At 44.4% G+C, this 72,089-nt stretch overlaps 1 protein-coding gene across 2 annotated transcripts; it reads right to left on the reverse strand.

Moving 5' to 3' along the window:
- Positions 1-17,617: 17,617 nt before the first annotated feature.
- On the reverse strand, positions 17,618-55,555 carry LOC126184517 (uncharacterized). Of its 2 annotated transcripts, none has more exons than XM_049926913.1 (3): positions 55,514-55,555; positions 51,389-51,540; positions 17,618-19,014 (listed from the first exon to the last, which is right to left on the reverse strand). In XM_049926913.1, the coding sequence occupies exons 1-3, from the start codon at positions 55,517-55,519 to the stop codon at positions 18,354-18,356; spliced, it is 819 nt and encodes a 272-aa protein (XP_049782870.1). In that variant the 5' UTR covers positions 55,520-55,555; the 3' UTR covers positions 17,618-18,353. The 2 variants fall into 2 exon arrangements, with proteins under 2 accessions (XP_049782870.1, XP_049782869.1); XM_049926912.1 differs by lacking the exon at positions 55,514-55,555 and adding an exon at positions 55,418-55,482.
- Between the last annotated feature and the right edge of the window lie 16,534 nt (positions 55,556-72,089).

The following is a 72,089-nucleotide window of genomic DNA, read 5'->3' on the forward strand; positions in this document are numbered from 1 at the left end:
AGTAGTCTTCACTTGGCACAAGTGCCTCATGAAATAAGCACAAGAGACCCAACACTTCATTATAACGTACAGACCTCGACTGAGGAGCAGGTGGATCTTTTTAATAGATATAACGGAGCGAAGCTTCATGTTCGAGAGCATCCCAACGCAACTGGCTGACCTACCCTCCTTTGGATTGACCTCGCAAATGAGACGCACAGTTGAGTCAGCTGTAATGTGACACCGGAGGTCATTTCAAGGTTGTCCTTTATGTCCATTGATACCCTGCTATTCAACTGCTGGTGAATGGTGTCGCATTGTGTTCAGAGATGGATCGGATTTCTGCACTACCCCGGGTGACTGAATAAGCCAACTCCATTGGGAGAGGTCTCACTCTTCCAGTGCTCTACAGAGGCACAGTTTTGGCAGCATTATATAGGTAGCAACTGGGTATGACTTCAAGTTCAAATGGCTCTGAGCACTATGGGACTCAACTGCTGTGGTCATAAGTCCCCTAGAACTTAGAACTACTTAAACCTAACTAACCTAAGGACAGCACACAACACCCAGCCATCACGAGGCAGAGAAAATCCCTGACCCCGCCGGGAATCGAACCCGGGAACCCGGGCGTGGGAAGCGAGAACGCTACCGCACGACCACGAGATGCGGGCATATGACTTCAAGTCATGGCTGATATTGACTGAAGGAATTCTGAGAGAAGACTGGCACGTCCAGACATTCTGCGTCCTGAAGTGTCACCTCTCATTCTACAGTGTAATGCTCTTTTTCAACAGCAGAACGCTCGTCCATACATGGCTCGTGTCCCTGTTAACTGTCTGCATGATGAAGTACTCTTGTGTTCCAGGAAGATCCGTCAGAACTGTCCCTAACAGAACATGTGGGACTAACTCGGTCGTCTATTCCATTCCATTCCATTCCATTCAAGCATCCAGAACATGCAGGACCAGTTACAGTTACGTGCCAGCTTGCATCAGGAAAGAATTCAATGCTTTCACGACACCCTTCCCAACCGAATCAGTGCATGCATCCGGGCCAGAGAGAATCCAGTGTCAATCCTAAATGGGCTCATACCAACTGCTTTGTAAATTTGAGTCAGTTTTGTAACCACTGCAATAATAATATCAAGTTCCTTCTCAGCTCAGAGACTCATTTTATTTTCTCCTCCTCTTCTGCATCCCTCACTTTTTTTTTCTTCAGTCAGTGTTACTTACAAGCAACCCAGCTATAAAAGTGGAAAAATATGAGGGAATTAGAGGGATTCATACAGACACCATTTGAGGTGCTGACATAAATCACCTTAGGAAGGAGACAAAATTGCAGTGGTAACTGATCCACAATTCGAATGATCCTGAGGATGAGTTCCTGAGTTTTATTGCAAACTTGGACGTGGCTGTGTTTTACAGACCAAAGTTGACAGATCACTCGAAACACAGAAATACGAGTCTCCCTTTTTAAAAATCTGTCAGTAAAAAAATCTCCACCTGGATCAGTCTTCATCAAAATTCACCACCCAAAGCCTTCACCGTCAGATTTCTCCTCCGATCGTCTTCGTTGTCACCAGGGTCAACCTCCAGACAGATGAACTTGGGTAAACATTTGACTGACGTGAGCTTAGCTACAGGCGTGGATCGTTGGGGCGCCACCAGTTACATTCTGCAGCCACTTCAGACTCCACCTACATATTGACATAGCGAAATCGAGCCGTAACGGCAAGGTGATCTGTAGTGCTGTAAAGTCATTTTCATAATTTCAGTAAGTTTAGGCTTCACTCTAAAGACTTGCTTTTAGTTTTCTATGACAAATATGCTTTCAACTCTGGCCCCAGATGCAACACAATCTCTTCTTTAGAGCTATCTATATAAATATCACAACAACCATGGAACAACTTTGTGAATGTAATTGTTTCATTTTTAAACACGATAATTGGAATATTCGCACCAGACCCTTTAGGCAGATGTGCCAAGAATCTGCTTCAAAACTGCTGTTGCTTTTAAAAGGATATATGAGTAGCTAATGTAATAAACCGAATGAATTCTGATTCTTGTTTAATTTAGTAGTCATCTAATTCCTAATTCATTATTTTGGTGGGCATCTAATTTGTCAGATAAAAGGGCCAATTAGCATATATCTGGACTACCCCACGTAGACATAAATTTTGGCAGCCTTGCCAGGATTCATTGACTTTCAATCTGCTAGTACCATAGATTCACAAAATTTAAATTTGGTAGGGCTGGCATTGATACCTAAAAATAATTGAATTCACTAAGTCTAAATAATTTTTATGTTGCTGTGCCACGTAAATTTTTTTGTTGCTGTGTATTTTTTTTCAGGTTTGTGTGTGTGTTTTTTGGGTTGACGTACTTTATTATAGGCTGATCAGTTTTTCTTGAACGTTGTGTGTTTAAATTTTAGCAACTGTATTAGGGAGCGCCAAAGTTTACCGGAGTGACAACTAGGGACTTAGCACGGGTGAGCGAGGTAGAGAGTGAAGTTTCAGAAAACTTTAGACAATGCTTTAGACATGGAGGAGCCGCAAAATATTCAAGCATTATACCCTGCAGAGCAGAGTGAAGTAGCATCTCAGAACAGAAGTAATATGAGTAACTCTCAAGGCCAGGATCAAATTAATGACGAGGTAACTGAAATAGTGCTCAGGAGAGCAGATGAGAGTGAAATCTTGTGTACAGCGGAAAATTCTGAAATTACAGGCCACTGAAGTCCAGCATGGTGTGATGCCAATCTTGATCCCATGCCGCTGCCACCTGCTGTATTCTATTACCGCAGATTTCTAATCGAACAGTTTAAGAAAAGCGACGGAAAAGGTGATGAATTCAAGAAAATTAGCAAACTACTTGCAAAAGTGAAGATTTATTTAAACATAGCGACGAAAAAATGGTGCACTATTCAAGAAGGGCAAAGAAAAACGGGCCGCCCAATTTGAAGAAAATAAGCAGCAATTCAAAAAGTTAAACGAAACGCTAGATTAGCAACTAGGATCCATGATGCAGTAGCTTGCAGGGCAAAGAAAGAAATGCTAGGAGCAGGGACGGTTTTGTACAACAAGGTAGACGATAAGATGCAAAAATTGTGGTTGGTTGGTTGGTTGGTTTGTGGGATTAAAGGGACCAGACTGCAACGGTCATCGGTCCCCAAGAATTGTGTGTGAGAACAGGTACTACAGCAGGACAATTATGAGGTTGCAGACGAACTGATGAGAGATTTCAGTACTAATACAAAGAGCACAAAAAACCACGAGAAGAATAGTGACGCCAATACTAGAGATACTGAAACAGTCAAGTCATGGAGGGAGGAGTATGTAAGCTCACAGAGGCATGTAATAGGGAAAGAAGTAGACCAGGGCTTAACAACTGGCCGGTTTTGACCGCGAGTACTCGCGTCTGCTCAGGCACGTGCTCGCGAGCAGGTGCAAGGGGGAGGGGGTTGGGCGGGAGGGGAGGGAGGGGAAATGCGTGCGCACGTTTGAATAGGGCCGCAGCGTGCCTATTGAATTCGCGCCGACTGTGTAACGTTTGAAGTACTATGATCAGCTCTAACACTCGCTTCGCTGGTTAAGAATCATGTCAAGTCGCCGTTGTGTAACCCCAACCATGCTTTCGAAGTTCAACCGCCATTGGGAGGAATTGTATCTGTTTACAGAAAAAGTTGTGTTGTTGTTGTTGTGGTCTTCAGTCCTGAGACTGGTTTGATGCAGCTCTCCATGCTACTCTATCCTGTGCAAGCTTCATCTCCCAGTACCTACTGCAACCTACATCCTTCTGAATCTGAATTCATCTCTTGGTCTCCCTCTACGATTTTTACCCTCCACGCTGCCCTCCAATGCTAAATTTGTGATCCCTTGATGCCTCAAAACATGTCCTACCAACCGATCCCTTCTTATAGTCAAGTTGTGCCACAACCTTCTCTTCTCCCCAATCCTATTCAATACCTCCTCATTAGTTACGTGATCTACCCACCTTATCTTCAGCATTCTTCTGTAGCACCACATTTCGAAAGCTTCTATTCTCTTCTTGTCCATACTAGTTATCGTCCATGTTTCACTTCCATACATGGCTACACTCCATACAAATACTTTCAGAAACGACTTCCTGACACTTAAATCTATACTCTATGTTAACAAATTTCTCTTCTTCAGAAACGATTTCCTTGCCATTGCCAGTCTACATTTTGTATCCTCTCTACTTCGACCATCATCAGTTATTTTACTCCCCAAATAGCAAAACTCCTTTACTACTTTAAGTGTCTCATTTCCTAATCTAATTCCCTCAGCATCACCCGACTTCATTCGACTACATTCCATTATCCTTGTTTTGCTTTTGTTGATGTTCATCTTATATCCTCCTTTCAAGACACTGTCCATTCCATTCAACTGTTCTTCCAAGTCTTTTGCTGTCTCTGACAGAATTACAATGTCATCGGCGAACCTCAAAGTTTTTATTTCTTCTCCATGAATTTTAATACCTACTCCGAATTTTTCTTTTGTTTCCTTTACTGCTTGCTCAATATACAGATTGAATAACATCGGGGATAGGCTACAACCCTGTCTTACTCCCTTCCCAACCACTGCTTCCCTTTCATGCCCCTCGACTCTTATAACTGCCATCGGGTTTCTGTACAAATTGTAAATAGCCTTTCGCTCCCTGTATTTTACCCTTGCCACCTTTAGAATGTGGAAGAGAGTATTCCAGTCAACATTGTCAAAAGCTTTCTCTAAGTCTACAAATGCTAGAAACGTAGGTTTGCCTTTTCTTAATCTTTCTTCTAAGATAAGTCGTAAGGTTAGTATTGCCTCACGTGTTCCAACATTTCTACGGAATCCAAACTGATCTTCCGCGAGGTCCGCTTCTACCAGTTTTTCCATTAGTCTGTAAAGAATTCGCGTTAGTATTTTGCAGCTGTGACTTATTAAACTGATAGTTCGGTAATTTTCACATCTGTCAACACCTGCTTTCTTTGGGATTGGAATTATTATATTCTTCTTGAAGTCTGAGGGTATTTCGCCTGTTTCATACATCTTGCTCACAAGATGGTAGAGTTTTGTCAGGACTGGCTCTCCCAAGGCCGTCAGTAGTTCCAATGGAATGTTGTCTACTCCGGGGGCCTTGTTTCGACTCAGGTCTTTCAGTGCTCTGTCAAACTCTTCACGCAGTATCGTATCTCCCATTTCATCTTCATCCTCTTCCATTTCTATAATATTGTCCTCAAGTACATCGCCCTTGTATAAACCCTCTATATACTCCTTCCACCTTTCTGCCTTCCCTTCTTTGCTTAGAACTGGGTTTCCATCTGAGCTCTTGATACTCCTACAAGTGGTTCTCTTCTCTCCAAAGGACTCTTTAATTTTCCTGTAGGCAGTATCTATCTTACCCCTAGTGAGACAAGCCTCTACATCCTTACATTTGTCCTCTAGCCATCCCTGCTTAGCCATTTTGCGCTTCCTGTCGATCTCATTTTTGAGACGTTTGTATTCCTTTTTGCCTGCTTCATTTACTGCATTTTTATATTTTCTCCTTTCATCAATTAAATTCAATATTTCTTCTGTTACCCAAGGATTTCTACTAGCCCTCGTGTTTTTACCTACTTGATCGTCTGCTGCTTTCACTACTTCATCCCTCAGAGCTACCCATTCTTCTTCTACTGTATTTCTTTCCCCCATTCCTGTCAATTGTTCCCTTATGCTCTCCCTGAAACTCTGTACAACCTCTCGTTCTTTCAGTTCATCCAGGTCCCATCTCCTTAAATTCCCACCTTTTTGCAGTTTCTTCAGTTTCAATCTGCAGTTCATAACCAAGAGATTGTGGTCAGAGTCCACATCTGCCCCTGGAAATGTCTTACAATTTAAAACCTGGTTCCTAAATCTCTGTCTTACCATTATATAATCTATCTGATACCTTTTAGTACCTCCAGGGTTCTTCCATGTATACAACCTTCTATCATGATTCTTAAACCAAGTGTTAGCTATGATTAAGTTGTGCTCTGTGCAAAATTCTACCAGGCGGCTTCCTCTTTCATTTCTTAGCCCCAATCCATATTCACCTACTACGTTTCCTTCTCTCCCTTTTCCTACACTCTAATTCCAGTCACCCATGACTATTAAATTTTCGTCTCCCTTCACTATCTGAATAATTTCTTTTATTTCATCATACATTTCTTCAATCTCTTCGTCATCTGCAGAGCTAGTTGGCATATAAACTTGTACTACTGTAGTAGGCATGGGCTTTGTGTCTATCTTGGCCACAATAATGCGTTCACTATGCTGTTTGTAGTAGCTAACCCGCACTCCTATTTTTTTATTCATTATTAAACCTACTCCTGCATTACCCCTATCTGATTTTGTATTTATAACCCTGTAATCACCTGACCAAAAGTCTTGTTCCTCCTGCCACCGAACTTCACTAATTCCCACTATATCTAACTTTAACCTATCCATTTCCCTTTTTAAATTTTTCTAACCTACCTGCCCGAATAAGGGATCTGACATTCCACGCTCCGATCCGTAGAACGCCAGTTTTCTTTCTCCTGATAACGACGTCCTCTTGAGTAGTCCCCGCCCGGAGATCCGAATGGGGGACTATTTTACCTCCGGAATATTTTACCCAAGAGGAGGCCATCATCATTTAATCATACAGTAGAGCTGCATGTCCTCGGGAAAAATTACGGCTGTAGTTTCCCCTTGCTTTCAGCCGTTCGCAGTACCAGCACAGCACAGCAAGGCCGTTTTGGTTAATGTTACAAGGCCAGATCAATCAATCATCCAGACTGTTGCCCCTGCAACTACTGAAAAGGCTGCTGCCCCTCTTCAGGAACCACATGTTTGTCTGGCCTCTCAACAGATACCCCTCCGTTGTGGTTGCACCTATGGTACGGCCATCTCTATCGCTGAGGCACGCAAGAATCCCCACCAACGGCAAGGTCCATGGTTCATGGGGGGACAGAAAAAGAGGGTGTTGCAAAATGTTTAGTATGTCACAAAACGCTGAATTCTTTTAGGAAATTTAAATTGCAGCGACATTATATGTCGTACCACGCGAAAGACTACGGAAGTGGATAATGTGATGGACCAGATCGTGCACAGGAAGTTATTAAACTTAAAAGGAAGCTATCCGAAGAAGATTTGGACGACGAAGAAAAATCAACTGAGGCAGCTCTCAGAGTGAGTTACAAAATTGCTTTGCTTTTAGAAAAATCCCTGCGCCCCTTCACTGATAGCGATTTAATAAAAGAATGAATGGTAGTTAAAGCGGAACATTTGTGTCCATCTCAAGTTGAACAGTTTCGGATTGTGCCATTATCTAACATGACCATTATGCGTCGCATACAGGACATGGCAGACGACGTCCAGAGCCAGCTTGCAAATATCTGTAAAGATTTTATGGCGTATTCTCTAGCTCTGGACGAAAGTGTTGATATCACTGGAACAGCACAGCTTGGCATATTTATTAGAGGTATTAATAGAGATCTTCAGGTGAGGGAGGAGCTCCTCGATGTAGTAGCCATGAAGCACACTACAACCGGAGGTGATATTTTAAGTAGTGTTGAAGAAAGTGTTGAAAATATAAGATTGTCGTGGAATTCTTTAGTTTCAGTGTCTACAGACGGTGCACCAGCGAAGACAGGGAAAAAATTAGGTTTCGTTGCGCTGTTGAAGGAGAAAATGCAAAAACTGACCGTGCCGAATGAAATAAGGGGCGTTCACTGTGTCATCCACCAGGAAAAATTATGTGCAAAGAGTATCGCTCTAAAAAATGTGATGAGTTGTTGTTCGTACAACCAATTATATAAGGAAGCATGGGCTACAACACAGGCAATTTAAATGCTTTCTTGAGGATGTAGAAAGCCTGCCTTATTACAGCGAGGTCCGCTGGCTTAGTCGTGGCGAATTATTAAATCGATTTTTTTGCCTATTAGATGAGATAAATATGTTAATGGAAATAAATAACGTGTGTTCCTGAATTGAAAGAGCCTTCCTTCATGGAAATGTGATCTCGCGTTCTTAGCAGATTTAACTAGCCATCTGAATGCTTTAAACATTTCCCTAAAGGTAAGGATCTGCCAATTACTCATTTCATAGATCGAATACGAGCTTTTAAAATTAAATTGACACTTTGGGTGAGTCAGCTGGAAACAGGAAATCTAGCTCATTTTCCTAAATTATCATCCATGCAAGATGTTTACAAAGACTGAACGTTATTCACATAGTTTAGTTGCCCTTAAGGAAGAATTTGATCAACGCTTTCAAGATCTGACAGCACTAGACAGTGATTTTGATCTGTGCTCCCCATATTCAGCGAATATTGAAGAGATTCGTCCTGAGCTGCAACTAGAAATTATTGACCTGCAGTGTGAGAGAATACAGAAAACTTTCAGAACAAGAAAAACATTTTGGAACTCTACAGACACTTCCCTCAGGATAGATTTCCTCGTTTGCACAAACTGGCGGCTACAATAATATCAATGTGGGGTTCCACGTATGTTTGTGAACAACTGTTCTCTGCAAATTAAATGTAACAAGACGCGCCTGAGAAACGCATTGTCTGATCGAAATTTAAATTGCACGCTGCGCCTACAGTGCACAAGAATAATTACTCCGAACATAGACAATTGTAAAGGGCAAAAGTACAAGATAACCGAGAATACCACACTTCAGTGACACCTTTTATTGTGTAACAGTTAACACAATGCGAATGTAGAGGCATACACTAAGCTAATAAAATTATGTGGCACGTGTACATTCTCCTTTATTTGTTTCATTTGTCGCAGTAATAATTCGTGAGTGATATCCCTGCAGGTGGCCGCGGATTTACATTGACTGGCGGCAGCTGTGTGCCTCACGTGACTCCCCACTCTCCGCTCTGGTCCGGTAGTGGGGGTAGCGTGCTCGCGCTGCTCCGTGCTCGCGCCTTGCGGCTCACAGCTTGCTCCGCGAGCACGTAATGTTGTGAAGCCCTGAAGTAGACCAAGTCGAGGTGTTAACCACCGCCGTTAAGCAGCTATTGAATCTTGAGAAATCAAAACTGTACCAACGCACGTAAGAGAACATTCCAAGATAAGTGCAGCTTAAAGAAACAAAGGGCACCATTGACCACAATGATTCTAATCATACATAGTTTAAGCTGTTTGTGCAGGAGCAGGTTGTTGGATAGCTTTTCGTACAATGCCGTCGTTGATGCCAACTCACATGGCACCTGTGTAAATATGGCAACGCATTACTGCACTGACGCAGTTTGCGTGGGATGATTTTTTTCACTGACACGTAGCACTGTAGCTTCCGGGAAAGAATGTTGCTGAATGTAGTCTTTGCAAGTTGGATATCACCGTCGCATGTACGCTCTTAGCCGAAGACGTAGCAGCTGTGGGGATCAGATACGGGGTTTGTGTCTTAGGCAGAACAGCAGGCAATGTGTTCACAGCGCGCAGCTTCCGCGTGCCGTTGCGACGAAGTTGCACTGACGTCACTGAAGGTTAAATTGTAGTTATGAGTATCACAGAGAAAATGTGTAGAGCTAGATCAACGGCAGCTACCGTCACAACTCTCATGCATCGCCGCCAAAGGAAAATTGCTTGTGAGGAGTTTTGTGACTAGTACGCAATGAACATTTAATTCTGAAAGAGAAACTTGTCGATCTGAATTCCTTGAAATCAATAGCTGCACCGTCAAGAGCTAAGTAAGTTGCGTAAATTTCTTATATTTGAAATACATAAAATGATGCTTTGAACTGGGAATGCATACAAAACTGGAGTTGTCATGTAGTGTGTTCTAACTGAAGTCGGTGTGCTTACTCTGTGTTATTGTTAGCATAGCTTCATACAAACTGATTGGGCAATTAAACTCCCAATACCAATAGAGAAATATAGTCACTGAAAAAACACATTCAGCCCATTACGTTCCTCTGGCCCTGTTCAAAACTGATAATTTTGGTCCCTATGCACATAAAATTTTCTTGCCTCTAAAGCAGTAACGATGGTTCGCGTTATGTTCTGCTCTCGCGGAGGAGAATAAGATATACTAGCTACAGGCTTAGCGGTGTACAATGCTGACCATAATACTTTGAAATAGACATGAAATTCTTTTGGCTGATAAATGGAAATTTATGAAACATTCAGTGTCTTTTAGCAACATATGACCTGGACAGGGAGGCGGTAGTGATTTGGGAGACTTCTCCCAATAGTGAAGTTTTATTCGAAATTATGTCTGGCTTCTCAAAAACATGACTTTAAATTACAGTAATCAAAAAATTACGTACTTTTTACCAAATGAGAACATTTCCTTGCTGACGCAATCACAATGAGATTAGTGCATCAAGTATTATAGAACATCACCAAAAACCATAGAGACAGATTACGTATACCTGTATTAAATCTTAGAAACATTAGAAAAGGGAAATATCTAAATAGCCTATAATCAAATCTGTTTACGTACATTCTGGGGCTACTCAAAGAACTCACCAATTATCATCCAAACTATTAACACTAAAGTGCTAGCAAAAGTAGTAACAAAAAATTAAATTCTTTACCTCAAGTCCGAGAAGACTTCTGCTTCCACATTTACATTTTCAACAACGTGTACTCGTAAAGCTTCTTTGTGATGTCCAGTAATCCTTTCACTTTACATTTCATTATGAAATCATTTGCAACTATATTGTATGTGTCATAACGCTTGGTGTCTTTATAGAGCACACTACGAAAGCTCGCTACTGCATCCTGTTCCATTCACAGACTGCTACACACAAACTGCTTTGGGCCAAGTGCTCTCACTCCAACACTACAATCTCAAACCAGAATCAGTATCTTTGGCTCTGTAGTCGTGCAGTCAGCGATCCGCTTTATGAAGCCCAGCAGAGACATACATCGTTTACAATGTAATAGTTTCATTTTAGTTTACATTAGTATCATTTCAATATTCGGGTGCCACATACAAGTTTACCCCAGTAGACTCCTTTCCCAACCGTATGTCTTTTGTATCTGAGGACTCTCCACTATGTAGAGCCGACGTTACTGATATAATCGCGAATTATGGTTGTTAGTAATTTGTTGCCGAGTGCCTCAGTCAAAAAAATTTGTGAGTATTTCAAAGTATTACGCTCAGCACTGCACACCGCTAAGCTTGTGTATTTTTTTCTTCATGAGAGCAGAATATAACGCGATCCACCGTTGCTGCTTTAGAAGTAAGAATTTTATTTGGAATATGCGCAGGGACCAAGAGAGCAGAGAATTCAGTACTTAGGGGGCTGAATGTATTTTTCAGTGACTATATTGGTATTGGGAGATGCATTGCCCAACCAGTTCGTATAAAGTTTTGCTAACAGAGTAAACACCACTCTCAGCTACATAACTACAGTTTTGTATACATTCCCAGTTCAGGCATTCATTTAATGGTGTAAATTAAATTTTTAAAGAAAGTTACAGTTGCAAAAAAGTTTGGTGGAGCAGATACTCGCAAATGCTTTTAATGCCACTGCAGACTGGGAGATCGCCGAGAAACGAAGTACAGTATTTGCTGGTAACTTATTCCCTCTTCCTTTTCAAACCTCTGGGTTTGAATACTCCACCCGCTGCTGCGTACCGATCGTGATTCTCAATCTGGTGTGGCGGGTAAAGGGTAGCCAGTTGAAACGGTTTATCCATGATTAGCATTATGTACCATTTTACCATGCAAGTATGCAGTATTTTTACACTAAATGACAAGCCATGATTGGGTCTAAAAGTGGTTACTCTGATGGAATGCAGTGGACCTTGACGTACACATCGTGAGTACAGAAATTTTTTAAATGTTTTTGAAAGGTACAGACTAGACGCGCCGTATGGCACTCGCGTACCATAACACGTGTTACCTGAGCACCGTAGCAGCTGCACATGGCTGCAGAGATGTCCACAAACTGGTCTATGCACTTTCGGTCGACTTCACAACGCAGTATTACTTGAGCTGCGCGGCGAGAGGTCATTAACGCCGTCGCCGACTGATGTATTTGACACTACTTTAGTCCCCAGTAGGGTCGATGTGACGACCAGGTGGTTTAGAATATTGACTGCGTGTGTAATACGGTTCAAAATGTACGCAGGAGATTAAAAGCAGAACAACTAATAAGTTTACAATTATTTTGTGCAGTGCAATTAGCAGTTCATGTGACTCAAATATCCAATGTGTATGTAAACGGACCTATGCACTGTAAGTAGAAGTATGTAAATATGGCTGTAATAATGTAAACTAGGTACCAATTTAGTTACATTGTTTTTCAGATAATTTCTAAACAACCACTTTACTGCACGTAGTGGCATGATACTTCTCTGATGTAGTGACAAACACTGAATCCTTTTCAGCAAACTCTCTGGCAGTCTAAATGGCAGAGTAACCTAAAGTTCATGCATAGCCCTACCTGCTTCATATAGCTGCATTTCTTAGAACTACAGCTTACCCATTGTTTTTCTTACATAATTAAGACGTTGAATACAGCAATGAAAATACTGGACCAACTGCTTCGCTAATACACAGGTTTTGTGCATACTTATTTTTTATGACATTTTAGAGATACAGTCGTGCACTCGGTCAGGTCATGATAGAACATTTACAGATTATGTGCTGTGCATTCACCTGTTTATAAATATGAAATAAGTGATGTGCTAAGGCAGTTCACGCAGCATTTAACATTTATGTTACTTCATTTAGTATTTTTGCTTCGCTAGTGTAATAGGTATTTCTTCTACACGTTACAGCTTTAAGCCAGTGATTAATGCTTCTACAGGATATTTTTCTGCAATTACTATACGGACTGAGTCACAGGGAAAGGTGCATGCTCTGAGGAGTGATAGTGATTGAACAAAAACATGGTTCTAATGGCTGTAAGCACTATGGGACTTAACATCTGAGGTCATCAGTCCCCTAGACTTAGAACTACTTAAACCTAACTAACCTAAGGACATCACACACATCCATGCCCGTAGCAGCAGCGCGGTTCCGGGCTTAAGCGCCTAGAACCGCTCGGCTACAGCAGCCAGCAAACAAAAGCATGAACGTATGTCCTGTTCTTCCTAATTTCAGAGTAACTAATGCCAACATTGAGAACAGGGGCAGCGCAGGTGATAGTAAATGAAACCTTGTGATATATTTTCTTTCATTCTGTAAATATCCTCACCGAAGTTGTTCAAGAAGTCCAGCTGTAATATATCTTGCAGCTCCGACAGATGTGTTTCTGATAGAGATCAATCATACAGTCCGTTACTTGAGCATATGCCTGTAAAATATGAGCGAGAAGCTCCTCTTATGTGTCCACTGGGCTGTGGACTTCGCTCTTAAGCCGATCTCACAAACAGTAACCTAATCGATGCATGTTAAGTGCTAGAGGAAGACTTGCGACTGGCGCCCACGACTTGCAAAGAAAGTTACCATCTAGCTTCTGTAAACCAGGGGTGCGGGCACGGAAATAGATGTTTCCGTTTGATTTAGTGGTTCACGATTTTAACAATAAATGTTGCCTCTGATATGTATACCATTTGAATTAGCTAGTGTTTAAATTTGAGTTCTGTAGTTTAGTAGTTAACAATAGCCATAAATATACGGCGTGGTGGTAGTAAATCTATGTTTAGTGAACAACTGATCTCACCAAGCAAAAGGAAGACTATTCACTACGATCAAGGCAGAAATTCTTTACAGAATTTGATATGGAAAGTATCAATCGGGTTCCCATTTAAATGAGCTCAAATTTCGACTATCATATTTTACACGTTGACTGCCACACGCACAGTGCTCACTTTTTCACCGCCAGGCCATGAACATAGCGTCAGGCGAGAGGCGTTGTCGCTGCTGGTGGCCTCGTGGCAGTCAACGTGTTGATAAATTTTAAGTTTCGGGTTTAGTCCAACGTTCTAGGCAACCCCAAGTAAGCACCGACTCTTCTACTTTACTATAGTTGAACCCACGAGCTATGACGGACTCTCAGTTTAGAGGTAGAGACGGGGAATGCAGCGTTGCCGGTTGCATAGAAATGTAGACGCCAGATAGTTCGTAACCTTGTGTTTAAGGGCTAGCAGAGAAAGTTATTCGGTGAACTTTTCAGTTTGTTGCGATTTTTTAGAGCTTTAAGATACCACCACCACATGATTACCACTGAAATGGACTGATCGAAAGGAAGACATGCAATGTCGTTTGACACATGAAGTTGCGAAGCTTCGTCCCGAGCATTTATGTACAGGGAAGTACGAATGCTTGTGTTCAATGACAAAATTAAAATTCATAGGTAACTATTTTCGTAAAATACCAAAAAACTGTCATGTGCAGTGGTAACTACTTCCAACAGACAGTCACCCACAAATTACGTGTTATATTCTGAATGAAGTAATTGATACTACAAAAATATTGTAGGTATTACCAGAAAATTTTTCGTCTTTTGCGACTGTGACAAACGCTTTCTTTATACCAGACATTTCGCTTTCTTTTAAATCACCGATTAAAACAAAGTATACGAAGTCAGTAGTGGACTCAGACTAAAACTTATTGAGTGTTATATAGTGAAATGCAATTTGCCAGGAAACTGACTTATTTTAGTGTGTCTTACATAAACAATTATTTGCTAAAATATATGTATCAGTTGAGACAAACGTTTAATATGATGTTACAACTGCAGCGATGCACGAAACGACAGGTAATCAAGTGAGTGTAGAAGCCGAAATATTGTCCACGGAAGACTCTTCCAAATACTACAAAAAGTGTCTGCTATGAACAAAACTTCTTACAGTCACAAAACCGGTGAAACGGTAGCTGTGGAACAGAAGCTATAGAAATAGAAAAGAAAACAAGAATAGTATGTGTGGCTCACCTATGGTTGTTTTCAATCACTGCGACCATCATCTACATCGCTGTAGTCTGTGTCAATGTGACATCTGGTCTTCCCAGTGATGACGGGATCGAGCATATTTTTCAATTAAGAGTTCCCTCTATGTTGTCCTCCTGTAGCCGTTCTACGTATCTAATACGTTCGGCCCATGCTGAAGGTGTTATGCTGTTAAGTGCTTCAGGCAGATGTATCAAATTTTAAATGTCGTGTTTCGTTCTGCGACATCTCCTTTCACTTGTGCCCATATGAGCTCTGATATTACTGGCAATGGTATGGTGGAAAACGCAAAACTATGTCCATATTCCTGTGCAATACAATCGATTTCGGACACTTTCACACAATACTTATGAAGCCCAACAACATTTAACAATTCAGCCTGAGTTTGACCGGCAGTACGAGTAATAATCTTACTTGCAAGCCACAGCATGGTGTGCTTGTTTGTACTTGTGGGAGCCTTAACAACTGAGTGATAACTCTTATTGTCCATAATCGCCGGGTTTGTAGGCAAGTAAGGGAGAAACTTTTTCCTAAACCATAATGCAAACGTCTCCGTTTCAGAATGATAATGTCTAATTGCTCTTTTTTGTCCCGAACACTAATTTGCTTTCTGGAGTGAATCTGGTAGCAGAAACAGTGAGAAGCACCTTTATTCGTCTCCCTTTACCAACTGGTACTTTAAAGCCACGCAAAACATCACTGTTTCCAACAAGCTTTCCTTGTATGATTCTAGTTTTCCCATGTTTCGTCCAAGTTGATGTTTTTATTACTGGATTTTCTGCTTTCAAGAATACTTAACAAGTATCCTCTTTAAGTAGCGGGATCACAATGCTCCAATAAAAATTGGTCCATTTTTATTTACATATTTGAACCTGATGTCTCCGTGTTCTTCACATTGAGGTAACACTGCCTTTAAAATGTATAATTTCACGTATTTTCAGTGCAATTTTTTAACTGTAGGAAATTCGCCTGTCTTACATATTTAACACATCTCGCCTAAGAGACTGTCAAAATCGGCTAAAATCGTGACGTGCTTCTCACGACTGATTTATCCCTGGTCTTGTCTTGACAGATGAATTACCTTCACTGGCAATCCGCTCAACAGTTCAAGCTGACACCACTCGCTTCTGCTGTGTATTCCTGAGACCTGGCAACATCGGTAATGGGTGTACTGTTTTCTGCTTCGCGCTTGAATAAAGAATGTTTCCTGTAAATTACGTATCTCTTTTGCTTATGGAGAATGTCACCACCACCATCAGCCATGACAAATCACAGCAAACAAAAATTCACCGAATAACTGCCCCAAACACGTAACACTCGCACTGTCAAAGACGTTCACAGCAGACCGCTGAGGGAAGTAGTGAACATTTGAATTATTCTCGGGTTATCAGCCGAGTGGTGGCGTCGTCTTGTCGCAACGTTTCAATGACTTTCGTACCCATCATCTGGCCAGAAGATGACGGGTACGAAACTCACAGAAACGTTGCGACAAGACAACACCACCACTCGGGCGATAACCCAAAAAGAATTCGTCAGTGGAATACGCCGAGAAAGACTGCAATCACATATACTGAACATTTATTAGCTGTCAGAGGATGACGCCACATCAGATGCGTAGGACGAGCCTAACTACCGCCGTCGTTCAAATGGTTCAAATGGCTCTGAGCACTATGGGACTCAACTTCTGAGGTCATTAGTCCCCTAGAACTTAGAACTAGTTAAACCTAACTAACCTAAGGACATCACAAACATCCATGCCCGAGGCAGGATTCGAACCTGCGACCGTAGCGGTCTTGCGGTTCCAGACTGCAGCGCCTTTAACCGCACGGCCACTTCGTCCGGCGCCGTCGTTCATGGCTCCGACTATAGCGGCCTGCACCAGCTTCGTACAGATAGCTGAAATATCTACAGAAGTATGACTTACTTGACGCACTGATGATAAACTTTATACACAAGCCTTTCTCCTGACTCAGCATTAGCAAAAATCTGGTACTGTGTGTGTAAATGATTGGAATTACTGTACATTTTTGGTCTGCAGTTATGTAGCTGTGTAAAAATTTTGAAAATCAACCCAGTATATGAGATTTTTTCCATTAACAGCTGAATCAACTTATTTGGTATTACTAACCTCACTACAAAGATGAAGCACTTGTGATTTAGAGTATTATGTTCATTTTGAAAAATCATGGAAGAGCAAATACAATCCACTTAGCACTTTATTTAGACTGCCACGAGGCGGCCGGCTGCCACAGCAGAGACTCACTTATGATGCCGCGGCCTAGCCTGACAAACACTTATCGTAAACTCAGATCATACCAATAAATGGCCATTTGATACCACGTAACCAAGCCCAACCGCCTTATGTGACAGTTTTGTGCACCTAACAGCTACGTTTGAGATAGCGACAGCCGCGGATAGTAAATACGAGGTATAACCTTCCAGTCGCTCTTCTAGATTCGCACAGTGACAGTATGCCTGACCAAGATAGCACCAGCAGCTTAAACCTGAGATGTCTACGATATTTTGTATAATTTGGGCATTTTTATGTACATTCCAACTACCAATTGTGTGTGAATTCACAGTAAGATATTGGTAGTAACTAAGAGTGAAGACTTCACTACAGTTAATTTTTTTTAATACTAAATGTATGCAGCATTCTGTTTCAGGAAGGATTTTATTTCAAAGGCAACCATTTCAGTAACCAAAACGAATTTACAAAAACAGAAAATTTCAAAATTCCTCATTTAAATACAGATACTTCCATTTCTGCGTATTTCAGAGTCATTAACACTTTAGGACACCATTAATATGGCTTAACAGTTAGCAAGGTTGGTACTTCCACATGTTCGCCATACCAATGCAGAACATTTATGTCAGACATTCAAAATTAGAAATCTATTCCAATATGCAATGTAGGGTGCTTAAAAATTTTACATTTCGATCAGTCATTCTAAAATTATTTTCTTAAACTTTCCAGTCATTCGAGTGTCAATTGATCACCTGTCACAAAATATTGCACTTCAACAACTGTTTTTTATTTCACTTTAGTTCTTATCGAAAGTGATTGTAGGAAAATACATCAAGTCTAAAGAATAGGTTCGCACAAAAACTTTCGAGCTACTTTAACGCCATTCAAATTACCTGTCACCAGATAATTTGTAATCCATCATGTAATTACCTCAGTTACTATTAATTTCGAGTTTTATGAAGTGCAAAGTTTTTTCAGTAGTTCAAATATGGAACAGTTCGAAGGGTAAAAAATTCAATTGTTTCGATGTTTGCTACCATCTAGTCAGAGCTGAAACGGCTACGAACGATTAAAATTCAAAAATCCACCTCCCATCAGGACCATTTCGATGCACTCCTCATCCTTTGAGTCTTTCCCATGCCATAAAAGCACGTCAGTACAGACAAGAACCTCTAAACACACTTTAACAGTTCCATCGCAGAAAGTCTACATAGTAACATCATGCAGTATATTACCTTGGCACCAACTAGCCGTCCGAGCATTCAGTTCGTATGTCTTGGTGCCATTTGTGTTTGAGAACACTGAATATTTGATGTATCTTGCCCGGAAGCAGGCCAGAAAAGCCACGCCACATGGTGAAACATGTAGGTAGACGACGAACCTGGTAAACTTTGCAGTAGCAGATGTGGCATTATTGGAAGGTGGAGGACATCTTGTCTGCCGTTAACATTCGTAAATTTGATTGGTACAGTTCCAAGAGGTTTGTTTTCAGTGGGTGCAAATGCCATGTATTGGCTGTGCTCTGAGGACTGGTGGTGTGCAGCCGATGTGGTGACGGTGTCAGGGCCCTTCGGAAGGTGCCTGTTAGTTATCCACACTGCCTGAGCCGTTGGTACTAAGTATGGTGCTCTGATTCCATTTTCTTCGTGGTGTTCCATGGGACCAACTCCCGTGGTGTGAGTCTGATGCCCCCATACAGCGCCGTGCAAACGAGGAACCTCTACAGCAGTATCTGCTACCTGGAGACCCACGAACTGCAGTTGCCGATTGTAGTCCTCAGGTGGGCTGCCAGTGTGGCTACCCTGTACTTGCTGCAGCGTTGCATGACTGATTTGCGGAGCTGATGTGGGCCTCCAACCATCTTTGTCGCTGCATCTGGTCATCCACCTCTTACCGTTGTTTCCAGTTTGGCTGCTGTAGTACCTGTAGAAAACAATTATTCAGTAGTTAGTAGAAACTTCATCCGTTTCACTGAAAAAATTATGAATGTCGATTGAAGTAAAATAAAATATGAAACGTTCTACGTGTTCTGTTCAGGAAACACGAACCTGAAAGACTGTAACGAGTGTGTTGACAAAATTATCAGTAGCTGCGCAAGCATCGTTACAAGCACGCCCCCAAATTGGAATCATTTTAATGGTATTGCTGCTTTCCTATTAGTTCTGAACATTACAACCACCGATTCTTCCACAGAGTGAACTACACTTTCACAAATTTAGTACAGCGGTTCTATTTTCGCCCTACGGGAGAAACTGCCACACTGAAAATATGAATGGCTCGGAATGCGCTCAAATAGTCTATCAGAACAAAGGTTCCATTCATAACCTCGCACAAAACCTTTTTACTGCATTTAAACCTGCGTGCTATCAAACATTTGACAGGTTTTTGTCAGTGACAAGTGTTTCAATAAAATAACGCAGTATTGTATTAAGTTTTCATGTAACCATGTAATTTTGCAAGGTGAAATGCAAGAAGAAAATCAGCGTTGATGTAACTCAAAATGGCACTTTTTAATTGGCGCTTACCCAGCTATTAAATACCCAATGATCACTCCAGAAGCAATGGATTTATATTTTATGATTAATTAATGTTACTCCAGCTGCGGACAACACGTGGCACAGCCTCTGTCGGCAACATTGCCATTTTATTCAGGACTTTGCACCAATTCTGAGTTTCAGCAAGGATACATTTATTTGTTGAAGGATCCTATCACGAGTGAATTGCTCTTCCAACCTGCTTGAGATGCAGCGTTAGACTAACCTATTTTAAACTATCACCAGTGCAGAGGCACTATTGAGGAAAAAATTAATGCCGTATGTAAAAGTTTCGCGAGGCAGTAATTTCACAAAAAACTGTCTTCTGAGGGGTCATCTTTCACCAGTGTCAAAGCTCCGTATGTGGCTACCATGACTGACCACATCTGAGCAAAAAATGCAGCGCCTCCATGCTTTACTTAGCCAATCTGATGCAGACAGCCTAATCGCTACATATTTTTGTTTCATCATGACAGGCCAAGCAGTTTGAAGTCACAGGAACAGCGCCACGAAGGCATAATAGAAACTATCCTGATATCGGGGCATGTTTTATGGAATTGCGGTGGTCTGCTGTTGGCAGATTATGAATGATACTGTAAAAAATACTGGAAAGTCATTTGAAAAATATAGGACCTTACAAGCTATGAGATTCCACCACGCATTAAATCTACGGTAATGTAGCGAAACAGTCCGTCTGCTGCACGGCAACATGTCGGCAAATTCACAGCAAACTGGTGAATTTGTCGGGATAACTTTTGTACCATCCGATAGACAGTTCCAGGATCACGATGTGCAACAGCAAGCAGTTTCAGTAACCTATATGAGGAGTCCTTCAGAAATACTCAGTAGTTCAATTATTGGGAGGGAGGGGAAGTTGGTTGGTTTAGAAGAGGGGGAAGGGACCGAATTGCTAGGTCATCGGTCCCTTGTACCGAATGAAACAATGCCACAAGGATGAGAAGAAAACAAAAACTAACACAAAACGGAGAGAAAGGAAAAACCACAAGAACGACGGAAGGACAACGCTTAAATGGACAAAAGAGAAGAAAATACAGAAACGCAAGAAAAAGGTAGAAGGGATTAAAACGACGAAACAGATTACCTGGGCTGGCTGACCATGAGAATAAAAAGAAGCCAGCCACTCTAACACATCAAAACCTCCACCCTAGAAGCACTAGGGTGGAGGACAGAGGGACTACGGGCATACGCCCAAACTTAGATCAAATGATAAAACCCATCCTCACCAATAAAACGTAGAACTAAATCAGCCAATGAGGCATTGTCAACTAAGGCCAGGGGTAGCGAGTCAGGAAAGCTAGAGTCCGTCGCAGGGCGATTAAGTTGGTACAGTCCAGTAACATGTGAACCACAGTCAACATCTATCCACAACGACAGAAGGGGATCCTCACGATGGGGGAGATAACCGTGAGTCAGCCGATGATGGCCGATGCAGAGCTGGCAAAGAACGACAGAGGCCTTACGAAAGGCTGGTAAGGAGGACCGCCACAGTTTTAGAATCTTATCGCCCTGAGTTTGTTCAGCGAAGAGTGAGTGTGCCATTCTGCATTCCGAAGTCCCAAAACCTGACGACAATGCCGAGCGAAGGTTATTTCCGGAATGCCAACAGGAAGAGATGGCCTCTTTGTAGCCAATTTAGCCAGTCGATCAGCAAGTTCATTGCCATGGATCCCTACATGGCCCCTAGGGTCCAAATGAAGACTACTGAGCATCCACGTTGATCAAGGAGAGAAAGGGAGTCCTGGATAGCTATGCCAACAGTGGCGAGGGAAGCACTGGCAAAACTGCTCAAGGAGTCACTACAGATAGTAAAGGACAGTCCTGAGCAGAAGCGGACAAGGTCCAGCGCAAGCAAGATGGCTACCAATTCTGCAGTAAAACACTACAGCCATCTGATAAGGAACAAAGTTCTGTGTGCATCTTGCATAGGTGTAACTATAACCAGTGTGACCAGCAACCATGGAGCCATCAGTATAAATCACTTCTGAACCCTGGAATGAATTGAGGAGACAGTAGAACTGGTGGTGAAGGACCTCTGGAGGGACAGAATCCTTTGAATTGCTGGAGAGATCAAGAGAGCTGTGGCCGAGAGATGCACCCCGGAGGGGTATGTGTGTGAGCGAAGAAAAGAGATGGTAAAGGGAAGTGCTGGAGCTCAGAAAAGAGCAACTGAATGTGGGCAGCCATGGTAAGCCCACATCGTGGCGGCCGCCGCCGCGGGAGATTATCTCTGTGTCTGGATAAAGGAGACCATAATTAGGGAGTTTTGTGATGCAGCGAATGCGGAGCGCGTAAGATATCAGCTGTTGAGATAGAGAAGATCCAAAGAACAGCGGCGCGTTTCGTCACAGGGTTATTTGGTAACCGTGATAGCGTTACGGAGATTTTTAGCAAAAAAGTGGCAGACTGCAAGAGAGGTGCTCTGCATCGCGGTGTAGCTTGCTCGCGAGGTTTCGAGAGGGTGCGTTTCTGGATGAGGTATCGAATATGTTGCTTCCCCCTACTTGTACCTCCCGAGGGGATCACGAATATAAAATTAGAGATTCGAGCGCGCATGGAGGCTTTCAGACAGTCTTTCTTCCCGCGAACCATACGCGACGAACAGAAAAGGGAGGTAATGACAGTGGCACGTAAAGTGCCCTCTGCCACACACCGTTGGGTGGCTTGCGGAGTATAAATGTAGATGTAGATTGTTGGCGCAAAACTCACAGCAGTGGAATCCCTGCCTCTGCGAGAAAGCCAATCACGGGGCTAGTCCGGAAGGCACCAGTCGCAAATCGTACCCCACACTGGTGGATGGGGTCTAGGATCTGAAATGTTGGTGATGCTGAACCATAGACAGGACTCCCGTAATCTAAACGAGACGGGACCAATGCTTTGTACGATCGCAGTAGAATAGAGTGGTCTGCACCCCAGGTGATATTGCACAGACATGTAAGATACATTGAGATGTAACCAACAGGTCCTCTTCAGCTGGCGAAGATGAGGGAGCCATACCAACCAGGCATCGAAGACCAGACCCAAGAAGCGATGGGTGTCCACCACCTCAAGGGATTGGCTATTAAACAGGTCCAGATGGGGATAGACTGTACAGCAAAGGCAGAAATGCATGAGAGACGACTTTGCCACCGAAAACTGGAACCATGGGAGAGAGGCCAAGATTGCGCCCAGTAGATTGTCCCTGTAGACGGCGTTCTGCAGCGCCCATGACGGAGGAAGTGACGTAGATACAAAAATCGTCAGTATACAAAGAGGGGGACATTGTCAGCCCAGCGTCTGCCACCAGTCCATTAATGGCTACAAGAAAGAGGGATATTCAGCACGGAAACCTGTGGAACCCCATTTTCTTGCCAATGGAAAGTGCTGTAGGAGGAACCAACTTGGACCTGGAATGAGCAACAAGAAAAAGTTACTGATAAAAATGGGCAGAGCGCCATGAATGCCCCATTTGTGAAGGGTGGTGAGGGTGTGGTGGCGCCAGGTGGTGTCTTAGGCTTTATGCAAGTCAAAGAAGACTGCAATAAGGTGTTGCCGATGGGCAAAAGCCAACCAGATTCCAGGTGGACCAAGTTATCCACCATAGAGCGGCCAAAGCGAAAACCACCTTGAGTCGATGATAAAAGGTCGCGGGATTCAAGGACCCAAAGCAGCCACCGACTCACCAGGCGTTCAAGGAGCTTGCAGAAGGTGTTTGTAAGGCTAATTGGATGGTTGCTATCCAACTGAAGAGATGGCTTCCCAGGCTTAAACACGAATTACAATGCTTTCCTGCCACTGGGTAGGCAATACCCCCTCACTCTACAGACGGTTGAAAAGGGTCAGTATACGTCAATGGCCAGCCACTGATAAGTGTTGGAGCATTTTGTTATGTATCCAATGACTGAGCGAGATAGACTGAAGGAAGGTCGGAACGTTCGGGTAATGATCACTGTCACTTAAGTCGTCATGGACATCCCACTGAATGGGGGCAAGAAGGCCGGGCCTGCAGATGGAGAGATCAATGGTAGAGAAAGTGCTGTGTGCCACACTAAATTGTGTGGGAATGCCAGTGTTAAGTAGACAGAGCTCAAGCCCTGTCAGAACAGCTTTAACTGTCCTACCCAGGACAGTAGTCTTGTGACTACCCCAAAGAGAGTTGTAGGCATTAAAGTCCTGTAGAACTAGGAGGAGGAAAGGGAGTTGAAGGCAAGGTTGGTTGGTTGGCTGGTTGGTTGATTGCTTGGGGTTGAAGGGACCAAACAGCAACGTCATCAGTCCCTTGTTTCAAATGTGGTACATTCAGACAGTTTCACATCTCAGAAAAGAACGACAAAAGGGAAAAGGCTAAAAACGAAGTGCAGTCGTTTACTCGATGGTAAAAACAAAATGAGGGTAGTCAGCAAGAGAGCAACCCCAAGGCTATCTTAGAGGCAGGAAATATCACACCTCTGATGCACTAGAGGCAAAACCACCTGGTATTTAAAAGCATTCAACATCTAGAACATAGAAGTGTGTATTGGAAAAGGAGACTAACCAATTCTAAAAATTGATAAAGGAGTAAAAGGGAAAGAAAAGACGATCTTGGCCAGGGAGGGGAGTCAGGAATCTCCCAACACAGTTTACAGTGGAAGACACCCCAACCCTCACTGCCCTGCCCCAACACCAGAGTGATTAAAAACATTTAAACTGAGAATAAAAACCACTTTCACGGAGGAAACAGAACCAGTTCGACCATCCAGGAATCGTCATTCAACATTAAAGTTCAAGGAAGTCTGTACTTAGTACGCAGAGCCAAAAGCAGGCATTCGACCAAAATGTGGGCTACTGGGTGGAAGGCTCCACAACCACAAAGTGGGGGTGGCTCATTACACGAAAGAAAACCATGGGTCAGCCTGGTATGGCCAATGCAGAGACGACATAGGGTGGTTGAGGCCTTTTGGGAGATTTTTTTTTTGTGGTTTTAGGGCGCACAACTTCAATGGTCATTAGCGCCCTGACTACTCTAAAAATGCACCGCGAGCCACAAGTTGACAACAACAACTAAAAGGAAAAACACAATAAAAGACAGACGGACAGGCAGAGGATTAAAAAACATCATCAAATGTCCATAGCGAGGTTTGTCAAATTGATAAAACAAACAACACGAGCAGCTGCTCGTGGGTCATCCGCTAAAATGGCATCGAAAGTATTAGGCAGGTTAAGACCGAGGCGCAGTGTGGTAAGATCTGGACAGGACATTAAAATGTGCCTAACCGACAGCAAGTGCCCACATGGGCAGAACGGCGCCGGCGCAGCCGTCAGCAGATGGCGATGGCTGAACCGGCAGTGTCCAATTCGTAACCTTGCTAAAACGACCTCCTCCCGCCGAGAAGGGCGTGAGGAAGACGTCCAAGCCACGGGAAGAGGTTTTAAGGCCCGAAGCTTGTTGTCGGTAAGTGCAGCCCAATCGGCATGCCACAGCGACACAACGCGCCGACAAATGACCCTGCTAAAATCGGACGAAGGGACACAACAAGAAGCTGTCCGAGGCTGGAGGACCGCAGCCTTGGCCGCGGCATCTGCAGCTTCGTTCCCAGGGATACCGACATGGCCAGGAACCCACATAAAGCTAACCGGCGGACCGACGTCCACCAGCCGCTGAAGAGAGCGTTGGATCCGGTGTACGAAAGGGTGAACCGGGTACGGATCACTGAGGCTCTGGATGGGGCTCAGAGAATCTGAGCAGATGACATAAGCAGAATGTCGGTGGCGGCAGATGTAAAGAACAGCCTGGTAGAGGGCAAAGAGCTCAGCTGTGAAGACCGAACAATGGTCATGGAGCCGGTATTGGAAACTTTGTGCCCCGACTATAAAGGAACACCCGACCCCGTCATTGGTCTTAGAGCCATCTGTATAAATGGAAGTCATGGTGATGAACTTCGAACGAAGTTCCAAAAAACGGGAGTGGTAGACCGAACTGGGGGTGACCTCTTTTGGGAGCGAGCTGAGGTCAAGGTGAACGCGGACCTGAGCCTGGAGCCAAGGTGGCGTGTGGCTCTCGCCCACTCGAAAGGTCGCAGGGAGTGAAAAATTAAGGTGTTGAAGGAGGCGACGAAAGCGAACTCCAGGGGGTAGCAGGGCAGAGACATACAACCTATATTGACGGTCAAGAGAGTCGTCAAAAAAGGAACGATAAGACGGATGGTCGGGCATTGACAGTAGCCGACAGGCATACCGACAAAGCAGTATATCGCGCCGGTAAGTGAGTGGCAATTCGCCAGCGTCAGCATGAAGACTCTCTACGGGACTGGTATAAAATGCTCCGATCGCAAGTCGTAAACCCCGATGTTGTATGGAGTTGAGGCGGCGTAAGATGGATGGCCGTGCAGAGGAGTATACGAAGCTCCCATAATCCAGCTTGGAGCGGACGATCGACCGATATAGACGAAGTAGGACGGTTCGATCCGCTCCCCACGACATACCACTGAGAACACGGAGGACATTTAAAGAACGGGTACAACGGGTGGCCAAATATGACACATGTGGAGACCAGCTAAGTTTCCTGTCAAAGGTAAGGCCTAAAAATTTGGTTGTCTCCACGATTGGGAGAGCAACGGGACCGAGTCGTAAGGACGGTGGGAGAAACTCTTTGTAGCGCCAGAAGTTAATACAGACCGTCTTCTCGGCAGAAAAACGGAAGCCATTGGCGACACTCCAGGAGTAAAGACGGTCAAGAGAACGCTGAAGACAGCGCTCCAGGACACGTGTACACTGCGCGCTGCAATAGATGGTAAAATCGTCCACAAAAAGAGAGCCTGATACATCAGCTGGGAGGCAATCCATTATTGGATTGATCGCGATGGCGAACAGAGCGACGCTCAAAACTGAGCCCTGTGGCACCCCATTCTCCTGGCGAAAGGTGTCGGACAGGACAGAACCCACACGTACCCTGAACTGTCGATCCATTAAAAAGGAACGAATAAAAAGAGGGAGGCGACCGCGAAGGCCCCATGTATGCATGGTGCGGAGAATGCCCGCCCTCCAACAGGTGTCGTAAGCCTTCTCTAAATCAAAGAACACAGCCGCGGTCGGGCGCTTCCGCAAGAAGTTATTCATAATGAAGGTCGACAAGGTAACCAGATGGTCAACAGCAGAGCGGCGCCTACGAAATCCACATTGGACATTGGTAAGTAGGCGTCGAGACTCAAGCAGCCAAACCAATCGAGAGTTAACCATTCGCTCCATCACTTTACAGACACAGCTGGTAAGTGAGATAGGTCGATAACTGGAAGGCAAGTGCTTGTCCTTCCCCAGCTTAGGAATCGGGACAACAATAGACTCGCGCCAGCATGCGGGAACATGTCCCTCAATCCAGATGCGATTGTATGTACGAAGAAGAAAACCTTTACCCGCAGGAGAAGGGTTCTTCAGCATCTGAATATGAATAGAATCAGGCCCTGGAGCGGAGGACCGTGATCGGCCAAGTGCGGTTTCGAGTTCCCGCATGGTGAATGGGGCATTATAACTTTCACAATTCGAGGAGCAAAAGTCAGGTGGCCTAGCCTCCTCTGCCTGTTTGCGGGGGAGGAAGGCAGGGTGGTAATGAGCGGAGCTCGAAACCTTGGCGAAAAAGCGGCCGAAGGCATTGGAGACAGCCTCAGGGGCCACAAGGACTTCATTCGCGACCTTCAAGCCAGAAACTGGGGAGTGGACCTTAGTGCCAGATAGCCGGCGCAGGCTACCCCAGACAACAGAAGGAGTAAAACTGTTGAAGGTGCTTGTGAAAGCAGCCCAGCTGGCTTTCTTGCTTTCGTTAATAATACGACGACACTGAGCACGTAATCGTTTATAATTAATACAATTCGCCACTGTAGGGTGGCGTTTAAAGGTGCGTAAAGCACGTCGACGAGCACGTAAAGCGTCTCTACATGCTGCGGTCCACCAGGGGACCGGTACGCGACGTGGAGAAGAAGTAGGGTGAGGGATGGAATATTCAGCAGCAGCGAGAATGACTTCCGTGAGGTGTGCGACCTGACGATCGCAGCTTGTGAAGGTTTGATCCTGAAAGGTCGCCCTGGAAGAAAAGAGCCCCCAGTCTGCCTTGGAGATGGTCCAACTAGAGGAGCACGGAGAGGGAGTATGCTGCAGGAGATGGATAACACACGGGAAGTGGTCGCTCGAATAAGTATCAGCAAGTGCATACCACTCAAACCGGCGTGCAAGTTGGGAGTACATATAGAGAGGTCTAAATGGGAATAGGTATGAGATGTGTCCGAAAGAAAAGTAGGGGCGCCAGTATTAAGGCAGACAAGATTGAGCTGGTTGAAAAGGTCTGCTAACAAGGAGCCCCTCGGGCAGGAGGCTGGAGAACCCCAAAGGGGATGGTGGGCATTGAAGTCTCCAGTTAACAAAAACTGGTGCAGGTAGCTGAGCAATAAGTTGCATCATGTCTGCCCTGGTAACGGCAGATGACGAGGGAGTGTAAACCGTACAAAAGGAAAACGTAAAAGTGGGGAGAGTAATGCGGATGGCGACTGCCTGCAGGCCGGTGTGCAACGTGATGGGATCGTAGTAAATATCATCCCGGACCAGCAACATAACCCCTCCATGAGCTGGGATTCCTACCATAGGGGGTAGGTCAAAACGCACAGAGGTGTAGTGTGCCAAGGCAATGTGATCGCATGGGCGTAGCTTCGTTTCCTGGAGGGCTACGACGAGCGGACGATGCAAGCGGAGCAGCAACTTCAAGTCCTCTCGGTTGGAGCGAATGCTGCGAATATTCCAGTGAATAAGTGCCATCGTAAGAAAAGGAAGATGAGAGAAGGGGTCACCTCGAAGGCCGCTTAGGGCCTGGCTTCGAGCGAGCACTGCCGCCGCTATCAGTAGGCGGACAGTCATCGTCCATTGGGTCTATAGGGTCATCGGCCATCTCGGGAGGATGGCCGGGAGGGGGAGCTTCCTCCGCCGGTAAACGGCTACCGGCGATGCGGCCAGGCGAAACGGATGACGGCCTGGGGCGGCAACCGCTGGGTGGCGCAGGAGAAGAGATGCGCCGTGGCGGAGAAGGAGAACTGTGCTTCCTATGCGCCTTTTTGGAAGGACGTTTGGTGGAAGTACCGGTCGAAGGCTGGGAGGTCGAGGGACGGAGGAAGTCTGCACGGGATGGTTCCTTCTTGAAGGACCATGCATCTGACTTCGGGGTCTTCGACTTAGCAGAAGCTGAGGAAGTGGCTGGTGTCTGTGGTGTGATGGGAGGAAGAGGAGACGTCGACCGCGCGATCTTAGCACTGGCCGAACGGACGACCGTGGTGCTGAAGGTCAGATCGCATGTCTGGGTTGCTACCTCCCGGGTAGTCCGAGGAGAGGCGAGGACAGTGCTGTATTTCCCCGCTGGGAGCAGCGTGGGCTTCCTACTAGCCAATAGCTTGCGAGCAGCCGAGGTGGACACTTTCTCTTTGACACGAATTTCTTGGACGCAACGTTCGTCCTTATAGACAGGACAGTCGCGGGAGGATGCGGCATGGTCACCCTGACAGTTCACACAATGAGGAGACGGAGGTGGACAGTCACCCTCATGGGCATCCCTGCCACAAGTGACACATTTAGCCGCATTGGAGCAAGACTGTCGAGTGTGATTGAAACGCTGACACTGGTAGCAGCGCGTAGGTGTCGGGACATAGGGGCGAACAGAAATAACCTCGTAGCCCGCCTTGATGCGCGATGGCAGCTTAACACTATCGAAGGTCAAGAAGAGTGTCCAGGTTGGTACAAGGTCGTTGTTGACCTTTTTCATGACCCGATGGACAGCCGTCACGCCCTGCTCAGCGAGGAAAGATTGAAGCTCCTCGTCAGCCAATCCGTCGAGGGAGCTAGTATACACTACACCACGAGACGAATTCAAAGTTCGGTGGGCCTCCACCCGGACAGGGAACGTGTACAGGAGGGTGGCCCGAAGCAGTTTTTGTGCCTGAAAGGCACTCTCAGTTTCGAGTAATAAGGTGCCGTTACGCAACCTGGTACAAGATTTGACAGATCCGGCTATGGCATCTACGCCCTTCTGAATAACGAAAGGGTTGACAGAGGAAAAATCCTTTCCGTCCTCAGATCGAGAAACTACGAGGAACTGTGGGGCAGGCGGTAGTACTTTTGTCACTGTTGGCTGGTCACGTTTCCGTTTTTGGGTCGAAGTCTAAAGCGATGGAGTAGAATCCATTGCGGAGGAATCCCCCATGATTGCCAGCGTCTCCGATGGCGCGCTCCTTCCTTGTGGGGACCCTCTCAGAGGGCACTCCCGCCTTAGGTGAATGTTTACACCTCAGGTCACACCTCCCGAGAAACAGACGGAGGGACCAATCGGCATGGTCAGAAGGTATCAGCTCAGGCAATCACCCCTCCCCGGGCCTGGCCTTTACCAGGGGGTACGCGCGTGCCTTACATGTCTACCCAGGGCGGGGACTTACGCGTTACCCCGTCACCGGCTACGCGTGCGAACGCGTGGGTCGGCCTTCAGACACGCACAGGGAGGAAGGAAGAAGAGGAAAAAGAAGAGAGAGAGGGAGAAAGAGGACAGACTGTCTCAAACGCCGAGGCGGAGACCAGAGAAGGCAAGGAGAAAAAGGCAATGAGAAGGCAAGGAGAAAAAGGCAATGAGAAGGCAAGGAGAAAAAGGCAATGAGAAGGCAAGGAGAAAAAGGCAATGAGAAGGCAAGGAGAAAAAGGCAATGAGAAGGCAAGGAGATAAAGGCAATGAGAAGGCAAGGAGATAAAGGCAATGAGAAGGCAAGGAGATAAAGGCAATGAGAAGGCAAGGAGAAAAAGGCAATGAGAAGGCAAGGAGAAAAAGGCAATGAGAAGGCAAGGAGAAAAAGGCAATGAGAAGGCAAGGAGAAAAAGGCAATGAGAAGGCAAGGAGAAAAAGGCAATGAGAAGGCAAGGAGAAAAAGGCAATGAGAAGGCAAGGAGAAAAAGGCAATGAGAAGGCAAGGAGAAAAAGGCAATGAGAAGGCAAGGAGAAAAAGGCAATGAGAAGGCAAGGAGAAAAAGGCAATGAGAAGGCAAGGAGAAAAAGGCAATGAGAAGGCAAGGAGAAAAAGGCAATGAGAAGGCAAGGAGAAAAAGGCAATGAGAAGGCAAGGAGAAAAAGGCAATGAGAAGGCAAGGAGAAAAAGGCAATGAGAAGGCAAGGAGAAAAAGGCAATGAGAAGGCAAGGAGAAAAAGGCAATGAGAAGGCAAGGAGAAAAAGGCAATGAGAAGGCAAGGAGAAAAAGGCAATGAGAAGGCAAGGAGAAAAAGGCAATGAGAAGGCAAGGAGAAAAAGGCAATGAGAAGGCAAGGAGAAAAAGGCAATGAGAAGGCAAGGAGAAAAAGGCAATGAGAAGGCAAGGAGAAAAAGGCAATGAGAAGGCAAGGAGAAAAAGGCAATGAGAAGGCAAGGAGAAAAAGGCAATGAGAAGGCAAGGAGAAAAAGGCAATGAGAAGGCAAGGAGAAAAAGGCAATGAGAAGGCAAGGAGAAAAAGGCAATGAGAAGGCAAGGAGAAAAAGGCAATGAGAAGGCAAGGAGAAAAAGGCAATGAGAAGGCAAGGAGAAAAAGGCAATGAGAAGGCAAGGAGAAAAAGGCAATGAGAAGGCAAGGAGAAAAAGGCAATGAGAAGGCAAGGAGAAAAAGGCAATGAGAAGGCAAGGAGAAAAAGGCAATGAGAAGGCAAGGAGAAAAAGGCAATGAGAAGGCAAGGAGAAAAAGGCAATGAGAAGGCAAGGAGAAAAAGGCAATGAGAAGGCAAGGAGAAAAAGGCAATGAGAAGGCAAGGAGAAGTCAAGGGAAAGAGTAAGGAAGACAGTGAGGTGGATAAGAGCAAAGAAAGGGACCAACAAAAGGAAGGAAGAAACGAGAAGTGAAAAACCAAAAAGACCACGATTATAGGTCGTGAAACCGTCCGTCTCCGGACGCAGGCGCTAACTACCCTCGTGAGGGGGATGGACTCCTTTTAGTCGCCTCTTACGACAGGCAGGAATACCTCGGGCCTATTCTAATCCCCGGACCCGCAGGGGGGCTTTTGGGAGAGATGGAAGGAAGAACGCCACAGGGCTGGTGTCACCTTAATCACACAAAGTTTATTAGACAGGGAGGTAGCCATCCAAGAGATGGCCCATGATTGTGTGAAGGGGGATTTGATGTGAAGCCGTAAATTCGCTGCAGGAGCGGTTACAGAGAAGGGGGGGGGCAAGTGACTGCTCCCCACTGCTCCCCCAGCCAAACGATCAGCAAGTTCATTACCTGGGATACCCACATGGCCAGGGACCCAAAGGAAATAAATGGAACAAGCAGCACAGTGAAGATCGAGATGGTCATGGATGGGAAAGACCAAGGGATGGCGGGAAAAACACTGGTCGATAACCAAAAGGCCACTCATTGAGTCCATACATAACAAAATGCAGTTGTGTTGGGACTGCATAACAAAGGTAAGGGCCTGGGAAATTGCCATCAATTCCACAGTAAACACCCCACATGTAGGTGGCAGGAGATGATTTTCCGTGCCAACAGAGGATGTGGCAGCATATCCCACACGATCAGCAGATTTAGAGCTGTCTGTAAAAATACAACAGCATCCAGAAACTACCAAACAATTCGGCAAAAAGCCAATGGAACACCATCAGGGGAATGGAACCTTTCAGGCCTAGGCGGAGATCCATCCGAATCTGGGGCCAAGGAACTAACCGAGGGGGGGGGGGGGGGGAGGGAGTTGAGGAGGGAGTGTGGGAGACAGGTCAAAGAAGGAAGCTGAAAACCACAGCAAAGAGTCGCAACGTGGAGCCCAACCGGTAAACCTGCCCGAGCGCTGGAATGAGGAGGGTGACAGCCATGGTCCGGGAACAGGATAGAATAGGAAGGATGAGTGGTAAAGGAATGGACAGCGATTGCATAAGAAACCAGAAGCTGGGACCGCCAAACAGAAAGGGGGGAGGGATCCCAGCTTCAACCAGGAGACCATCAACAGGGCTAGTTGGGAAGGCACCAGTGGCCAAACATACCACAGTGGTGGACCACATCCAGGAGGTGCAGTGTGGAAGGAGCAGCTGAACCATAAACTTGACAACCATAGTCCAAGCAAGACAGCACTAAAGCTCGATAACGGTGGAGAAGGATGGAGTGGTACGCACCCCAAGAGGTGCAGGCAAGGAAGTGAACGACGTTGAGTTTACAGAAACATCCTACCTTGAGAAGTTTGATGTAAGGCAGCCAAGTGAGCTTGTTGTCGAAAAGACCAAGGAAACGAAACTGTGGGACCACAGGTAACCGTTGTGCATCAAGATAGAACTCTGGATCGGGGTGGACTGTAGTATGGCGACAAAACTGGACCACCTGCAATTTTAAAGGAGATAATTGAAACCCATGTGAGAGGGTCCATGCAGAGGCACGCCGTATAGCTATCTGGAGCTGCCACTCTGCAGAGGCCAGCAAAGATGAATTAACCCAAATGCAGAAATAATCAACATACAGATCAGGGGCGACCAAAGGACCGACAGAGGCCATAAGTCCATCGATAGCAATGAAGAAAACAAGTACACTCAATACGGAACCCTGTGGAATGCCATTCTCCTGGCTATGTGGAGAACTAAAAACTGTACCAACCTGAACCCTGAACGACCGATGGTACAGGAAATGGTGGATAAAAATATGGAGTGGGCCCCAAAGACCCCACTCATGAAGTATAAGATGTGATGCCGCCAAGCCATGTCATAGGCCTAGTGAAGCTCGAAAAATACTGCAACCAACTGGCGGCGCTGGGGAAAAAGCCTGCCGAACTGCAGATTCCCTCTCGGAAGCCACACTGGTAAGGGGACAATAGATCCCGAGAGTCGAGGACCCAATTGAGCTGACGGGCTACCATCGATTCAAGTAACTTACAAACAACATCGGTCAAACTAATTGGCCGATAGCTGTCAACAGATATGGGGTTCTTACCAGGCTTAAGGACAGGAACCACAATGCTATCCCTCCACTGAGAAGGGAAGTCACCCTGGAGCCAGATACGGTTAAACACCTGAAGAAGATTTTGCCGTTGTGGAGCACTGACATGTTGAAGCAGTTGGTTATGAATGGAGTCTGGGCCAAGGGCCGTATCAGGAGGAGGAGGAGAAAGTGCAGAAAGAAATTCCCATTCAGTAAAAGGTTCGTTGTAAGATTCTGACTCACAAGGGGTAAGACAAAAGGTGGAAGCTTCGGCCTGCTGTTTCCAGTGAAGGAAAGCAGCCGGATAGGAGGCTGACGCTGATGCCACTGCAAAATGGGTCGCTAGATGTTCTGCAAGAACTAATGGGTCCATACAAATGCCATCCGGGAGGTGAAGGCCTGCGAGGGTGGACTGCCGATGGCAACCTTGGAGAGAGCGAAGTGTAGCCCATACCCGTGACAGAGGGACAGTAGAACCAAGGGAAGAAACTAATCGTTCCCAACATATTCGCTTGCTCTGTTTGATTAAATAACGGGCTTTAGCGCGAAGGCGTTTAAAGGTAGTAAGGCTGGCTACGGATGGGGCGACATCCATGAACGACATGTCAGAATCCGGTTGTGAAGTCGGGGAAGGGACCTCTGGTGACACCAGAGGCTCTTTGTCCCGGGACTTATGTTTCTTCGTCCGTTCAGGCTGCGATCGAGGAGGGCTGTGTGGCATGAAGGAGCCAGCTGCAGCAAGATCAGGAACAGAAAGAGACCGGGCGACCTGGGGGCCGACAGACCGCGGCTCGCGGTCGTCGCGCGGCAGCAGACCTTTGGCCTGGAAGGTGCCGGGAAGGGGCATCCCGGGAGAGGCGCCCTTGACCGGCAGACGCCAAAGGAGTGGGGAGGGGGAGGGGGAGCAGCGCCCATAGGAGAAGGTGTGGGAGCTGCAGGGGTGGGGGGGAGGAGAGGGGTCCGGGATGGGCGTAAGGAAGGGGGAGGAAGGGGTGAAGATGTAACCAAGGCGTAACTCTATGTCATGGACACAGGGTGGAGTCTTGCATATTTCTTACGTGCCTCTGTGTAGGTTAAACGATGACTACCATGACAATTTACACAATCAGGAGGGGGAACACAGGGACTCCCCTTATGGAGTGGACGTCCAGTCACCACAGAGAGGGGCCTGTGAACAGCAGGAAGACATGTGGCCAAAACGCAAGCACTTAAAACACCTCCTAGGAGGTGGGATGTACGGCTTCACATCACAACGATAGACCATAATCTTAACTTTCTCAGGGAGTGCTTCCCCTTCGAAGGCCAGGATAAAGGCACTAGTATCAATACAATTAGGACCCTTCTGAACACGCCGAACAAAGTGAACGCCCCGCCGTCCGAGATTGTCCCGAAGTTCCTCATCAGTTTGAAGGATGAGGTCCCTGTGAAAAATCACACCTTGTACCATATTTAGAGACTGGTGGGGGGTAATGGACACAGGTATTGTGCCAAGATGGGTACAGGCACGAAGGGCCGCAGATTGGGCAGCTGAAGCAGTTTTTATCAGCAACGAACCCGACCGCATCTTGCTCAGGGAGTCCACTTCGCCGAACTTGTCTTCAATGTGTTCCACAAAGAATAAAGGTTTGGTATTGGTGAAAGTATCTCGATCAGTCCTGGTGCAAACTAGGTAATGGGGGAAAGGTTTTGCCCCTAGCCGACGGGCCTGACCCTCTTCCCAGGGGGTAGGAATCAGTTCCACACAGAGACGGCCACAGAAGAACAGCCAGAGTTCTGGACCCATATGCGTTTCATTTGCATAGAGTCCGCCCTGATACCACCCACTTCGATCAGGGGCTCTCCTCATGGGCGCCACCCAGTCACAGCAAGGGCCGTCTGGCACAGTGGTCATTGCCGGGAGTTCCGATGCTCCAGGAAGACGAGCAACCACTCCAATGCATGTATGAGGTGGTCACAGCTCAGGTATCAGAAGTGTGGTCCCTGTGTGTTCAGGGGGACCATCCAAAAGGGTACATAGCGACCCCACCACATGGGCTGGCTACCATGCTGGCTATGCACCCTAGTATCAGACAACGACATGAAAGAAAAGATGGAATGTACTAGGAGGGCACACGTCGGAGACACTAGGTAAGGTGCTCTTCCCCAAATGCCTCACACTACGGAGGAGAAATTTTGTAATGGAGGTCAAACCCCAGAGGGGGACCAAGGAATGCCAAGAGGAGGAGATGATTATGCAACAAAGCCGAATTAGAAAACCAACAGAACCAGGTGGATAGCGGGGCCAACATAAGCAAGCACACCAAGAGGGGGAGAGGAGAGGGCGAGGGGAAAGGAGGGGAAGGGAAAGAAATGCAGCCATGGAGAGAAAGAAGGCTGCAATGGCTCGGGCCCCATGCTCGCCACGTACGTATCCACAAAAGAGTTGTGGACCCCCTGTGGGGGGGGGAGGTGAATGTGGCAGGGCTGGGAAGGGGAGGGCGTAGGAGGTGGAATGGACGTAACTGAAGCGTAAGTAGAAGTTACAGGCACGCAATGGATCCAGTCATACTTTCGACAAGCCTCTATGTAAGTAAGTCGATCTAATTCTTGTACTCTTGAATACGTCATTCTTTCACATACACCAGAAATGCTGGCGAGCATGGAGGATGCTGTGCATTACAATTTACGCACAATGATGGTGGAGCACAGGCACTCTGCTCATGGAGAAGGTACCTAGTAACTGCAGAGGGGATCATGGACGCAGTGGAAAAGACACGTCCAAACTGTAAGCATTTAAATCATCTCGTCGGTGGTGGAATGTAAGGTTTAACTTCACACTGATACACAATCACCTTGACCTTCTCGGGGAGGAGATCCCTCCAAGACCAGGATAAGGGCGCCTGTATTGGTGCTATTATTTATAGGGGCTCACTGTACATGGCAGATAAACCGAACAGCTCGCCACACAAGGTTCACACAGAGCTCCTCGTCAGTTTGGAGAAGATCCTGGTGGAAAATTATGCCCTGTACCGAGTTCAAGGATTGGTGGGGTGCAACAGACTGGCATGTCACCGCGATGGTCACAAGCATGCAGGGCTTCAGATTGGGCAGCAGCAGTCTATGAGCAAAGAACTGTACCGCATTTTACTCAGGAGGGGAAACACAGGGACTCCCCTCGGAGTGGACGTCCACAGTCACCACAGAGAGGGGCCTGTGAACAGCAGGAAGACATGTGGCCAAAACGCAAGCACTTGAAACACCTCCTAGGAGGTGGGATGTACGGCTTCACATCACAACGATAGACCATAATCTTAACTTTCTCAGGGAGTGCTTCCCCTTCGAAGGCCAGGATAAAGGCACTAGTATCAATACAATTAGGACCCTTCTGAACACGCCGAACAAAGTTAACACCCCGCCGTCCGAGATTGTCCCGAAGTTCCTCATCAGTTTGAAGGATGAGGTCCCTGTGAAAAATCACACCTTGTACCATATTTAGAGACTGGTGGGGGGTAATGGACACAGGTATTGTGCCAAGATGGGTACAGGCACGAAGGGCCGCAGATTGGGCAGCTGAAGCAGTTTTTATCAGCAACGAACCCAACCGCATCTTGCTCAGGGAGTCCACTTCGCCAAACTTGTCTTCAATGTGTTCCACAAAGAATAAAGGTTTGGTATTGGTGAAAGTATCTATCAGTCCTGGTGCAAACTAGGTACTTATCTTCAATCGCCTCCACGAAAAACAAAAGCTTGGTCATTGCAAAACTTTCGCCATCTGTCCTGGTACAAACCACGTACCGAGGAAAAGGTTTCAATCTAAGCTGGCGAGCTTGACCCTCTTCCCGTGGGGTGGCCAAGGAGGGGAAGGCTGAAGGATCAGAAGAAGTAGTGTCATGTCTTCTGTCACTCAGGCACAGAATTTCCAAGATGTTGACGCTTCTGTCGCTTTGTGTGTCAGTCCTAATACCACCCACTCTGACCAGGGGCTCACCCTATGGGCGCCACCCAGCCACAGCACACATTGCCCGGAGTTCTGAAGCCCCAAAGTGATGAGCATTGTCTCCTTGGCATACACGGGATGTTAACAGCTCAGGTACTAGCAGTGTGATCCCTGTGTTGTCAGGGGGCTCAACGAAGTGTGTACTTAACAGCCCTACCACGCGGACAGCCTACTGTACTGGTGACCTAGCAGGAAGGGAGCCAGAGTGCAAGGGGAAAAGGGAAGGGAGGGGAGGGGGAGAGGAGTCTGCACCATGGGAACTAGGTTGGTAGTTCATCCCCAAATGGCTCACACTGAACAGAAAACTTTTGAAGTGGATATCAAACCCCAAGTGGACCAAAAACGCCGAAAAAGAGAAACAGCAAACCAAAAAATAGCACATACCAAAAATAAAGCTGGGAGGATAGCCAGGTCGATATAAAGAAGTCCACCAAGAAAGAAGGGAGGGTGCAGGGAGAAAGGAGCAACAACAGGGAAGGAGAGGAACAGGAACAGTAATGTAATCTGGAGAAAGAGACTAATAGCTTCAGATCACATGTGCGCCCCCACACGTACCAACAAAAGGGACACTGGGCCCCTTGGGGGAGGGGGGGGGGAAGAGTGAGAGAGAGAGAGAGAGAGAGAGAGAGAGAGAGAGAGAGAGAGAGAGAGAGGCCCATGTGGAGGTCTTCAACATATTTGTAGACTCCTTAATGGCATGCAGTTTGTTATGCATACTGGTTATGCCATTCCGTCTCCCAAAGCTGCAAAACCTATAATGGTCAGTTGCAGAGAAGCTGATCTCCATAAGCGGATTTCACATAGCCCGTTTGGCCAGACTTAGCAAGATGGTTGCCTGAGATTCCGACGTGACCTGGGTCCATACAAATACCACAGAACGACTGGACCATTCCAGGGTATAAATGGACTCCTGGACGGTCGCTACCAAAGGATGACGAGGTTAGCACGGGTCGATAGCTTTTAAGTAGCTCAAAGCGTCGGTACACAGAAGAAACGATTCCCCAATGCATGAAAGGATGTGCTCAAGAGCACGAGATAGCCACCAGGTCTGCAATGAAAATACTGCAGCCATCGGGCAAGGAATGCTGTTCAATATGTCCTCCATGGACATAAATCCGACGTGACCATCAGCCATTGAGCCATCAGTGTCACCCACTTCATGGCCTCGGTACAGGTCAAGAATCGAGAGGAAGTGACAGAGCTAGAGTGAACCGAGTCACTTGGGCCATGTGGAAGGTCCAGGCGAATCCGCGGCCTAGGTGTACACCATGGAGGAGTACGTGAATGGACGTCAAGTATATGTGGTAAAGGCAAGGATTCCAGTTCGGAAAGAATGGATCGGACACGAACTGCAATTGGAAGCCCTGACCTTGGCCGCCATTGCGAAAGATAAGCCATCGTGGGTGGGAAAAGGAGATAATTGGGATGTGCAGGAGAATTACGAATGTGTGCAACGTAACTGGCGAGCAGTCGTGCATACTTAACCTGCAATGGAGGGACTCCAGCCCCCGCCAGGACGCTGGTCACAGGCTTGTTTAAAAGAGGAAAAGGACCAAACGAGGTTATCGGACCACTGTTCCTAAAAAAACAAAGCCACAAGTGTGAGAATAAAATACACGAGACATTTAACACAAAACGGAAAGAAAGGTAAGACCACAAGACCGAAGGAAAGGCCACGAACACTAAAAGGAAAAAAAGACAAGAGAACAACAGACGCAAGAAACAAAAGATTGAAACAAGGAAGCAGATTACAGTGGCTGGCCGACCACGAAAGTAAAAAGGAAAAGCTAGCCACCCTGCAACACATTAAAACCTTCACCCTAAAATCAGAAGGGTGGAGGACACAGAGGGACAAAGGACAGGCGCTGAAACTCAGAATGATAAAACCCACCTTCACAGATGAAACGTAAAACCAAATCAGCCGATGAGGTGTTTTCTGCTAAAATCAATGATGAGTCTGGCAACTGAAGATTAAGCGAAAGAAGGACATAGCAGACTAACGTGGGCCACTGTCAACCGGGCGCCGCACCGGCACAGGAGGTAGCTATGGGTCGCCCATGCTTGGCCAATGTGAGATGCCCTCATCGATGACCACACATTCGTGGTTCCATTAATAGCTCGCAGTTTGTTGTGCGTACTGAGATTGCCATTTCGTCTCCCAAAACTCAAAAACCTTGCGGTGTAACGAACGCAGGTCAGTTGTGGGGATGCCCATCTCCAGAAGTGGTTTTTGTGTAGCCTGTCGGCAAGATCGTTGCCTGGGATTCCGTCCTGACCAGGGGTCCAGATGAACACTACTGAACGACTGGAATGTTCCAGGGCATAGATTGACTCCTGGATGGACGCTACCGAAGGATGAGCGTAGCACTGGTCGGTAGTTTTCAGGCTGCTCAAGGAGTCAGTACAAAAAAGAAAAGACTCCCCATGGCATTAACGGAGACACTGAAGTGCACGAGAAAGCCTTGCAGTGAACACACTGCAGCAATCGGGTAAGGAATGCTGTTCAATATGGCCGCCGTGAACGTAGGCAAAGCCAACGAAACCATCAGCCATCAAGCCGTGGGTGTAAACCACTTCACAGCCCCGGAACACGTCAAGAATCTAGAGGAAGTGACAGAGCTGCAGGGTTAATGGAGTCCTTAGAGCCATGTGAAAGGTTCCGACGAAGCTGTGGCCGAGGCGTACACCATGGAGACGTACGTGAACGGACCAGAAGCAGAGGTGGTAAAGGGGAAGACTCCAGTACGGAGAGAAGGGACTGCACGCGAACCGCAGTCGTTAGCCCCGACTTGGGCTGCCGATGCGGGGATGGACTGCTACAGGCTGGAAAAGGAGACACTAATTCACATGCTCAGGGGAACTACGAATGTGCGCTGCGTAACTGGCAAACAGTTGCGCACGTCTTATCTGCAATGGAGGGACACCAGCCTCCACCAGTACACTGGTTACAGGACTCGTCCTAAAAGCTGTCACTACTCAAACGCCCCAGTGGTGCACTGGGTCGAGTAAACGCAATGCTGAGGGCGCCGCCGAACCATAAACCACACTACCCTAGTCAAGGTGGGATTGAACAAGGGCTCTGTAGAGCTGCAGCAGCATAGAGCTATCTGAACCCCAGTTATTGTTGCTCAGGCAGTGAAGGGCATTGAGATGCTCCCAGCACTTCCGCCTATGCTGACGAAGCTGAGGAAGCCAAGTTAATCAGGCGTCGAAAACCAGTCCTAAGGATCTATGTCACCACTGCAGTGGGGGGATCGTCGGTAACAAAGTTCTGGTTCAGGATGAACGGTTTGACGCCAACAGAAGTGTATAACATGACTATAGCCGAAAACTGGAAGCCATGGGATGGAGCCCATGACAGCCTTGTGGATAGCTCCCTGAGGGCGCCACTCCAACATCAGTACTTGAGGAGCAGCATGAAATGCAGAAGTCGTCTGCATACAGAGAGGGTGCGACGGACAGCCCTACAGCTGCTGTTGGACGTGATGGCCACTAAAAATAGAGAAACAATACAGAGCCCTGCGGAACCCCATTCTCCTAGATATGGGTGAGGGGATCTATGGGAGGCACCAATTTGGACACAAATTACAAAGCGACAGGGAATTCTGGATGAAAATCTGGAGCAGGCCTCTGACATCACACTCATAATGTGGTCACGATATGATGTCGCCAGGTGGTGTCATACACTTTTCGTGAATCAAAGATGACGGCCACAAGGTTTTGGCATCTGGAAAAGGCTGTTCGGTTGGCAGACTCTAGGGATACATGATAGAGCGACCCAGGCGGAAACCACCCTGGCACGTAGCCAGTCGGCCACGTGGCTCCAGGACCCAACCAAACTGCTGACTCACCATACATTCCAGGAGCTTAGAAAGAACGTTGGCGAGACTTATGGGCCGATAGCTATCCACATCAAGTGGGCTTCTGCCGGGTTTGAGCACTGGTATGATGGTGCTCTCCTGCCAGTGCAGTGGAAAGATGCAATCACACCAGATCCGGTTGAAGATCACGAGAAGAGGTCAATTTTAGTCAGACGAGAGATGTTTAATCATCTGACTATGAATCCAATCTGGCCCAGGAGTTGTGTCGAGGAAATGTGCAAGGACACTGAGGACCTCCCACTCTGTAAATGGGTGGTTACAGCGTACCATCCGCCGTCAGAGTACTAAATGCGGGGGGGGGGGGGGGGGGGGCGAGAGACTCAAGAATAGTTCTCAGCAAATCGTGTCTGCATCGGTAGAGAGCACATCATTGATGTTAAAGCCAGGGTCACCTGTTTGGGTCTGGTACCCAAAAAGACGTCTGATCTTCGTCCAGACTTGGGAAGGTGACGAATGGCACCCAGTGGTCGAGGTGTATCTCCCAACACTCCTGCTTCCGTCGTTTTGTAAGCAGGCGAACGCAGGCACGGAGCCGCTTAAAGGCTATTAGGTGACCTAGGGAAGGGTGCCGCTTATGTCACTAGAGCTCGCCGACGCTCTTTAATTGCCTCAGCTACTTCTGGCGACCACCAAGGGGCACCCTGGAGAACGAGGGATAGCGTTTTCCGCCCCAGAAGTTAGCGTTGTAGATTGAACATGTACTTCTTATGAACTTAGGTACTCCATACGGTAAATACGTTTCCGTCTGCACTGGCTAGAGTAGCGAAAGTTTAATTATAACCATCCTTCGCATTAAGAAGGCCATCACATTTAAATTATTCGATGTACCCTCTGCCAGGCACTTAATTGTAGGACATAGAATACCCATGTATACTGTGTGAGGTAGCTGAGTCTTAACATCCCTTTTATCTCCCCAACCATAATAGATACAAAGATGCCGTTTGGACAATGAATTGCAGGGACAGGGGCTACTTGAATACATCACATTTCATGTTTCATATTTTTTATTACAGAGATATGGGGCCATCTTTGATTTTTTAAATGGGACCCAATGTTAAATTTTAACATAACATAAGAGGCTTAAAAAGACTGTTTCAAATATGTTTATCATAATATTTTGGGGAATAGTTTGAGAGATGTTCTATCGTGTTCGTCGTTCGAAGCGGCGTTGTCCAGTGCGACCTTTCCTGATGTGTTGAGTACATGGCAACCGCCTCGAGTCCGTCAAACACGCCCATTTACCCGACAATAGTAATACATACTGCGATATTTTGCGCAAACCTTAACTGATGATGTCGCGCAAATAATACTCAGTTATTTGACAACTGTGATAACAAAATAGTATACAACATACAGTATTAAAACACTGCAAGATGTTAATACATTAAGTGACAGAATGTAAATGAGGAGGCCCTTATTGGTCACAATTATTTCGTACGTGTTTGTTTTTATTTGAAAATATTTACTATTGATCACAATACGAAGCAAATACAAAGGTGCAAACTGCATACTGTACATGATCCAAAACTTCACTGAATAATGTGCTCAAAATGCTTCCCCTCTGCTGCAGTGCAGATTTGTAGTCACCGTTCGAATGATTTGTGAACGGCTGCGAGGGTGTCACGTGAGGTATCAGCGCACGCTTCGATGATGCGTTGCTTCATATAGTCTGGTGTAGTTGGTATTTGAGAATACACTATTTTTGTTTGCTTCCTACAGAAAAAAAATCAAGAGGGATCAAATCAGGAGATCGGGCTGGCCACTTCACTTCGGGAACTTTTCATTTAACAGCTCTGTAGTCATATGGGAAGAGTGAGCAGGACAGCCTTCATGTTGGAACCACCTGCACTGACGCATAGTTAGTGGTACCTCTTCCAGCAAAATGGGCAGAACGTTTCGCAGCAACTGTGCATAGTTATTGCCATTTAGTATACCTGGAATGATGTACGGCCCGACAATGACATTTCCTCTATGTTTGCTGATGCTGTACCTGTCTAAGCTAATGAGGGTTCTATATCGACCAGTAATAGAAATTACGCAATTTCACATTACCGTGGTTGGTGAAAGTCGCTTAATCAGTAAAAAGCACCCGTTGAAAAACTTTTGACCATCTTCTAGGCGCTGCAGAGCAAACCGGCAAAATTCCTGGCGCCGTTCGAAATCCACACCAGAGTGCTTGATGTAATGAAAGGTGAACTGGGTGGAATCTATGCCGGTGCAATATGCGTAGAACACTTCTGACTTATACCACATTCCGAGGCGATACGTCGCGACCAAACTGTAGGGTCGTTATGCGCCAACGCTAATGTACCTCGCCAGTTGCAGTTATCTGCCTTGTCCTCTGTACGGCGTTCCATGATTCCGGCTCAAGTAGTTTCTTGCAAATACGTATAATAAGCTGGGGCGTAGGACGTTCACGAACAGTTCTCCATACAGCTTTATTGCTCTAACAGCATTTCCTCTGCTTACACCATACACTAAAAGCATATCTAACTTTTCGTTGGTGCATATGTCTGCTCCAAGCAACTGACGTAAATGCGATGACTCATTACACCAGCAGCACATGTATACCCTTCTCAGCTACCTCGTGCGTCACGTTGAGGCGTTATCGAGAAGCTGGGAATCAACGCCTTCCCTGTTAAGTTCCTCCGTGGTCAACAGGAAAGGTCGCATTGGACAACGCACGAGAATATAACTGTCTCAAAAACTATTCGCCTGAATATGATACACATATTTGAAACAGTATTGTTAAGCCCGTCATGTAACGCTAGGATTTAACGTAGTGTCCCATTTAAAAAAACGAAAGATGGCCTCATCTCTGTAATAAAAAATATCACAAACATGAAATTTGATGTATTATAGTAGCCCCTGTCCCTGCAATTCCCTGTACAAACTGCGTCTTATCTATTACGGTTGGGGAAATAGAAGGGGTGTTATGATTAGCTGCCTCACACCCTGTATATTAAATCGCAGTACAGGAATACTGCAGAGGGACACCCCTCTGTGTGCCAGGTGACAGGAGAAGACGTGATCTCAACGTCGGAGCCACTGTTCCTGCGTCTTTCAATGCCTTTATACAGTCCCGTTTGCCTCTTCGTCTCCAATAACGGTTTTTCACTTAGCGCCCGGTTAGTAACTTAATACGAAGCGGTGTCTACCAAAAAACATTTTCCTCCAAACCTTAAGTCAACTCTCCATTCACTGCTCTGCCTCCGGCCATTTTTCTGGCGCTCTCACGTGGCGCTAGTAATCTGCACTGATCCGTACGCGATTTGGTACACTCCAGGCGTCCCGAGACAAACTGCCTCATCGGTCGTAGCATCATTTCTTGCTGGAAACCTATTTCGGGCAATGTTTCCCAACTACTCATCCAGTTTTGCAAGATCTGCAGACACTGCAGGTCCCTCTGCCACCCTCACACCGGTATATAACGAAACGCTAATTCGTACATTCAGGCGGAAAAAGCACGAGTTATGAAAAATACATTTGCGTCTTCCATCTACGGAGAAAGATTAGAGGTTTTAATAATACACTGCCTTTGTGACACCATAACGCTTAGAAATTGTTATGAATTGTTGCGGAGAACTGTATGACCATGAGGTCTTGACGCTGAACTGGGAAAGTTTCAGCTTTATTGTGCTAGCACTGAATAGAAACTATTACCATCGCTTTGGAATTAAGTGGAAATGTTACAAAATCGTCGCTTTAATCCCAACCTAAGAAAACCAGCATTTTTCTGTAGACCTATAAAGCGTATTTCACGACTAGTGAATTTTCACAATATGCGGCCGCTAACTGACTTAAACCATCATTGCGTACATACGTACAAAGGCACCGAACAAAAACCTATGTGGAAATCAGTCTGGTTGGACCACATGTGCTATCAGTACCAACATGAAAACTACAGTTAACGGTCAATTCCTTTCCTCCAATGTTCGAGAATATCGCGGCAACCTTCATCGTCTCTTTAGGGACGATCAATGTACGTACTAATAGATTTCGCAACTTTTTCACAATATAAACGCTTGCACCATTATGCCAGGAGACGGACATTGTGGACAGTGGTCAGTTGAAGGTTCGGTCAGCATATCGATGTAATAACCCTTGCAATGCCGAAAAGTCACCAACCGCCACAGGAAGTTAACAGTTCTGCTTGATGCTTAACGAGGTCATATAAGCTGTAGGTGCAGTTTTGAACAAAACTTTCAGTGTTTACCCTATTTCTCAGTTCCTGTTTCCAGATTATTTTTCAGTTTGGGAAGTCAATACTGAGCTATATTTCTGTAGGTTTGTATAAAAATATGTTCCAACAAAAAGCTTTCAACATTTCTAGATACGATGAATACCAGTCGAAGTTATGGTGACGTTCTCTATCTTCGACTCTCCGTAACGGCCATGGCCTTTTTTTTAATTTATTGGTTTCAGATCTTGCCCTTGCAGCCATCTTTAGAGGACCACACCGTGGTTCAGGTCGAAAAAATCGATTTTCGGTTTTCATCGTATTTTAGATAGATTAAGGTTTTATTTAAGTAAGCTGAAAAGGATTTTGCTGAAAATTTTTTCGAGCATTTAAAGAGCATTTTTCCTAGCACGTGTGTGTATGTGCCACGCCCTCTTGTCACCCACTTTTCTGCATATATTTTAGATCTCTATCCCCTACATTGCACCTTAGGGATTTTTTTCTCCCGAGTGTGTTGGCAATCCTTGGAACGCAACGGTCGGTATTCTTTTGTTTCTGCTGTTTGTAAACAACAAGCTTTGAAACACACGGTTAGTTTTGTTCAAGTGTGATGGCGAGTAGTTATACTTACATTTGCAGTGCTTGTTTACGTGTGTTTTGTTGTGTTTATTGAAGATAACGAAACGTAAAGGCATTTTCAAGAAACGACAATTTAGAGGAAAAGTTCAGAAAGCTTTCTGTACAAGATGTTATGTCGCCTGGCAACGATGTTGCCAATTTTAATTCTTCAAGTGCATCATCAAAGAAGTTATCACCATTTCAAGAGAGTTACAACGAATTTACTGTAAATGACAAGGGTGCAGAAGCATTATTATAAATTTGAGATCAGATGTAAGTTCTAAACTTATACAATGTAGACAGTGTGTTGAGTCAGTGTGAAAATTTATGAGTGCCAGTGGGATAAAAAGCCTAGCAATTGGTTTGGATTTAATTTGCACTAAATGCTCAGCTGTGATTTCATTTGAGAGTTCTTGAAAACCAGATGCAAGTGGCCCTTATGAAATCAATACTAGATTAGTTTATGCCTTACGATCCATTGGCAAGGACATGGCTGCAGGCAGAACATTTTGTTTAGTGATGAACTTACATCAACCACCAAATAAATTTTAAAAACTGACTGCAATATCAGAGAAAGCTGTACGCGAGGTCAGTGAGGGAAGCATGAAACTGGCTGCTAGGGAAGCAGTGGAAGAAAATGATGTTCAGATATTGCAGTTGCACTTGACGGAAGGTGGCAGAAAAGAGAACATACTTCTGAGTGGAGTAGTGACTGCCACTAGTCTAGACACCGGTAAAGTGTTAGATGTGGAGATAATGTCTAAATATTGCAAATGTTGTAAAGTCAATGAACGTAAAGAACAACTGTGTGGCTAATTTTAGAGGAACAAGTGTTGGTAGGGAAGTTCATGGAGCACAACAAATATTTCATCGCTCTAGAAACAAGAGGCGTACGGTACACCAAATATTTGGGTGATGGTGACAGTAAGGCATACAACAACGTGGTTAACTAAGCCATACGGAGATGCCATTATTAGCAAAATAGAATGTATAGGCCATGTTCAAAAACGTTTGGGAACAAGGCTGAAAAAACTGTTGATATGAGAGAAAAAAATTAGAATGTGGAAACTTGTTGACCGGGCAGGGTCAGTTAACTAAAACTGAAATAGAAGACTTGCAAGTATACTACGGGCAGGCGATTAGGAGAAATAAAATCTGGAGGCAATGAAGAGATGTTTGGGCCATACTCTTGCATACGTCCTCTACTGATAAGCCACGTCATGGATAGTGTCCATCAGGAGAAAATTCGTGGTGCAAATGCAATACGGCTCAGGCAACTCGAGAATCTTATTCTCATCGGCATTTTCTTGCTGCTGTTATTACAGCAATTAAACCTATTTTCAGAGACTTGGCTCATCCTGACGTAAGGAAATGTCCAATGAATGTTTCAACAGCATAATTTGGAACCGCCTTCCTAAAACTGAATTTGTAGGCATGCATACAATGAAACTAGGAATTCATGATGCTGTTATTACATTCAATTGTGGTAAGATTGGAAAGTGTCTGGTACTGAAAAAGCTGGGAATTAATCCTGGTGAAAATATCAATAGGCTGCAACATTGCAATAAAATGAAGATAGCTGATGCAGACAGGTCTGCATATAATATGGCCAAGAAAGCAAGACAAACATCCAGGAATGTGTAAAAGAAGCTGCAAGACCTGCTAGAGGCCAAAGAAGGGCCATCATATGCAGCATGACAATTTTAATGAACTGTAAGTAACAAATGTCTAACGTTTTTCTCTGAAGTCAATTTCCTGCAAACTAACATTTTCAGTATATAGGCACCATTATATCAAACTACCATAGATAAATGAATGAAATATTCAGAAACCTTGCATAACATAAAATGCCACCTCTGGTACTACATTCATTAAGATTTCCCATTAGGAATTTCACAAAAAATATTTTCTGCAGAAAAACTTATTTTTTGTTAATAAATTTAAAAAGTATTTCTTAAAAGCTTTAAAATGGATAAAGTAGATTTTAGTACAGTTGACATACAGTAAAAATATTAAGGTCCTACATCAGATAGTTTTTTCAGAAATAGGTCATATACTTGCCTAAATTAACATGGGTTAGATAGGCGGGGTGAGGTCCCTTAACTCTAGAAATGGTATACAGTTTTCACGATTCATAGGAAGCCATAACCTGGTACGAACTTACATAGGCTTAACTATGCATAGTTTGATACACTGCTGCATACATTACAGCATAGCGTTCGTTTCCACCTGGATTGCAAAAACGTGTAGAAACACTGAACCAAAATTCCCATTGTTCAGTTTTATTTAAGTCGATTGAGTTTTCTTAACACTAACCTGGAAAGACAACTACGGAAACCATTACGGACGGCAAGTGTCATACCAGCTGAGAAACTCGGCATTGCCAGGGTACCTACACACGTGGAATTTACTTTTACTTAAGTTTTATACAAAACGTTTGAAATAGTATGATCGGTGACACGAGTTGGTTTGCTTCACTAATACAGGAGAGTCATGTCGATCTGGCCATGCGAAAACCAACTAACATTAAGATCCACAACACGCAGCGTCTGGTCTTGTTCTTTTAGTGACATGACAGAACAGAAGCTTACCAGAAAATTGTTGCTTGGTTGATTGATTGTGGGGGAGGGAGGGTGAAGTTAAGGGATCGAACATCAAAGTTGTCAGTCCCTTGACCCGGGAGTAGTGCATCGAGAAAGACACACACAACAAGAGTTTCCTGATGTAGTTGGGAAATTCGTAACAGTTACAGTAGGAAGTCTAAAAACTTAATGGCCATCTTTGTACAGTCAATAATACATGCAAACTGAACGAAATTCAGTCAGCAGATGGGCATCCCAGGGATCAGCATGCGACATTAAACATCCCACCCCATCTGTCCTGCCCACTATTCAACAGAATAGGAGATCCAGAATAGAAAATTGGATGTGGCAGAAAGAAGGCAAACCTAATCAAAGGCAATTAAAACTAAAACCGGGACGAAAGAGTAACATGGTCAAGGAGGTAGGGTCGACGAACCCCCAAGTAACATACAGCAGGAGACGCCCCAACACCCAACCACTCAGCCCCTGCGCCAGAGAGATTAAAACCTTGGAATTGATAATAAAAAGCACTTACTGAGAAAGGTCAACCATCGGTGAATCGCCGCCACGCCCGCCCCACCCCCCAGTATTAGAGGCAATGATTCCAATAGCCCACACTTAGTAAGGACAACTGAAGACAGGGGACATTCCCAGAGTTAAAGGTTCCACAACCATGGCTCGGACAAAAAACTGAGTTAATCTGGTATAACCAACGTGGTGACGTCATAGGAATGGATTCCTTCTAGGAGACGAGGAAGGAAAAGCGCATGCTGCAGAATTCTCCGTGATAGTATGGAGTTCATTGGACTGGGCAGTATCCAACCAGAAGCCATTCCATTTCCGAGGGAGCGGAGATCATGCGCACCCACAAATCCACACCTAGGATCAGCAAAGCAAACAGAGCAAGTAAGTGCTCCTCTAGCCAAACTGTCAGCCAGTTAATTCCTCAGGATACTCACAACTTGGTACCCTAACAAAGGGCATCACGACGCAGGTCAGCAAGATCATGGATAGCGGAGACCGAAGGGTGGTAAGAATAGTAGCGGTCAATAGCCTGGAACCTACATTCTGAAACACGGTCAAGGATGGCCCATTTAATGAAATGGAGGGCTCTGCCAAAGGTTCGCGGCAGCTCATAACAAACTGTACGCGTTTAAGGCTAAATTGTAAAATGATAGTAATAAATAGGATTTAGAGTATGGAAACACGCTTGTCTGCGCCACTTGCCTTCAAAATTTCCGCTTCTATGACAACCTTGGAGAGAACTGACTAACCATTTGTGAGTTAAGGGCAATGAGCGGGAAAATGCGTAACGCTCTGTCAGTTACGTCGCGCCTTGCTTTCGGAAAGTGTTTACGAAGAGCGAGTTAAAGTGATCAAGCTGCAGCAAATCTCCTGTCGCCATCTTTATTGCATTTTTGAGACCACATAGTTCAGTTCTTTAGCCGTTCAAATGTATTCAGGAAGACTTTTCTAGGCATTTTTATACGAAAACTAAATCTAAATGTAACGGGTTTCTTGCAAAGAACGTAACACTTAGCAAAAGCAAAGCGATGTCAATTTTTAATACACAAGGCAAAAATCAGGAAATGTGCATCATAGCCAACTGATTTCTGTTCGTTTTTCTTCGTAATGGCTAGATTACAACGGAGACAGAATAATTCGTGGTCCGATCGAGATTAAATACCGCGACCTTTGTTTCCAGAGGCGTGCTTTACCGCTAAACCATCAGGCCGGACATCCGTTTAGTAGCTTTGGAGATTGGTTAGTGTGTTCAGACATTCAAGTTAGTAAATTCTGAGAGGAAAATTTCTAAAATACGAGGACAATTGAGGTTCAAATTATGGTTAAAACTTAGATCAAGTCTTACTTTTACAGTGGGAAGTTAGTTGTGTCTCACTGCAACTATAAATTGTACATTGGACAGCAACTGCATGAAGTTAAGCCCTATGCCTAAAAAAATTATTCAATCTGGGATAATGTTTGTGTAAATGTTTTGAAACAGCTTGTCTAGTTACTCAACAGAAAGAGTGCCAATAAACTAAGTCCAAGAACAAGACTAAGTGCCATTGAGGGTTCCAGATATGGGTCGAATTTGTGAAAAATTTTGTCTGCAGATATATGACATTATACAAAAATGTAATCTCTATCAATTCTTAACAAGCTGTACATTTAGCAGCTTAACACATCCAGTAACTATGTGACTCACTCAGAAGGGAGTGGGGTGTTAAATTGTTACTGTGTGCAGATAGCGGAAATAGGTTGATTTATCAGGAATGTCGCCTAAGAGAAAAACGTTGGCGCTGTATTTGATGTACCAAAACCTACAAAACTAATAATAACGGAATAAATTAACTGCCCCAGTCTCTCTCACTCTGCTTCATTTCAGTTGGGTACAGCTACTTTTGCGATTGCAAACATACATCATTGTTATCTTAATGAAGGCTCTACCACAATGTATACTAGCTGAATACAATTAGGAGCTTCAAAATGTATCTAATTATAGTTAAGGCAAAAATGCCAAGTAAGTTTATCTCTACTGTCTCAAGATGGGCACTAGCTGGATTAAAGCAAATGGTGGAAGGAGAAATCTTACCAGAGTGGTGGACCGCCGTAGTAGGCGGTAGTAGCGACCTGCGGCGGATAACTGGCTGGCACTCGGGAACCCGGCGAGCTACTGCCGTCCACCCGGCACTGGGAGCGTTCGTCCAAGTTGTGACTGCCAGCCTTGCTGCTTCCTGACGTCACCTACACACGAAAGCATGCTGATCATTGATACTGTCAATACACTGGAGTCCCGAAACTACATTCCATATAAAAATGTCGCTTTCAGGGGAATACGGAAGTGTCAGATTCCACCCGTCTGCTTTGACCCATGACGTCATCAATATGGTGGAAATGGCTATTCTAAGCGTCTCCAATATGGCGCCTATGATATCACTACATGCACACGGCAACAAACACGAAAATACGTATAAGACAACATCTCCCTCCAAAAATACAATCAAACTAACGGAACAGCGGGAAATTGGGGGTTTTATGAAGGGGACAAGGTAAATATAACAGTTAAAACACCACGATCCAAAAACACACAAGATGAACAAAAAATTTCAAAATCTACAGGAATCCGACACTTCCCTTGACCTATATAGGTCAACGGCAGCTGATGCCAAAACACCAACACCTACAGCAAAAACTACGGAAATTGGAATCAGACATTTCCCTTGACCACAGCTGACTGTACCAAAACACCTATACCTACATATAAAAAAACGAAAATTTGAATCGGTCATGTCCCTTGACCTATACAGGTCAACTACGACTAATACGAAATCCAACACCTACAGCTATGGTAAACATAAAACTACAATACCTCAAAAATTAAAAACTCAAACATCCCTATGTAAATTAAAACACAATACACAATAAGTAAACAAAACATTACAACTCGAGAAAAATAGACCCAAACACACAAAAAATGTTCAAACGTGTGAAATTTTATGGGACTTAACTGCTAAGATCATCAGTCCCTAAAAGCTTACACACTACTTAACGTAAATTATCCTAAGGACAAACACACACATCCATTCCTGAGGGAGGACTTTAGAGACGCTTCGGTTGACCCTTCGAATATGGAATAGAGAATACCGATGAAAATTAGGGAAATTTTCGCTTGTAAATAGATTTCTGACCTTTTCAGGAGACCACGTCAGACAATAGCACACCTAGCAGACAGTAAGCAACTGAAGTTTCAGGTACTTCAAAGAGACTATACACACAGCCCTGAATATCAGACATACAACACCCGCAGGATGAAAGGACCTTAAGAGCCCTGGAGCACTGCACATTTACTGGGAGACGGTCAACCAGAGAAGCACTGCAAATTCTCAAAGCCAGTATTTCATTATCTCGAAATTAGGTTTACTGACAAGCTTTATTGACCTGTTACAGTAACTCCTGTATTACTGAAAAATTTTAACCAGCTACAAATAAATATTCTAACTACAATCCCTTTGAGAGCAATTTTTTCCAAAATATTTCTTAAAATTAGTTATTCCGTTCTTCAGTCATTTGTCAACCCCGACAGTTTGTCTGTAGCATCTGTGACAATTTCTAAAGTGGTGAACAGCGAACGTCGCGGTATGTGTTCGAGAAATAGTTCCACAACACTTTACGAGTAACTACGAGTAGAGATCTTACGTCCGTTGATCGGTCACTCCAGAAGAGTTTTCTGGTGACAATCTCGACATTTCATGTCTGAAATTTATTAGAACAGGCCCCAGAGGAATCTAGAAACCTTGACAGCAACCTCGTCGATAGAACTTCACGAGCGCTTGTCTGCGCTCTGACCTCAAAGTACGTCTCAGTCGGGTAATTTACGTCTGAATAAGTAATTAGATGCCAGAAAGAAATTAAAATCAGTTTTCAGAGAAACATTTTTCAGGGACAAATGCACAGAAACATGACGTAAAAAGGAAATTTCCAGTGTCTGCTTTTGCCACACCGTGGCGTTTGTTATTGGTGAAATACTGCTGGAGTGAAGGCAAGTAAACAGGAAACAAAACCATCATCTAGGCTCACAGACTTGTGGCAAATCAGTGTCAACTGAACCAATAATTCACTTTCATATAGACTTCCCAAACTCATTTCCCAACCTAACTTAGACATTGAGTCAGTCTTACCACCATGGATATTACAGAAAATATTTCAACACAGTAAACGCTGTATACATAAAAAGAAACTTATGTAAACGTGAAAGTCAAAATGAAGCTACGGCTGTCCTTAAGGCGCTAGTAGTCACTTTGTCGGCACAAAAATGATATTTCACATGAAATTAATACCATTTCAACATAAAGGTGCAAATAAAATTACAAACTTGGATTTTTGGTGAAAGTAAAATGTGACGAAGATAATCCACAAAATACGATTAGTTCTGTATATTAGCAGCACGAAGGCAACTAGTCAGAATGCTGTTCATTGGCTATCACCAACTTAACTAGGACGCGTTGTCAACATCTGTTCTCTACAGCGAACAAACGCAGGGCACGGCCGTTTGTAGGGTTCGGCCACGCCTTCACCCATCGCCTACGTAAAAGTGTCTAGAGAATTGTTTAAGACCATATTGCAACGATTTCTTCGCGAGAAATTTAAAAACTACCTAATCTACAACATCCTTTCAAATGAAGGTAAGATGTGTAGACTGTAGTCGTCCACCTTGCATTTTTCATAGCTGATTTCAGGAAAATAAGACTGTTCAATACGAATCATCTTTGACCAGTAACAAAACATGCGACAAACGCCATAGACAATACGATAACTAACACTGGTATCTGATTTTTTTTTCAGACTGACTAATCTATAGAGCATTCTGTCACCAGACTTATTACCGCATTCGTTGGCTCTTCGCCAACTCTGCAACTCACGTTCCCACCTAATCTATACTTCGGGCAAAGCAACAGATCAATCGATCACCACATACTTAGTATTTGTTCGCTTGGCCAACTAACAAAACTGAATATATGAAAGAAAAAGAGATGCGACAACAGCCATTGACATTACGTCACTGCTGAAAACTTGTCAGAGATTCCTCTTGACCCGATTTAAGATATGTACATAATACGCACTAAAAATGCTCATTTGTCGTTTCTGGACTTATCTTGCATCTTATTTGTACTTGTCAAGAAAAGCGTAAACTGTGGAGAGAAAAGCAACCGTTTAACAATTCGATACAGGGTTGCCACGCCGTAAGTCCGTATTAAATTTACATCAAGCGCTGCTAACAATGAAAGTACACCTCGGGTTATCGCACAGCATAAACTTTCCATAACCTTTTATCCGTAATCACTTTCGTTCGCTTCGCTGACTAAATTCCAACCAAACAAGCCACACTAAAGATCAGCGTAACGAAAGCAGACTGTGGAGGGGTGAGCGGGCGGAGGGTGCGTGCGGCTTCCGCACTACTGATATACCCAAATGTAAATTTCAATCCAGCGAAATTAGATTCGAAAAAGAGGCCATTCGCCTGTAAATAAATTACCTATAACATCACACTCATTAAGATATGATTGTTCAACACATCACACATGATGAACGTTTGAGAAGTATAATCAGATGTAAGAGGGAGGGAAATTGATGAAACGTTAAGCTCTAAAGTCTTAAGTTAAGGAGCACAATCTTCAATTTGCGAAGTATGGCAAAGAAGATCGGCCGTATCCGTTCAGAGGAACCATCCTGGCATTTTCCTTAATTCACGGAAACTACAGCAAACCTAATTCAAAATGACCAGTCGAGCTTTGAAGCTTTGTCTTCCCCTGTGCGAGGCGAGGAGTTACCACTATTTTACCTCGGTACCGAAATTAACTTCAATTAAGTCATTAGAAATGTTACGCAAGCTCTGACTGGAAAAAATTTTCCGTACCCCATTTGAAAATGCGAGGTAACCAAATCTTTGACTCTGGCCCCTCGCAGACAAATTCACAATATCAGTGACAAAGCGTTTTCATTTAATTATTATCTGCCTCAGAATATCTAATTTAAAACACAGTCTAACTACTTAGCTGACTGCTATCAAAGCTGCGAGTCAAACGCTATGACACTGCACTAGCACGTCTCCTACACAACTCACCAGCAGACATAAAGCTATAAGCCAGATGTTTGTCATACCGTCCACCACTATCGGAACAGCAAGCATCGTCAACACAGCTGATAGTGAAACACTTACATTCATTGCAGCCGTCGTCGGATCAGAGGCAACTGTCTCTTTCCAGAGAACACACAACTTACCACTAACGTTTCCGGCAACCTGTCATCTTTGGTCACCGTAGTATCGACTCACGCTGCATTATCGAACAAGATGCAAAAACAAAAGAATCCTGGGTCACATGCAGACTAATCATCACTACAGCTTGAGTAGTGCAACGGAGAAGAGGCACTTCGCAGCTGTTTCACATTGTTCTTAATAACTAGGGTGGTCTGCCGAACGTTAACACTAAAATTTCGTGAACGCTTATTGAAATTTGGTTTTTGCTAAATGACTTTATCTAAGGGAGTTATTATTTTCTACAGGCATAATGCTAACAATGTTTTTGTTTATCTAAATATAAAAGCTAGTACATGAGTTTTAAACGTATCAGTGTGCCTTCTAACGGTATTTTGAAAGAAATTTCATTATTATTGCATATTCACAGCGACGTATTTCATAAAATAAATTGGAAACCGTGCTAAATGTAAGACCAAATTCCCTCTCAAGCGCAGTTTCAGCACTGTCAGACAATGTTTACAGTGAAGTGGAGCTTAATGTCGTAACAGGCTTTGACCACATGTGGCCCAGCTGCCAGCTTTTTTTTTTTTTTAATATGCTGCTACAAATCTTTAATATGCTGTAACACTGTTCTCCTGTTTCCATGAGCTATCAAATGACGCTGAAAATACGCTGTACAATTTATTAGCATTATATTATAGTTAATTCTATGTATCGGTCCACAAATACATTCCTGGTGTTACCTAACAGTAAAACACTTGCTCACTTACACACTATCATTTTGCATTTCAGTATCAGCAGTCATTTAGCTGTATTAGGTTTCCATGTTACATTGATGAGCCAAATCATTATGACCACCTGCTTAATAGCTTGTCTGTCCGTCTTTGGAACGAGATACAGCACTGATTCTATGCATCAGGGATCCGACAGTTTCTTGGTAGGTTTGTGGAGGTATGTGACATTAGGTCACTACGCACAGGGCATGTAATTCGCGCAAAAAATGGGCCGCCGATTTGCGTTGCGGTGATGACGGCCGATAGCGACCATGATGGCTTCCATAGGTTTTACATTAGGCGAATTTTGTTGCCGAGACATCAACGTGATTTCACTATAATAGGTCTCAAACCAATGTAGCACGGTTCTGGTTCCGAGACATGGACAATTATACAGCCGAAAGATGACATCGCCGTCGCGGAAGACATCAAGCGTGATGGGATGCAGGTGCTTCGCAGCTGTCAGCGTGTCTTCGGTTGCTACGACAGGTCCCATGCAAGCGCAGGAGAATTTCTCCCATAGCATAATACTGCTGTCACCAGCCTGTGCCCGTGACGCTGCACGTTTCTAGGCGACGTTTACCTCGATGAGGGCGTTTATCGAGACTACCGTCGACCTAGTGTAGCAAAAATGTGATACACTCGAAGAGCCGATACGTTTCCATTGATTGACGATCGAATCCCGATGGTCCCGTGCCCACTGCAGTCGTAACTGATGATGTCGTTGGGTCACCACGTGAACATGCAAGGGTGGTCAGCTGCGGAGCTACATGTTTAACAATGTGCGATGAACGGTGTGCTCCGAAACACTTGTAAGTGCACTAGCATTGTGCTGTTTCGGCAGAAATGCCAAAGATCACCCTCTGTCATAGTTTACAGAGCAGTCAAGCCTCCGAGCCCCACGTTCTGTGAAGAGTTATGGGTTCAAACCATTTAGCGGCTAGTGGTAGTTTCACTGTCCTTCTACCTCTTTCCGCAGGTGATCACGACAGTAGCACATTAACATTCGACCAGCTTCACCGTTTTCGAGATTTCGTTCACAGGCTCCGCGTAATAATAATCTGCCCTTTGTCAAAGCCACTTATTTCAATGCATTTCCCCATTTGCAGCCCATATCTTTATAGGGCGATCCCCCGTCCATGTATGCACCTTTTACATACTTTTATCGCCGCGTCACGTACTCGCAGTGCCACCAGGCGGTATCCAGTGTCGCGCTGGGCAGTGGTCATAATGTTTTGTCTTATCAGTGTATGTGCCTCTATACGTAAATTTTTTTCGTCGTCAGCTAAGACATTTCGGGAAATTAAATATCAGTAGAGTCTACGTGGGACTAAAACGCTGCACATGTAATGGGGAGAAGCCACAACGAGGTTCTGACCCATCTATCCAGATGTAAGCTTCCGTTGTTCCTTTAAATTACTGTGTACGGAAGTTGGAACAGTGCCTTCAACAAGCCCATTGCTAGTACAACAACTACTCATCTAGTCCTTGTCTAAACTGTGTTAGTGAGCCGACTCTCGTGCCCATGCTGACGGAACGTTAATTCAGAACATAAGACGGAAGTCTCATCAAGGAATGCAAGAACATTTTCCGTAAGAAAGGTTACACAGAATGACAGATACTGCTAGCGTTGCACCCAACAGCACTTGTACAGCCTTGGGAAACGAGAGAGCTAGCGGAAAAGTCCGTAGCCAATGCGATTGTTGCGTGCCTTATCTAGAAAAATCTACCCAGTTCCGAAGAAAACCCTGAGTTGAGACTATTTTCTAACCACCTTCCAAAACACTGGAACTACTTAGTAGTATCAAAGACAACCTCGGTTGGCACAAGTTTAATGCACAGAAAAATCCTGTACCAGTTTTATCTATTTCGATGCTCTTGCATTCGTCTTCAGCGCCGTAGATACAGAACTCGTCAACTTGTTGTATGAGTTCATTACTAATTTTTCACTATTTTTTGATATAATGGTTATACATTACGCTAATCTTATTGCATTTAATTTCGAAGTGTACTTTCAAACTTGCCCTGTTGCTCTGTTCGCTGTTGAAGTTCATCTGCACTAGAGGCAAATAGCAACATTTCGGCCGCGCGGGATTAGCCGAGCGGTCAAAGGCGCTGCAGTCATGGACTGTGTGGTTGGTCCCGGCGGAGGTTCGAATCCTCCCTAGGGCATGGGTGTGTGTGTTTGTCCTTAGGATGCTTTAAGTTAATTAGTGTGTAAGCTTAGGGACTGATGACCTTAGCATTTAAGTCCCATAAGATTTCACACACATTTGAACATTTTTGCAACATTTCGTCAGCAAACAGAAGATAGTTCAGATATGCTCCACTAACACGTATTCATTCATCGTTTTTCAAGTTTAAAGATATGAAAATTTCGTCTTGGGCTACTGAAAATAGTTTTGGTGATATGGAATCTCCTTAACTGTTTCCCGTCTCAGTGCTGACTGTTCCTGACGAAATCTGATTAAATCTGTAGCGCTGACGTTTGTATTCTTCAGTAGACTAACATGTGTTAAATCAATGCCTTGCTTTCAGGGGCTGTTAAATCTGAAGTACCTATAACTTTAAATTATTTCAATAACCTCAATGGTACAGTATTGAGGGTAAAACCTACGCTCTGGCTGACACGCCGTGGAGAGTAAGTTCGAGTCGTTTACTGAAGGTCCCAGTAAAAACGGCCGCTCCTCAGAATTCAAAGTCCGGCCAACTCCACAATTTGGCAACATTGAAGGATGCGTGTTTGGAGGAAGTGTTGCATCCTGCTTCAGGTGTTACACTGCTGTATCTGCGGGTGGTCTAGTGGTACACGTCACACAATGTAGACAAGAACTCGCGAGTTCGAGTGCACTCCTTCTTTTATTTTTTAACCGGCATTTCTGTTGTCTGCTAAAGTTGTAAGTCTGATGGAACCTCAAAGATAATTTGCTTTCTAACCCATCAGTAAAAGCAAATTCTTCCAAAAATATTTCCATGAAAGTGCTTGTGGCTGTGTCAAGATCAAAACACTTTATGCTCGAGAGTTTCCTCGCCCTTTAGCAGGCACGAACCACGGGCCGCCTGACGCCAGCCGCCGTCCGACCACGTCGTTACGGCACGCCGCAGCACACCTCGAGCTAGTTGCTGCTCTCGCTTTGGTATGTATAAAGTTGCTTTTTGATCTAGTTTTATTTTCCGCGTGAAATAACTTCGATAAACCGAGTGAATATCACGCAGTAACACGACATGCTTGTGTTGAAGTCTAACATTTATCTTGTAATTATGTGTTCGATTCTTCTGAGAGTAATTTAAGCGTTATAAAATAGAGTCACAACTAGAAAAATGTATAACATCTGTGACATATTGGCCGGCCGGGGTGGCCGAGCGGTTCTAAGCCCTACAGTCTGGAACCGCGTGACCGCTACGGTCGCAGGTTCGAATCCTGCCTCGGGCATGGATGTGTGTGATGTCCTTAGGTTAGTTAGGTTTAAGTAGTTCTAAGTTCTAGGGGACTGATGACCTCAGAAGTTAAGTCCCACAGTGCTCAGAGCCATTTGTGACATATTGTTCACTTTGGGTTTAATAGAGGGCTTCAGGTATTGGAGGCAGATCGGAACATTTGTATCGTGTGTGGGGTGAGTGGTATGGAACAAATCACCTAAAAAAGGATTTTCTTATTTTTAGAAAGAACGTTCTGCCATGAAAGATTTTCCACACGCATAAAGTCTCGACAACTGCCATATGCCATGAGCTGCGACTATTTAACATTCGTGCAACATCTGGATTCAGTAGGTAAGGTTTAGACTTTAGAAGTCTGATGCAGGAGTAATGCATCCTCTAAAACAAAGTAACAAAAGTTTGCTCATTGAGCATTCCTTTTCAATATTGTTACTAGTAACTGGTTCAGATTCATTTGTTACTTCTTAGGAAGAATTTAGTGGCTGAGCAGTGACAAATGACATCTCCTCCAGCAAATAGCAGTGTGAACAGATAATATTTTGCATTTGATGGCTCAAAAGGACTATTCTGCACTACGGACTCCTCCCTAGAGGTGTGTCCGTTGCAGCTGGTATGTCTTGTCAACTACTGAGACACCTTTTGTTGCAGTGTAAGAAAAACGACCAACAAAACTGCATAAAGTGTCGCTACTAATTTCACAACAAATCTGCCCATGGAATTTATCCTTCGTGCATTTTTATGCCTCAAATCTTTCCTTTTCGTTTGCCTTTCCTGCTCCTATCGAACGACCCTCAAGAAAATCCCTTTCCGGATGAAAATGCACTTAGAACATGGTGTGATGACGCCTTTAACTTCGAATGAGTACGTTTCTGCAGTAAAGGTAAACTACTTGAGCATTGTTAGACTGTTTTGGACATTGTGTAACTACCTCTGTTTATTGTATATCGCCCTATGAATGGGTGGAGTTTTTTAAGTGGCTACTTTAATTAGATAAATGAATTTGGTTCTGCAATATCTGATACAAGAAAATTATCACTTATCAAACAATGATCGTAATGAACTCAGTTTATTATTCTCAGGTAGATCTCACAGGAAATGAATTTAACAGTAACTGAAAACAATAAACCGATGCCTTGGCCAACTTAGCTAAAGGATCTGGAATGGTAATTCAAAGTCAACATGGATCTCAACAAATATTTACACGCATGGAGGTTGTACCATGATTACCGTAAGTTAGTACATACACATAAAAAATGCTACAGAAGGATATGTGTGTTCATCTATAGCGGGAGTCGAAAGTATGTTGAACTTCCAAACGCAAGTCTTCGAAATGAAGACTGGAATAACCAATCATCATTAGGTAAACTTCACCTTTACCTACAGAACGCATCAGCATTGCAGCTATTTCTCACCTTGCTTAGATCTGCAAGCGGTGGCTGCGGTGGATGCTATGTGACTCATTGGAACGGTTCAAATGGTTGAAATGGCTCTGAGCACTATGGGACTTAACATCTGAGGTCATCAGTCCCATAGAACTTAGAACTACTTAAACCTAACTAACCGAAGGACATCACACACATCCATGCCCGAGGCAGGATTCGAACCTGCGACCGCAGCGGTCGCGCGGTTCCAGACTGTAGCGCCTAGAACCGCTCGGCCACACCGGCCGGCCATTGGAACGGTACTGACAACTCGTCCCTGTCTGCGTCTAGGTTCAACTCCGACAGAGCAGAGCCTCTCGTCTCAGACGTGAAGAAGTCTCGAAGAAGCCTGGAGATGTATATGAAGTCTGGAAGTGAAGTCAGGAAGAGAAGTGACTATCTGCAGTCCACTTCTGAGCAGGAAAACATGGAGCTCTGTATTTTTTCAGTTTTGGGTAATTTTGGTCAAAAGAATACCGATTTTTATGAGCGCTGACCAATGTCTACAAGATGCTAGAGACCCTTCATTATTCGAATATCAGGTAATTAACCTGTAATAGAACATTTTAATCTTGGGACTCCAAAATGTGGACGATTTACTCCCTCTCTCTGCTTTCCTTCGTGCTCTGGCCAATGCGGTTAGATCTCTGTAAACACACACTCCCTTTTCCCACTGCTAAATTATTTATATTATTTATGTCAGCCAATAGGAGCTGCCTTTAAGTATCTTTAAACATTCGTTCAGTTTGGCATCACCGGTCGGGTGTCAGCGTCTCGCGCAGTACAAAGAAGTTCCAACACGCTGCTTCCGATTACTCTCTAAGGTGTTATCATAACTGCCTCTGTTTTTCGGCGAAGTTCGATTTCCCGCTGTTTCCTCCTGCAAAAGCAGTTCTTCCAGGACTCTGGCCGCTAGGCGGCACACGTCACATGGACATGGCTAGTTAAAAACGAACTCTGTTGTCCTGCACATTCCTGAGATGTACTGCGCATTGGCTGGCAGCAGACGTACGGCGCCAACTGTTCTGGTGCAGGTTTTTTCTTTCTCCCTCTGAATAAACCACTGCTTCGGACAGGTTCACCTGCCTCGCGTTTCCTTTCACTCAAGGAAGCGAAAGACAGTTCTGCGGTTATACACTACTGGCCATTAAAATTGCTACAGCACGAAAATGACGTGCTACAGACGTGAAATTTAACCGACAGGAAGAAGATGCTGTGATATGCAAATGATTAGCTTTTCAGAGCATTCTCACAAGGTTGGCGCCGGTGGCGACATCTACAACGTGCTGACATGACGAAAGTTTCCAACCGGTTTCTCATACACAAACAGCAGTTGACCGGCGTTGCCTGGTGAAACGTTGTTGTGATGCCTCGTGTAAGGAGGAGAAATGCATACCATCACGTTTCCGACTTTGATAAAGGTCGGATTGTAGCCTATCGCGATTGCGGTTTATCGTATCGCGACATTGCTGCTCGCTTGGTCGAGATCCAATGACTGTTAGCAGAATATGGAATCGGTGGGTTCAGGAGGGTAATACGGGACGCCGTGCTGGATCCCAACGGCCTCGTATCACTAGCAGTCGAGATGACAGGTATCTTATCCGCATGGCTGTAACGGATCGTGCAGCCACGTCTCGATCACTGAGTCAACAGATGGGGACGTTTGCAAGACAACAACCATCTGCACGAACAGTTCGACGACGTTTGTAGGAGCATGGACTATCAGCTCGGAGACCATGGCTGCTGTTACCCTTGACGCTGCATCACAGACAGGAGCGTCTGCGATGGTGTACTCAACGACGAACTTGGGTGCACGAATGGCAAATCGTCATTTTTTGGATGAGTCCAGGTTCTGTTTACAGCATCATGATGGTCGCATCAGTTTGGCGACATCGCAGTGAACGCACATTGGAAGCGTGTATTCGTCATCGCCATACTGGCGTATCATCCGGCGTGATGGTATGGGGTGCCATTGGTTACACGTCTCGGTCACCTCTTGTTCGTATTGACGGCACATTGAACAGTGGGCGTTACATTTCAGATGTGTTACGACCCGTGGCTCTATCCTTCATTCGATCCCTGCGAAACCCTACATTTCAGCAGGATAATGCACGACCGCATGTTGCAGGTCCTGAATGGGCCTTTCTGGATACAGAAAATGTTCCACTGCTGCCCTGGCCAGCACAGTCTCCAGATCTCTTACCAATTGAAAACGTGTGGTCAATGGTGGCCGAGCAACTGGCTCGTCACAATACGCCGGTCACTACTCTTGATGAACTGTGGTATCGCGTTGAAGCTGCATGGGCAGCTGTACCTGTACACGTCATCCAAGCTCTGTTTGACTCAATGCCCAGGCGTATCAAGGCCGTTATTACGGCCAGGGGTGGTTGTTCTGCGTACTGATTTTTCAGGATCTGTGCACCCAAACTGAGTGAAAATGTAGTCACATGTCAGTTCTAGTATAATACATTTGTCGAATGAATACCCGTTTATCATCTGCATTTCTTCTTGGTGTAGCAATTTTAATGGCCAGTAGTGTACAAATAGCGGTGGGAGTGGCCTCGCTGTGGGTTTATGGCTTACACCACGTCCCTCGACCTCATAGGCGTTCAACTTGTTTTCACAGTGGCCTCTCCTGTAGCAACAGATGCAGTTTAACATAGGAAATCAAAATCTAAGTAGCTATGTTTATTAGTACTAATTTATAGTTCATTTAATTTATTCCAATCAAATTTGACCATCACTGATATTTTACACAAGTATGGGGCAGTTTGGTTAAAACGGTCTTGTAACAAATGTTAAAGAACATGTGATTGATGATTAATTCCTCTCTTATGTTTACTGTTGTGGTTCAAATGGTTCAAATGGCTCTGAGCACTATGGCACTTAACTGCTGAGGTCATCAGTCCCCTAAACCTTAGAACTACTTAAACCTAACTAACCCAAGGACATCACACACATCCATGCCCGAGGCAGGATTCGAATCTGCGACCGTAGCGGCCTGCGGTTCCAGACTGAAGCGCCTAGAACCGCTCGGCCACTCCGGCCGGCTTACTGTTGTGGCTAATAAACTGATGTAATAAAGTAATTCTGTTAAAATTAGCACAGTGTTAACACAAATTAACTACAATGTACTTACGAAAACCTTATCACGAAAGTTTATTTTAATAAAAATAAATTATTTGTTACATGAACTTGCCTAAATCAGCATGAATTTGAAAGTCATTGCGCACTTTGGTCTTCAAAATGCTCTGTGTTTACATGTTGTCTTGTGTCATACTGAAGTATCACGGAAATTTGGCGATTATATAAAGAAGCCCAGACACAAAACTATTCACTGCCACTATTTCATAAATAAAACTGTGTATTCACAAAACCCAAAATTACGTTGGAGAAGCAAGAAAGACATTATCAACTATTAATTATCGTCACTTTTTCGGTCTTGTAATATAGGGGACAGGAAATGCTGGGAGGAGTTATAATGGAGAAGTTTTCTTAAGATTTGCTCATATATTTTCGATCGGACTACTTGTAGATCGCCGGCCGCGGTGGTCTAGCGGTTCTGGCGCTGCAGTCCGGAACCGCGGGACTGCTACGGTCGCAGGTTCGAATCCTGCCTCTGGCATGGGTGTGTGTGATGTCCTTAGGTTAGTTAGGTTTAAGTAGTTCTAAGTTCTAGGGGACTTATGACCTAAGATGTTGAGTCCCATAGCGCTCAGAGCCATTTGAACCAACTTGTAGATCAACCACAGAATAGGTAAAAAACTTGCCTACATCGACACTGGAACCAAGAGGTAATGCAGCCTTGCCTTTGCAGAGCGTTCCCATTACCTCAGAGGTAGAGAGGGACTACAGCATTCGTCTCTACCTTATTTCTCCGTCGATAGCTAGGACAGATAAATTGCAACATGAAAGTTGAGATTAGCTGTAATTTGCGCATGGAACAACCTCCCTGGACTCATAACCATAAATTGATAACCTGATGTCACCCCTTAAATAAAAACCACCCGGATTATTAAATGATGGAAATGGCAATAAAATATCAAGTGAATTTAGTAGGATAATTCTGTGCTAAATAGGAAGTAACCTGACAGTCACATCGTTGCCAGACATATTCCGCAATGTTGCTAAGTTTTAGTTAGGCTGCGGTCACAGTGGCCGCCGACGACCAACACCGGCCGAAGACGGCCGATTGTTTCGTATCAGTGCGCCACTACGTGCGCGCTCACAATGTAGCCGACCTCATCTTCCGAACGTACATAATCCGGACGACAACCGGTGAAATTCAAATCAAATTTTTTTCGGTCATAATTGCCGATGTGACACGAAACATGAACTGTGAGAAACTGGTAAGTTTGGTCAAAGGCAGAGTTTGTGGAATCCTGAGCACAAAAAATATTATAACCGAGATACGGTTCGGAATCTATGGACTGAAATCGCAGGCTTTTTGGAAACCACAAGTGGGCAAAATCTATATCAGAAATTTTAAGTGTGGGTTATAATCTGAAAAACAATTTGTTCAAGTGACAAGGATGGCTTACCTTTTGCTTAAAGGTACTGTAGTGGATGTTTCTGGGTTGTGGTAGGCGGACATAAGCTGTCTTTATATTATTATTACTGCTTACTGGCGTTGTTTTTATGACAGTAGGGTGGTGATTCTGTTACCTGAAGTGGTTTGCAAGTGTGGTGTACGTATGTGTTTACACTTTTCAGCGCTTTAGTGTTCAGAGTATCTTACACCAAACTCTATGTCTGTCTTTCACACATATGCTGAATGACAGTCACTGAAGGTTAACTGGCGAGGTGTGATTCGGGGTCTATTAACAACCCAAGTCTCACATTAAAGAAGCAATTCTAGTTCAAGTAACACCAGAAGTGACGCTTTTATATTTGACATCTGTCGATTACATTTTTCTAATAATTAGGCCTATACCACACTCTGAAAAGTACAGTTTCAAAGTTTTTGTGTGATATGTTAGATGTTATTTACGATGCTCTAAATACTGATTTAAAATGTAATATTTTCACTCTTACACCTTAGATACCTGTACTGCTAAAGTTTTAATTTTTTCGATACCCAATTTTGAAGCTGTGGAAGTGCGCTAAAAGGCACTGCAATCTGAAATAATACTGCCCCCCGGGAGTATTTTCACTTCCTTTCTCAAATCCAGTTGGTAAGTGTTTAGAGAGCAGCGAAGCGTACTAAAATCAGATTATCTGAATATCTCACCAGGACGGCATTAATTTTCACCATTTTCAGAATAAACTGAGCTGCTGTGAAACCACAAATCTACCTTTCATTAGTTAGATAATACTTGCTTCCTTACACACAAATTTTATCCGTGCATCATATAATAGAAATATGTGCTTTCACCACGTAAATTAACCATCATATGCTCTTAACCTCATTGACGAAAAACTTTACAGACCAAAGTCCACATTCTGCCACTGTAGCATAATAAACCACACTCTGGATAACATGTTTTGGAGAGATCATTAGTGCCCTATATCACTGAAACTAGAAATTTTCGTAATAAAAGCGTATAAATATGCAAAACACCAATTACGGCATGTTAGCCTGGTGAGAGAATCAAAGTGGCGTCACAAAGTTAAAGAGTTTTCAACTTTTGTGGAATGGTGTTTTTCCCTTCATCTCGTATATTAGTAAAACTTGTCTGGTAATTCCAGTAACTGAGGACAGAGTGTACAGTACTCGCCACGTTCGTTTTGATACAGATATAACCTATTTACATGCAACTTTTAATAGCAAAATTCGCACTGCAGCACTCGTCTCCAAGCAAAGAGGGATCGTGGTATTCATCCCGACCTTGTAGATTAAAATATAACCTACTTCGTACATAAAATAGATTCTAACCTAACTTAACCGCCTCGATCCCGTCAAAAACTGACGAATGAGATCGGATGCACAGTGACCAAGTTGTCGGCCGGTGAACTTTGGCGACGGCGTCTGACGACCATTGTCGGTGCCACTGTGAACGCGGCCTTATACTACTAGCAGGAAGAATTCGTTTCACTAGACGATGTGTTCCTTGGGCGGACTTGGAAGTGACTACTAGCAATCCATCTCAAACATAAGCCGTCACAGGTTGGAATACCAACAGTATATGTTAATTAATTTTATTTTCATTTAGGACTAAAGTGTTTAGGGACTAAAGCGTACGTCCTAATAATATTCAGATGGACTAACTGTAAACTTAACATAGTAAATCAACAACTGTCACAGTTATTTTCGGTTCTCTGTCTTAAGCGTAGTGGAACCTGAAAAGCTCATTCACCAGACGTGATTCACATTTTTGGTGAGTCTGCAGTGGTTATACTGTAAACATTATGAGTAGGCAACACGTCTTCTGATCATTATGGACGTAGCAAATGTTTTTCCATAAGAATACTGTCACTGTCATTGCCACGAAAACAGAAAATAGAGGAACACAAACGGAAAGACAACAACACAACATCAATGACAAAACATGAACATCCACAGAGAGACATCATAAACTACGAATAACATAAAACTCCTCATTAAGAAAGTCTACTGTACACGGAAACCATAAGAAAAGAGCCGTGTACAAACTAAAACCAGCGAATGTGTGAAGTCCAAGCTCAATTCCAACTTCTGCTAAAGGAAAGAAAAGTAACCATCACCAGAATACGAACAAGGAACATAAAACACTGACGGCAATGTCTAGAGTAAACCATTCTTACGCAAAGCTGTCATTCAGTCTATAAATGCTGAAAGAATGATAAGTATCATCTACTCGCAATTATTACAATGTAAAAACTGCTGATGTTTTTTTAGTAAAACCGGAAAGCTTTTTAAGTTGAAGTGCACGTAAGATGGAGAGAACCGGTAATAACAGTAGCTCACCAAGTTCAGTATGATGAAAATTTCTATGCACTACCTCAGAGTGCGCCCAGAATGTTAATAATTTAGTCCCTAATTGTTTCATAGGAAAGACGCCTCTAGGTTACCACAGTCTTCCCATGAGAATTATTTGAAGTGTAATGTGAAGGCACAGATGGATAGACGGTTCTAGAAACTGCAGAGACCAGCCATACGCTACTGATTACGGCGCAAAACTGCCACTACTTTATTTTAAGATGCCTGTTAATCCCAGCAAAATGCCCTGTGCTTGCATCTTTTTCCTAGCAACTTTTTTTTTACAGCAGAATGTCGCTTCATTGTGGAAGTAATAAAAAAGTGTTAAAGTCTACACCACAGCTGTCCACGCCTCCTCCCTGGACATAAATTGATACCTAATTTTGTCGTCAGCTTTTCTGACTGGGTATTTCGCCGACGGCAGATTTTTCAGGCTGGAGCAAACGTTGTGACGCCGATGTTCCACACATCGGTCATGAACAGTGCGAATAGTCTGTCCAATACAGACCTTTCACAATGACAGGGAATTTTGTAAACTCCAGGCTTTCTCAGTCCCAGATCATCATCAACAAATCGAATAAGGGCTCTAGTCTTGGCCAAAGGTAAAAGAACACTTTTAATATCATATTTCCTGTGAATTCTAGAAACTTTTGAAGAAATACTCCAGCCAAGGGTAGAAAAGCAATTGATTTACTAGTATCCGGCGCTGGTTCACTTGATGGTCCAAACTGAGAAGCACGATTAATTTTATGATCGTATATCCATGGAGCTTAAAGACAGCCTTAGGACGGTCCAGTTCCTGTGTCAAATTTTTTGAATCAGAAATGGCATAAGCTCTCTTGACCAATGTATGTAGAACTCTCATGCATTGTCTCAATGAAGGGCATAACATGTCGTTTAAAGAGACGCAAATTATTGCTCCGGCTTCTCGTTAGTGGGATTGTGTTCTCAAGGAATCCATCGAAATGCAATTATCTGATGACATTATTAACAGAGATAAAGGTTTGCCTTTAAGCAAGATATGGAACCCTATGTTATCTGATATAAAACAACAACGGTCTGGTTTTCGACCCGTCACATCCTAATTTACGGTTTATCACTTTGGCCAGTTTCTACCGCCGGCGGCGCCGCAATCCTTCGCTTCGCAGGGGGCAGCTCTTACGCTTCTCGCGCAGGCGCAATGGCCTGGACTCGGGGTATAAAGGAGCAGCCGTTTCTGATGTTCATTCATTTCCCACGTGATTGTGTACTTAGCGATCGCATCTCAAGATGACGGCCGCATGGATAGCCGAAATATCGAGTTATGAAGACGATCATATCCGGCAGCATACCAGCGAAGAGCATAGACATACGAGGTGCATTCAAGTTCTAAGGCCTCCGATTTTTTTTCTAATTAACTACTCACCCGAAATCGATCAACCTGGCGTTACTTCACGACGTAATCTCCCTGCAGACGTACACATTTTTCACAACGCTGACGCCATGATTCCATGGCAGCGGCGAAGGCTTCTTTAGGAGTCCGTTTTGACCACTGGAAAATCGCTGAGGCAATAGCAGCACGGCTGGTGAATGTGCGGCCATGGAGAGTGTCTTTCATGGTTGGAAAAAGCCAAAAGTCACTAGGAGTCAGGTCAGGTGAGTAGGGAGCATGAGGAACCACTTCAAAGTTGTTATCACGAAGAAACTGTTGCGTAACGTTAGCTCGATGTGCGGGTGCGTTGTCTTAGTGAAACAGCACACGCACAGCCCTTCCCGGACGTTTTTGTTGCAGTGCAGGAAGGAATTTGTTCTTCAAAACATTTTCGTAGGATGCACCTGTTACCGTAGTTCCCTTTGGAACGCAATGGGTAAGGATTACGCCCTCGCTGTCCCAGAACATGGACACCATCATTTTTTCAGCACTGGCGGTTACCCGAAATTTTTTTGGTGGCGGTGAATCTGTGTGCTTCCATTGAGCTGACTGGCGCTTTGTTTCTGGATTGAAAACTGGCATCCACGTCTCATCCATTGTCACAACCGACGAAAAGAAAGTCCCATTCATGCTGTCATTGCGCGTCAACATTGCTTGGCAACATGCCACACGGGTAGCCATGTGGTCGTCCGTCAGCACTCGTGGCACGCACCTGGATGACACTTTTCGCATTTTCAGGTCGTCATACAGGATTGTGTGCACAGAACCCACAGAAATGCCAACTCTGGAGGCGATCTGTTCAACAGTCATTCGGCGATCCCCCAAAACAATTCTCTCCATTTTCTTGATCATGTCGTCAGACCGGCTTGTGCGAGCCCAAGGTTGTTTCGGTTTGTTGTCACACGATGTTCTGTCTTCATTAAACTGTCGTACCCACGAACGCACTTTCGACACATCCATAACTCCGTCACCACATGTATCCTTCAACTGTCGATGAATTTCAATTGGTTTCACACCACGCAAATTCAGAAAACGAATGATTGCACGCTGTTCAAGTAAGAAAAACGGCGCTATTTTAAGTATTTAAAACAGTTCTCATTCTCGCCGCTGGCGGTAAAATTCCATCTGCCATACGGTGCTGCCATCTCTGGGACGTATTGACAATGAACGCGGCCTCATTTTAAAACAATGCGCATGTTTCTATCTCTTTCCAGTCCGGAGAAAAAAAATCGGAGACCTTAGAACTTGAATGTACCTCTTATAAGATGTCGGGAAAATCTGCGGAATCTCATGTGCCACACAATGTTTGTATTATTGTTAAAAGATATGTTAGTGAGTTTCATAGCTTTTTTACGTATTTACCATTTAATCCTCATGTACCACTCACTTTCACTTAAATTTTTATGCATATTGTGACCCAGAAAGAAATCTTGATGTACATACTGATCTTAATGTAATAAGAATTACCTCAATTACTTTGCTGTCACTTTGAAAATATAGGTCACCAGATTTAATGTTATTTTCAGGTTATTACAGCATCATGTGTTCTGCCATCATTATGGTTTTCTTGTCTTTTGTCTTACGATGACCTATAGGGTGTGATCCTTAATATAAAAGTGGTTATATCTACACTGTTTCTTTTTCTTCTGAAATTAATTACTGATGTTAGCTATGTCAGCATACCTTCTTTTGCATCTATAAGGTTATATTATGGTGTGATGACATATTGTGCCTGAAATTAGTCATAATTTCAACTGTCACACAGTAAGTACTTATATATTGTCATAGCAAGTGTGGCTAGTTTTATGGATTTAAAAGTAAAATAATTAAAAAATAAAATAAAGTGATATAAAACTTTAACTTATAATTTAATCTTTTACTTATTTTACATAAGCTGCATCGCAATGTTTTGTTATAATACTTTAAGTACATGTGTTTCACATTTTGACCCTGTAATATGTCTAAAGACTAATGACTGTAATAATGATTTTAAGCCAGGTACAGCAAGGGAATTTTTATCACTGAAAAATAAATTAATAGGGCATTACATTAATGTGCAACATGGTCCTACTTCCTTTGGCTACCACTTCCACACTTGCCCTACTTACTCCAGACCGGCACTGACCAATTGTCAAGGTGGCAGGGTACAGTGGAACATTTGTTAATTTCAGTGTGTTGTACCCTAGCTGTCCTCCATAGAGTAACGTAAGTGTGTATGATGTCTGCCACTTCCATTTTAGTCTTTGCAGTAAACAGTTTATTTTCATTAATTTATTTTCTTACATACATAATGGAACAGAAATCCATTCATCTGATTGTTGTCATTACTTTACCCTTTAAAAACTTAAAATTTGCCACCCAACTTCCCCTTGCACCCTATCATTAGTACTTTGTCCGTAAAACTAATTTAGTATTTAAGTTTCAGAATGTCAATAAAAGAACACGTAGCTGTAATAGGCAACATCATGTTATAAGGAAACAATAAAAAATGTAAAGGATTTGTTTACTCAAACTGCAGTTAAGTATATGTAGTTTGTTAGTATTTTTCAGTTTATAAAAAAAGTTAGTCACAATTGTGCAGCTGCAATACATTGAT

This window comes from Schistocerca cancellata, chromosome 4 (assembly GCF_023864275.1).
Source record: "Schistocerca cancellata isolate TAMUIC-IGC-003103 chromosome 4, iqSchCanc2.1, whole genome shotgun sequence".
NCBI lineage: Eukaryota > Metazoa > Arthropoda > Insecta > Orthoptera > Acrididae > Schistocerca > Schistocerca cancellata.

What these genes read in the sequence shown, in the direction of transcription:
- LOC126184517 (XM_049926912.1), bottom strand. Translation starts at nt 55,453, where the DNA reads ATGACAAACATCTGGCTTATAGCTTTATGTCTGCTG. An exon ending in TTATAGCTTTATGTCTGCTG is followed by an intron (nt 51,541 to 55,417) that starts GTGAGTTGTGTA and finishes TTTCGTGTGTAG; the next exon opens with GTGACGTCAGGAAGCAGCAA. An exon ending in TACGGCGGTCCACCACTCTG is followed by an intron (nt 19,015 to 51,388) that starts GTAAGATTTCTC and finishes TGTTTTCTACAG; the next exon opens with GTACTACAGCAGCCAAACTG.